Source organism: Miscanthus floridulus, chromosome 7 (genome assembly GCF_019320115.1).
Source record: "Miscanthus floridulus cultivar M001 chromosome 7, ASM1932011v1, whole genome shotgun sequence".
NCBI classification, from domain to species: Eukaryota; Viridiplantae; Streptophyta; class Magnoliopsida; order Poales; family Poaceae; genus Miscanthus; species Miscanthus floridulus.
In genome coordinates this window covers 11,965,133-12,034,462 of record NC_089586.1, presented here as the reverse complement: position 1 = coordinate 12,034,462, position 69,330 = coordinate 11,965,133, and the positions used below count along the sequence as shown (strand labels likewise).

At 44.6% G+C, this 69,330-nt stretch overlaps 6 protein-coding genes and 1 pseudogene across 11 annotated transcripts; 3 read left to right on the top strand and 4 right to left on the bottom strand.

Moving 5' to 3' along the window:
• Positions 1-6,360: 6,360 nt before the first annotated feature.
• LOC136465074 (calcium-binding protein KIC-like) lies at positions 6,361-13,547 on the bottom strand (annotated as a pseudogene).
• A 5,642-nt stretch (positions 13,548-19,189) lies between these two features.
• On the top strand, positions 19,190-20,375 carry LOC136465073 (histone-lysine N-methyltransferase ATXR6-like). Its single transcript, XM_066463959.1, has 2 exons — positions 19,190-19,256; positions 19,942-20,375. Exons 1-2 carry the CDS (start codon positions 19,190-19,192, stop codon positions 20,373-20,375), a joined length of 501 nt encoding a protein of 166 aa, XP_066320056.1.
• A 1,428-nt stretch (positions 20,376-21,803) lies between these two features.
• LOC136462569 (serine/arginine-rich splicing factor RS41-like) lies at positions 21,804-25,533 on the bottom strand. Its single transcript, XM_066461659.1, has 6 exons — positions 25,376-25,533; positions 24,401-24,507; positions 23,162-23,274; positions 22,837-23,072; positions 22,270-22,698; positions 21,804-22,182 (listed from the first exon to the last, which is right to left on the bottom strand). The coding sequence occupies exons 2-6, from the start codon at positions 24,504-24,506 to the stop codon at positions 22,152-22,154; spliced, it is 915 nt and encodes a 304-aa protein (XP_066317756.1). The 5' UTR covers position 24,507; positions 25,376-25,533; the 3' UTR covers positions 21,804-22,151.
• An 895-nt stretch (positions 25,534-26,428) lies between these two features.
• On the bottom strand, positions 26,429-30,830 carry LOC136462568 (ribosomal RNA small subunit methyltransferase, chloroplastic-like). The gene is given in 11 exon segments (XM_066461658.1): positions 26,429-26,873; positions 26,988-27,151; positions 27,239-27,349; positions 27,479-27,562; positions 27,683-27,735; positions 28,633-28,717; positions 28,981-29,076; positions 29,152-29,244; positions 29,519-29,575; positions 30,254-30,408; positions 30,411-30,830. Coding segments are annotated over 10 exon segments (1,107 nt in total). The 5' UTR covers positions 30,718-30,830; the 3' UTR covers positions 26,429-26,873; positions 26,988-27,085.
• A 359-nt stretch (positions 30,831-31,189) lies between these two features.
• LOC136466524 (uncharacterized) lies at positions 31,190-40,130 on the bottom strand. 3 transcript variants are annotated; one of them, XR_010761364.1, is made up of 15 exons: positions 39,789-40,130; positions 39,508-39,565; positions 39,194-39,276; positions 38,904-39,097; positions 38,540-38,585; positions 37,848-37,924; positions 37,730-37,759; positions 37,549-37,644; positions 37,147-37,249; positions 34,432-34,514; positions 33,949-34,071; positions 33,694-33,784; positions 33,498-33,605; positions 31,652-33,387; positions 31,190-31,551 (listed from the first exon to the last, which is right to left on the bottom strand). XR_010761364.1 is itself a non-coding variant. In XM_066464967.1 (14 exons), the coding sequence occupies exons 1-14, from the start codon at positions 40,107-40,109 to the stop codon at positions 32,137-32,139; spliced, it is 2,664 nt and encodes an 887-aa protein (XP_066321064.1). In that variant the 5' UTR covers positions 40,110-40,130; the 3' UTR covers positions 31,190-32,136. The 3 variants fall into 3 exon arrangements, 1 of the variants encoding a protein (XP_066321064.1); XR_010761365.1 differs by having other exon boundaries at positions 31,190-31,442; XM_066464967.1 differs by having other exon boundaries at positions 31,190-33,387.
• Positions 40,131-58,437: 18,307 nt separating this feature from the next.
• LOC136466523 (cyclin-dependent kinase A-2) lies at positions 58,438-62,963 on the top strand. Of its 3 annotated transcripts, XM_066464964.1 has the most exons (9): positions 58,449-58,492; positions 58,530-58,625; positions 58,810-58,994; positions 59,081-59,198; positions 59,407-59,580; positions 61,078-61,241; positions 61,339-61,426; positions 61,631-61,684; positions 62,503-62,963. In XM_066464964.1, exons 2-9 carry the CDS (start codon positions 58,617-58,619, stop codon positions 62,590-62,592), a joined length of 882 nt encoding a protein of 293 aa, XP_066321061.1. In that variant the 5' UTR covers positions 58,449-58,492; positions 58,530-58,616; the 3' UTR covers positions 62,593-62,963. The 3 variants fall into 3 exon arrangements, with proteins under 3 accessions (XP_066321063.1, XP_066321061.1, XP_066321062.1); XM_066464966.1 differs by having other exon boundaries at positions 58,438-58,625; XM_066464965.1 differs by lacking the exons at positions 58,449-58,492; positions 58,530-58,625 and having other exon boundaries at positions 58,777-58,994.
• A 1,297-nt stretch (positions 62,964-64,260) lies between these two features.
• Positions 64,261-68,852, top strand: LOC136466522 (peroxisome biogenesis protein 16-like). Of its 2 annotated transcripts, XR_010761363.1 has the most exons (9): positions 64,261-64,575; positions 65,016-65,073; positions 66,464-66,677; positions 66,771-67,096; positions 67,623-67,888; positions 67,982-68,049; positions 68,133-68,194; positions 68,282-68,567; positions 68,681-68,852. XR_010761363.1 is itself a non-coding variant. In XM_066464963.1 (8 exons), exons 1-8 carry the CDS (start codon positions 64,507-64,509, stop codon positions 68,341-68,343), a joined length of 1,125 nt encoding a protein of 374 aa, XP_066321060.1. In that variant the 5' UTR covers positions 64,261-64,506; the 3' UTR covers positions 68,344-68,599. The 2 variants fall into 2 exon arrangements, 1 of the variants encoding a protein (XP_066321060.1); XM_066464963.1 differs by lacking the exon at positions 68,681-68,852 and having other exon boundaries at positions 68,282-68,599.
• Positions 68,853-69,330: the final 478 nt, after the last annotated feature.

Below are 69,330 nucleotides of genomic sequence, written 5' to 3'. Positions count from 1 at the left end.
CTTAAATTTATGAATTTTTAAATTATATTTCTGAGGGCAACATATAGGCCTTGTAACCCTTTAGAGTTTGGATCCCACGGTCATCAGGAGCGCCTCAAAGGTCAAGCACCTTGGATGGGCCGAACCTGGGATGGGCGAATCACTTTAGGCAGTGATAAAATGTGATTTGCAATACTTGGCCACGGTCGTCCACCCCCATCCGGACGCTATCTTTATGGGTCTGCGCTGCGGACAACCCAACAGGTATGCTCTTCCTGTCGCATTCGCGTCTGGCTGTCGGGGCATCAACGCGCATCCGCCACCGCACTCTGCCCCGCCGCGCCCCCTTCCCACACGCAACGCCCTTCCCCCTGCTGTGGCAGAACCATCCGAAGTAACACACCTTCGGAGGCGCTCGTTTTTCACCAGACACTAAGCACCCCGAAAGCGAGATACTTCGAGCAGTTCCGTCGAGCACATCCCAAGGGAGAACTCGAATAATCCACGTTTTTCCTCCAGGATCCAATAATGAGAACGAGTTTACAATACTTAGTCCATTTCATACAATCACAGTTCTTAGAAATACATAATTACAGTACCAAGTTCAAAGTGCGGAATTTAAACAGCAGAATTAAAATAAACGCTTATCGACAAAATACAAGGATTCGTCTATGCCCACCAAAAGAATCATTCACACAACAGCTACTCCTCAAGTTGTACCTGCAACAGGGGTAAATAAACCCTGAGTACACAATGTGCTCGCAAGACTTACCCGACTAGTAGGAATAATTTTCTGACTCCAAAGAATATGATAAGCTTTATGATTTGCTGGGTTTTCTTTTTTCAAAAAGCAATGCTAGTAGTGAATCCTTATATATGTTTTTATTAGCAGTCATGATTAGTTCATTATCTAACCATTCTAGGTAAGCACATGTTCTACTTTCAAACAAGAGTTAAGCAAACAGATTCATTTCATCATCCTTCATCTTCTAGTTCTTACTACGGTGCTAGACTACAAACAAGTCGTACCGGATTACCCGGCGATTCACGAACCAATGTGCCTAGCTGGGTACCCCGAAACACATGCCTTGCTTATACCCCAGGCACAAGCAGGACCAACCCATCACTCTCCTATCAAGGGGTCTAGGTCACCATCTAAACTTAGACTCCAAGCCTCCATACCTGAGTCTCGGACTTAGTGTGGTGCTTAAACCTCCACCATTCCCGCCTCCAATCAGTCGGTCCGAAAAGAGATGGAACCCACGACAAGAGAACAACGAGCCTTCCCTGCTCCCATAAACAAGTATGTGCTCAGGATAATAATTCCGTGACCTGACTAGAATCCAATGCAACGACCAGTCCTTAACTGACACGGACAGGAAAAACAGTGTAACCAAGTTATGCCCTGTTGGCCGCGGGATAGAACCCCTTACACCCACCAATACCAGTACCATATCCCTGCCCGGTCTCCATTTTCTTTCACTATTTTATCATGGGAGTGATAATAATAATCACCTATTGTGAGTAACAACAGGTTACTCACGCTACCGAAAAATCTAAGCATAGCAGCTATTTGACCTAAGCTAGTAGGACTCATAGGTAGGTATATCTATGCATGTAGTTTCAATATAAATCCTATAATGTAATGCACATCATATATATATTTCCAGTGATTATTCAAAATAAGGGTTATGTACCGGGACTTGCCTTGGGTAGGCGGGATGTCAGCAAAGTCAGTCGCTGGTGGCTCCGGGGCTCCCTCCTATATGAGAATCTCCTCCTCATACTCTTTAATTACCTCCTCATACTCCTGCTCGCTAGCGGTCACGAACTCTACCAAGTCGTTATCTACATGCATGAAATAATGATGCAACACTTAATAATACGGCAACAGCAACTCTTAAAATAAAAATACATCTACTAAGCCACTAACTAGCTCTAATGACTAGATACCGGGCTAATCATCACACCCATCAAACCAGCAGGGTTTCGCCTACAAGTGCTACTTAGCAACTAAAATATAATATTACTCTTATTAACGATTTCCTATATATTACAACAAAGAGTACTTAACTACCATATTTCTCAACCTATTCTAAGGCTACAAAAATTACAGTAAGTACATAATAATACCATGAATCTACTGTAAAAATTATATGGTCAAAGCTATTACCAATTTACCACAAATATTCCTACAAATATTAATCTAAATAATGCTAAGCTTTCCTAAATGAATTAATAAACCTAACATCCTCACAGATAACTATAAACTAACTACACCAACAGATAGATCATGAATTTAGGAATCTAACAAAATTTATTACACAATTTTTGGACACCTACATGATTTTATATAATTTACTAAAGATCAGCTCAAAACTAAATTGGAAAAGCATTTACTAATTCCCTAGAAAAAAAGAAAACCAATTTCTCCGCGCGGCCCGCAACGCGCGGCCCACACAGCACAATGCACACGTGAGCACGGCCTGCAGACGCGGCCCGCGATGGGGAAGGCCCACGCGCAGGCATGTTTACAAAAGACCCCTCGGCTTCCCATCAAACTCACCCACGATCCTCTCTACTATTCCTACCTCTCACTGGCGCCCCCACTTACCCCCCTAGTCTTTTCTAATTCACCACACGAGCTCCCCGATGATCGAGCGCACGATGGCGCGGTATCCACCGGCATAACGCGGCTATGCCGGACATTCGAGACTCACGCCGATCGATCCAAGGGGCCGACCTACACCTTAGGCGTAAACTACGACGATGAGTGGCTGCTAGGGGTTGCGGGGTCTACTAGGAGGAGCTACACCGGTGAGCGGCTTTCTGTGATGGCGACGTAGCCGTTTCGGTGAACTAAGGAGGCTACGGTGCTGATGAGCTAGCATACAAGCATCAGAGGCTTACAACAAAGATGGTCGAGGCGATGGTTGAAGCGAAGGGTGACGGTGGGAAGCTGGCCACGTGCGCCGGCGGGAGGCGGTGGTGCACCACGGTGACAAGGTCACGTCAGCGACGAAGGCAAGCCAGTAGCGACTGAACTGAGGTGCGCGGGCGAAGTAAAGAGCTAGGCAAAGGTAGTGGTATGACGAATTGGACAGTGGGTGAATGCCGAGCAAGCTACCGTGCCCACGGCCAGCGCGGCCTTAACGACTCGCTGGGGCGGAAACGCCAAAATTAGCGCCCGACCAACCGTCATCAAGGCTACGGGTGGCACAGGCGGTGAGAGGACAATAGAGCGTAGGTGTAGACGTGAGGAATTAATGAGAGGCGTCTCTCGCGTCCAAACGCTGTCGTGGCATAGCAGCGGTAGCAGGGGAAGAGACAGGGGCATGCGGGTGGACGGGGAGGCAGCGGGCTCGATCAGTGGTTCGACTGGTGCGCGCCTTGGTGGGGTGCGGTTGCCGTGGCTGAGGGACCCTCGTCCAAGCGCAGGGGATGAGTGCATGTGTCGGCGATAGACCATGGCCCGCTCGCTGCAGCGCCATTGATGGCGCGGCGACGGCGTGCATGGCCACGTGCTAAAGGCATCCACCCGGCCAGGGAGAGGCAGCACAGTGTAGCGTAGGCGTGCAGGTGTGACGCGACGCGACGACAGCGGCACGACGTCATAGGGTAGCCAGACGGTAGTGGATCAGCCACGTCGTCGGGCCCACGACGGCAATGGCACCGTGCCACCAGGCCAACTGGCCCTCAGTGACCCGCCAAGCGCGGCATCGCGTGTGTGTGCATGCGTGCGTCGGGCGCGCCGACATCGTGACGCCGTGCCCACGAGGCATGGTGACCGCGCCCACACCGGGAAACCGGTCGAGACGTGTTGTGCATGGTTTTTAAAGCGTCAACCATGACCCATCTAACTCGGTTATGACCCAACCAACCTGGCCGAGCTGAAGATGGTACCTAGGGCTACTGAATGGAGCAATATACATGGACCAAGGTAGACTATAAAAGAAAATATGAGCATGCAAAGTTGGTGCTGTCAACCGGCGCCCAAACAGCATTTTCTAGCTTTTTTGTAGCAATTAATTGATGATCAAAGCACATACTAACTAAGCTAACCCCTAAACCATTGACAAGTACTTACTTGGATGCAACCCACCAAGCAAAAATATAGCACAAGCCTTTAGCTAAATTTTCCAAAATTAATTCGCTAATATAGCATTGTCACACCATTTTCAACTTTGAAAATTTACTAAGTCTTAGGCTGAATTTTAGTCCAAGTTCTATCTCTGAGCTATTAGAAATACTATCTAACAATAATATTTTTCAACAACAAGTATTTCATTGCCATCTACAAAGTTTGTACCTTCAACTTTATTTAAGTGTCACATAGGTGTTTTATATCATTTTTGTTCAATAAAAATTAGTTTACAACTCTACTTGATAATTACGTGAATCATGGTATAACCTTCCGATTTATATTTTATTAATTATTTTGCATTACGAGACTTCACCAAAGCATTCCAACACATGCATTAACACATAACATGATGCTCATGTAGTGTTTTAGTGAGTGGTTTACAGTGTAACACCGCCTACCACGCCGCACCTCATCGCCGGCCACGCCGCGCCCCTGTCCACCACCCGTTGCGGCCATGGCGAGCACCACGCCATCACCACCCCATCTTCACTAGGAGAAGGTCACCGTCGGTACGGACTTCGTCTCCCGCGGCAGGAAAGGGAGGCCTGCACATGCTAGGCCATTTGCTCTCGACCATCCTCTGGACCTAAGCTTGCTGGTTACCGCAGTCCCCTAGCTACCAGGTAGGCCATGGCTGTCGGCGACGCCCTGGTTGAAGTGTTTCGGGCGTTTTCAACTTATGTTTCAAGCATCTGAATGTTGCAAAAATCGATATGGGATGCTGCATATGTTGCAATGGCAATATATGCATGTTGCAAGCCTATGTTCCAAGTGTTTTAGGTGTTTCAGCCGTTTGTTTCAAATATTTCATCTGGATGTTTCAAAAGTTGGTCTGGTGAAGCACATGTTGCAATGGCTATACACACATGTTTCAAACGCATATTTCAAGTGTTCCATCTGCGTATGTTGCAAATGTTTCATCTAGATGTTTAAAAAACAGATCTTGTGTTGCAGGTCGCAGTCCGCCTGCTGCTACTGGTGCGCCGTCATGGTTCACGTGCCGGCGCCTGAGGCCTGTAGACGCCTCCACGGCACGCTTCCGCAAGCGGGGCAGGTGGGCGCGAGTCGCGGTTCCGCCATGTGGATGCGGGATGGGCGCGGGGGTGTGGTTCTGCCATGTCGAGGGCTGGCGCTTGTTGGGAACGGGACGGAGCGTGTGGGGATACAATGCGGGCATGGGACGCGTGAGCTACCTTGGGATGCTGGCCTAGGCCGAATGTCTGGGCGACTAGACATCATCATGGTCAAAATACAGAACAAGTGTCTGGCCCCCGCGCATAAGTGAGGCCATAGGTAGTGTGTCTACATCTGAACTAATTAATCAGTCTAAGTCCATCTAATAAGTCTTTCTTGGGTAGGAGCGAATAAACCTTCAAAGATTGGTTCTTCTAGTAGTGAAAGTGATAAGTAAAATCATCAAACCACATAGGAGACCAACGTAACTATCCACTTCAACATGATCATAATAGTTCACTTTCCCGTCAACATAAACACTATTTAAAAAAAACACTATGATGCATCTCCATTGTAAGTCATCGATTTTTTTTTTTAAACATAAGTCATCGTGTTTGTGATGTTGAGCTGATTCAAGTTGTGGACTTTGGTGCATAACTCCCACACGTATGCCGAAGATACGTGGTAATGTGCGGAAGTTCCGGACTTTGTAGAGGAAGTGTGTTTGGGTACCATATTTGTAGCCAACTTTTGCCGCTTTGCTATATTGAGACCTCGAGCAAAGTTGTAACCTTCAAAATTCAAATCCTAAATTCTAGTAAAGATATCTCAGATCGAAGTTCATCATTTCCAGTGTAGTAATTTACTTAACATGCTAACTCTTGGAATGTTTGTTATGCTGATAAAATTCCAAGTTGCTTCCAATTCTTTAATTTGAACGCATTACAAAGCATGCTCAAATTTTCCAACCTATGCCGACGCTATTTGGCTAGAGTCCTTGTTAGTACAACAAAAATCTATTTCTTTTTTTTTCATTCCGCGACAAATAGTCAACAGAAAGTGTAAATGCTCTGATGATTCCACGCTCACACTGTCACTGTTTGGACAGGAAATTAGTTACTCCAGGTCTGGAGGCCTGATCGAGCACCAACATTCGAAACCCCAATTTGCAGGAATACACATAATTCGCATAGTTATTACCTTATTATTATTACCACAGGAAGTACGTAGTAATCGAAGAAGAGTCACCACCGTAATCCATACAGCAATAACCAACCAACACGACGAGTGGTAATTTTAATTACAAAACAAGGTAATTAAGCACGAAAAGGTCACAGTAATCACGGCACAGACTAATACACGTGCGTGGACCAAGACCAATGCATCGATCAAACCGACGAGCGGCAGTAGCATCAGGAGCACCACCAGCAGTGCCTGCGGCGGCGGCAGCGGCGTGGTCTTGGCCACCGGCGCCACCATCACCGTCATCCGCAGCAGCATCCATGTCCATGCCATCGCCATCCATCATCCGCAGCTCGTCGGCGATAGCATCAGCGAGCCAGGCCTCGGCGTCGGCCATGATCCCAGGGCTGAGCCGCACCATGAGAACGCAGAACTCGGCCTCGCTGAGCGCGCCGTCCCCGTCCACGTCTCCCTCCAGCACCATGGCGTCCGCCTCGGCGGGCGCCATCCCGGCCACGCCCAGCGCAGCGGCGCAGGCTCTCGGGCGTGATTGTTGGATATAATATGGGCTTGGCCCATATAATATTTAATAATTAAATAAAACTCTATAGTGCGTAACATTAATTGTTGTATGGTTTAATACCATACGGGATTTTGACTGAACGCTGACTCAGCTTATATGGTTGGAAATTATTCATCTAAATTGAGAAGCTGAGAAAAAGATAAAGGCGTGCCACACGCGCGCGCGCCGACGCCACCGGCCGGGCCGTGGCTAAGGGCGGGCGGGCGTGGCCAGTCTTTTGTCACTTAAATCCACATTATCACGGGAGTTTCGCTAATCGATGGTGGAGGCGAACTAACTGCGTCAATTACCGTCCCTTCCGCTTTCGCTTCCCGTCTCCTGGGATTCTCCGTTGCCTTCGTCTTCTCTTCCCTGTCAGCAGCCATATATCCTGTCTTCTGTCAGTCTAGACCCCGTCTTCCGTAACCACTCCCGAGAGAACCACAGATCAGCAGCCTTCTGATTTTCCCGTCTCGTACATCTGCGCGCACGGAGGAGCGGGAGAGCAGGTGCCTCCGGAACCCTCGTCCGCTTGAGAATCCTGCACGGGGTGAGCGGCGATTAGGTTTTTGGGGAGCGATCCGCGACTGCTCGTCCATTTTCTTCCTGGAGATCGCTCTTGGATCCGTCCTCTCCCTGGAACGTCAAGACGTCTTCTTCCTGGTGATCCATTCGTGGGACTGCACTGTGAATATCTTCCTGCATCGACGGTGGTCCGCGACTTCGAGCAACGCACTATATCGACTAGTGCGAATGGAGCCTCCGATGCCCTCGGCATGGGACCCTCCGCTGGGTACAGTCTAATCTCTGTGATTACTGCATTTTGTATTTTTACTGTATCAATCAGTATGTCATCTATGCATGCTATAGCGTTCATAAAAAATATACACATACACATATATGCTGTCACAAACCTGCTGTTGTTATATTTCTGGATTAAACTGATAATGAAAATACCTAAATTCCTAACAATCCAAAAACCTAATAATAGGCAATTTTTGTCAGTGGATTTGCTACCGCTTTGAAGCTGAATAATTTTGATGGCAAGAATTTTATGATATGGCGTGCAAAGATGGTATTGTGGTTGACTGCGATGAACTACTATCACGCCGCACAGGAGAAGCCTGAACAGTTTACTTCTAAGGAGGAGCGAAAGTTCTTGGCTGTCGATAATCTGTTTCGAGGCGCCGTGATTAGTGCACTTCATCCTAAGTATGAGAAAAACTACATATCTTGCACATCAGGCAAAGAATTATGGGATGCTCTTGAGACAAAGTTTGGGGTTTCTGATGCTGGTAGTGAGCTGTACCTTATGGAGCAGCTGTATGACTATAAAATGGTTGAAAACCGTTCTGTGGTCGAACAGGCTCATGAGATACATGTGCTGGCAAAGGAACTAGAACATTTCCCATGTTTGTTGCTCGATAAATTTGTAGTCGGCGGTATAATCGCTAAGTTGCCACCTTCTTGAAGGGATTTTGCTACTTCTCTAAAACACAAGAGACAAGAGTTTAGCGTGGCTGAGCTTATTGGATCTCTTGATATTGAGGAGAGGGCGAGAGCAAAAGACAACCGTGGAAAAAGAGTTGAGTCTTCCGATGTCAATATGGTGCAGAAGAAAAACTCATTTGCATCTCGTAATAAAAAGAAGAAGAACATGCAAGAGAACAACAATGCAAAGCCTAAGCAGACCGCACAGTTTAAGAAGAAAACAACAAGAAAGGTGGAGGATGCTTTGTTTGCGGGAGTGATGAGCATTGGGCAAGTACGTGCCCAGACCGCAAATACAAGTAAGAAAAGAAATCAGCAAATGTGGTTATTAGCGAGACTAGAGGAGGAACATCTGGGTATGGTAATTCTTTACCCTTTGTTCTTTCAGTTTGTCTTTCACCTGAGTGGTGGATGGACAATGGTGCTAATATTCATGTATGTGCTGATGTTTCTTTGTTTATTTCCTATCAGGCTAATAGGAGTGGAGCCTTGCTGATAGGAAACGATTCGCATGCACGTGTTCTTGGTGCTGGTACAGTCGTTCTGAAGTTTACTTTGGGAAAGACGGTGCTATTAAGGAACGTGCAGCATGTCTCCTCCATCAAGAAGAATCTTGTTAGCGCTTCTTAGATGTGTCGCGATGGCTTTAAAATTATGCTTGAGTCCAATAAATATGTTGTGTCGAGACATGGAACATCTGTTGGAAAAGGTTATGATTGCGGAGGCTTGTTCCGCTTGTCTTTACTTGATGATGTGTGTAATAAAGTAGTGAACAATGTTATTATTTCGGATGAGTCGAATATATGGCATTCACGACTTTGTCATATTAATTTTGGCTGTCTCACGTGGCTTGCAAATCTGAATTTAATCCCGAAATTTAACTTAGTCAAAGATTCTAAGTGCCAGGTGTGTGTGCAATCAAAGCAACCGCGTAAGCCTCACAAGGCTGCTGAGGCGCGGAACTTGGCACCATTAGAACTTGTTCATTCTGATTTATGCGAAATGAATGGCGAATTGACTAAAGGTGGTAGACGATACTTCATGACATTTATAGATGATTGCACTAGATTTTGCTACGTGTATTTATTAAAAACAAAAGATGAAGCGTTGCATTATTTTAAGGTCTATAAACTGAGGTAGAAAATCAACTTGAGAAGAAAATCAAGCGTTTGTGGTCCGATCGTGGGGGAGAATATTTCTCAAATGAATTTTTTGAGTTTTGCGTGGTGCATGGAATTATTCATGAGAGGACGCCACCATACTCACCACAGTCCAATGAGATTGCAGAGAGAAAGAACCGCACTCTAACTGATTTGGTTAATGCCATGTTGGAGACTACGGAACTATCTAAGGAATGGTGGGGTGAGGCTATTTTGACATCATGTCATGTCCTGAATAGAGTGCCCACAAAGAACAAAGAAATCACATCATTCGAGGAATGGGAGAAGAAGAGATTAAATCTCTCTTACCTGCGAACTTGGGGTTGTTTGGCAAAAGTGAATGTGCCAATAAACAAAAAGCGAAAGCTTGGACCAAAGACTGTTGATGGTGTCTTTCTTGATTATGCTATTCACAGCGTGGGTTATAGATTTCTAATTATAAACTCTAGTGTTTCTGAGATGGCTGTTGATACAATCATGGAATCTAGAGACGCTATATTTTTTTAGAATGAGTTTCCCATAAAAAATGCACCTAGCACAACTGGTCATGAATTTATAATTCCCCATGAGCATAAAAATTTTACTCCGATAGAACAAATTGAGGAACCCTATGTGCAAAATCTTGAGAATAACACTATAGTCACCAGGAAAAGCAAGAGACAGAGGACTGCAAAGTCTTTTGATGATGACTATATTGTGTACCTTGTGGATAACACACCAACGACCATTGAAGAGGCATATTCCTCTCCCGATGCTGATTTATGGAAAAAAGCAGTATGGAGTGAGATGGATTCTGTTATGTCTAATGGAACTTGGGAAATAGTTGACCGTCCCTATGGGTGCAAGCCTATAGGTTGTAAATGGGTGTTCAAAAAAAAGCTTAGGCCTGATGATACTATTGAGAGGTACAAGGCAAGGCTTGTGGCCAAGGGTTATACTCAAAAGAAAGGTGAGGATTTCTTTGATACTTATTCACCAGTTGCCCGATTGACCACAATTCGAGTTTAGCTTTCCCTGGCAGCCTCTTATGGTCTTATCGTTCATCAAATGGATGTTAAGACAGCTTTCCTAAATAGAGAGTTGGAGGAGGAGATCTATATGGATCAGCCGGATGGGTTTATGGTAAATGGTCAAGAAGGCAAAGTGTGTAAATTATTAAAGTCATTATATGGCCTAAAACAAGCTCCTAAGCAATGGCATGAGAAGTTCGACAGAACTTTAACATCTGCTGGCTTTGTTGTGAATGAAGCTGACAAATATGTGTACTATCGGTATAGTGGGGGTGAAGGAGTCATTTTGTGCTTATATGTTGATGACATACTGATCTTTGGATCTAGCCTCAAAGTGATCGAGGAGGTGAAGGAATTTCTATCTAAAAATTTTGAGATGAAAAATTTGGGAGATGTTGATGTTATTCTTAATATCAAGCTTCTAAGAGAAGGTGATGGTGGGGTAACTCTGTTACAAACCCACTATGTGGAAAAGGTACTGAGTCACTTTGAGTTTAGTGACTATGCACCTGGTGCTACACCTTATGACCCTAGCATGCTATTGAAGAAAAATTAGAGAATAGCAAGGGATCAATTGAGATATTCCTAGATCATTGGTTCGCTCATGTATCTTGCTAGTGCAACAAGGCCAGACATCTCATTTGCAGTATGCAAGCTGAGCCGGTTTGTGTCAAACCCGGGAGATGATCACTGGCGTGCTCTTGAGAGAGTAATGCGCTACCTAAAAGGGATCATGAGCTATGGTATTCGTTATACCGGACATCCGAAAGTGTTGGAAGGCTATTGTGATGCCAACTAGATTTCTGATGCTGATGAGCCTTATGCCACAAGTGGATATGTGTTTTCGCTTGGAGGTGGCGCTGTTTCCTGGAAGTCTTGCAAGCATACTATCTTAACAAAGTCTACAATGGAAGCAGAACTCACAGTATTAGACACTGCTGGATCTGAGGCTGAGTGGCTTTGTGATCTCCTTATGGATTTACCGGTTGTTAAAAAACTCATACCGGCTATTTCTATGAACTGCGATAACCAGACTGTGATTACAAAGGTTAACAGTTCTAAGGACAACATAAAATCCACAAAGCATGTTAAGAGACGACTAAAATCTATCAGAAAATTGAGAAACTCCGGAGTGATAGCGTTGGACTATGTCCACACGTCTAACAATCTGGCAGATCAGTTCACTAAGGATCTATCACGCAACGTGATAAAAAGTGCATCGAGAGAGATGAGTTTGAGGCCCACTTGAAATTTACTATAGTGGTAACCTGTTCTATGTGATCGGAGATCCCGTAAAGTAGAATGGTGAAACAAGCTAGTAGTAAATTGTGAGAAAAGATCCTTAGTAAAACTTATTTTTGATGCATATCTTTCCTTTCTGTAAGGCTGGCTGGCTTTTGCCTTAATGTGTTCCAAATGGCTTGTCAAAGCAAAGATGTTGTCCTACAGAACATATTTTGAGGAACACACCTATATGAGTCAGACTGCTGATCACAGTCTATGAGATTTGGGTGATCTCTAAATACTCATAAAAGGCACTAAAGTATGACATATATGCTTCAAATAGAGGGGATGTCTTTTGCTGCCCAGTATCAACTAAGGACTTTAGTGACATTCACCTCACACAAAACTGTCAATTCAAGGCTTAGTACATTATTCAGTTGTGACTGAGTGAAACTATTGTTTTAGATGGATGTTCAACTTAACAGTCTTTATCAAAACACCGGTATATAAAAGAAATGTGGTTCTAAGACTACTTTGTTACAAACGCTAAAGTTTGGTGGGGATTGTTGGATATAATATGGGCTTGGCCCATATAATATTTAATAATTAAATAAAATTTTATGGTGCGTAACATTAAGTGTTGCATGGTTTAATACCATACGGGGTTTTGACTGAATGTTGACTCAGCTTATATGGTTGAGAAGCTGAGAAAAGGATAAAGGCGTGCCACACGCGCGCGCGCGCCGCCGCCACCGCCGGCCGGGCCGGGCCGTGGGCGTGGCGAGGCAGGCAGGCGTGCGTGGCCAGTCTTTTGCCACTTAAATCCACATTATCACGGGAGTTTCGCTCCTTGATGGTGGAGGCGAACTGACTGCGTCAGTTACCGTCCCTTCCACTTCCGCTTTCCGTCTCCTAGGATTCTCCGCTGCATTCGTTTTCTCTTTCCCGTCAGCAGCCATATATCCTGTCTTCCGTCAGTTCAGACCCCGTCTTCCGTAACCACTCCCGAGAGAACCACAGATCAGCAGCCTTCTGATTTCCCCGTCCCGTATCTCTGCGTGCACTGAGGAGCGGGAGAGCAGGTGCCTCCAGAACCCTCGTCCGCCTGAGAATCCTGCACGGGGTGAGCGACGATTAGATTTTTGGGGAGCGATCTGTGACCGCTCGTCCATCTTCTTCCTGGAGATCGCTCTTGGATCCATCCTCTCCCTGGAACGTCAAGGCGTCTTCTTTCTGGTGATCCGTTCGTAGGACTGCACTGCGAATATCTTCCTGCATCGACTGTGGTCCACGACTTCGAGCAACGCACTATGTCGACTAGTGCGAATGAAGCCTCCGATGCTCTCGGCATGAGACCCTCCGCTGGGTACAGTCTAATCTCTGTGATTACTGTATTTTGTATTCTTACTGTATCAATCAGTATGTCATCTATGCATATTGTAGCGTTCATAAGAAATATACGCATGCACATATATGCTGTCACAAACCTACTGCTGTTATATTTATGGATTAAACTGATAATAAAAATACCTAAATTTCTAACAGTGATGGCACCCCGCGCCGGGTCCGCTAGCAGCCGGAGCCCGTGCGCAGCTCCGCTAGCAGGCCCGCCGTGCCCAGCCGCTCCCCCATCACCGGCAGCAGGTCCTCGTACGCCGCCGGCTCCTCGCTGGCGCCGGCGCGGGGGCGTGGGTTGACATGGGCTGATGGTCGGGCGTGTGTTTTTAACAATGGAAATGGAAAAGGTTTGGACGCGCGCGGGTTGATCCAGTCACTCACATCGTCACCTCCGGCGGCGGCAGACCGGCGGCGTTAGAATTCTCTCTGCTGGACCTACCCATGCAACGCAAGGATTCTATATATTAATTATATATAGTTAGCATAAACAACGAAGTTTTTATCATAGATCTGACCAAGTTTATGTATATATAAATGAATAATGCCAAATAAATCCATGATATTAAATAGGTACTATGAAATTGTTCATGAAATACACTTAGGTAGTGTTTAGTTCCCAAAATTTTGCAAATTTTTTCAAGATTCTTCGTCACATCGAATCTTTGGACGCATGCATGAAGCATTAAATATAAATAAAAAATAAAACTAATTACACAGTTTAGACGAAATTCACGAGACGAATCTTTTAAGCCTAATTAGACTATGATTGGACATTAATTGCCAAATAACAACGAAAGCGCTACAGTACCATTTCCCAAAAAAAAATCGTCAACTAAACAAGGCCTTACCTACAATTATTGCCATAAATATCAACATTTTTTCTATTAGATTTGATTAAATTTGAAATAGTTTGACTTAAAACAAACCCAAAAACCTCAATAATACTCGTAGGACGAGTAGTATATTATATGAACAGTGGCTGGGTACAGGAGAACGATGCTGATGCTGGGCCTGGGCCGGGAGCAGGACAAGGATATGGTGGCGGACAGCATAAGAAGCGACGCTAACCACCGTTTGCTTATCGGTTTGAGCCAGAACTTATCAGCTATGATACAATATTTTTTTTTTATAATAAATTAGCACTCGTTAAACTTATTAGCTCAGAAACCAACCAACAAACTTAGAACCAACACCATCAGCACATTCAGACATGAAGCTCAAGGCGAGCGAGCGAGCTTCCACGAGCTATAGCTAGCAGGGCCTATGGGAAATCTTTTTGTACATACACACACTAGATATAGCATCTTCGATCAAGAGCTCTGCTGGTCCGTGTCCGCCCACGTAACAGTTTGCTGCTGCAAACGCTCGAACTAATCCAGTAGCATTTTTCAACTAATAAATAGTGTTTTTTCACACTAAATCAGTATAAGCATCAGTATAAATTAAATTTTAGCGAAACGAAGAGGGCCTAGCCGAGGTCATTGCTCTGCAGCTGCAGCCAGCACAGGCCTTGTTTAGTTGACGAATTTTTTTAGGAAATGATACTGTAGCACTTTCGTTGTTATTTGGCAATTAGTGTCCAATCATAGTCTAATTAGACTTAAAAGATTCGTCTCGTAAATTTCATCTAAACTGTGTAATTAGTTTTATTTTATATTTATATTTAATGCTTCATGCATGCGTTCAAAGATTCGATGTGACGGAAAATCTTGAAAAATTTTGTAAAAATTTTAGGAACTAAACACTAGCACAGCCGAGGCTGTCCTATCACGAGTGTACTCGTAGCATTGTTGCTGCTGCAGCGAGGCGTTGAATGCGGTCATAGAGAGCAGAATATATGGATCGATCACATGCGTTCGGCTGGGGCTGGTCGGATATTGTTTCAATAAACCAACCAGCAGTACTTTTCTCTCACATAAATGAACCAGCAACGATATAAACCAGCCAACTGAACAGACAACGAGACAAATTTAATGGATGTGCGTCGCTGTCCAAGGAAGCTTCCCAGAAGGCAGCAGCACCGGATCGAGAGCAGGACCGCCTCCCCCTGCCTTCTGCCTTATCGCCGCCGCCGCGAGCTAGAACCATGCAACATCCATTAAAATTTGGCTCTAGATGCAAAGGTGTTTCCGTAGAGAAACAACAACGACCAGTGACTGCACTAGGCGGCTCTAGATGCAAAGGTGTTTAGATGAGCCAAGAGGAACGACTTCATTTCTTTTAGACGGATCTTTGGAATTGAAATTTATTTTAATAATTATAATTTCGACGTAGACCAATTAAGCTAATACTTTTGTACGTAGAATATATTTGTATACTACGGTTGGCCACATGTGGGAGATACTTTGTGTTGTATTTCTACTTCTAGGGATCAGAGCGGGTCGAAGAGCATGCTTATATGTGAACTGTAAGATTAATTTTTTATCTCTCACCTTATAAATTTGAGATAGGCTTATATATGAACTTTAAAAAATTGCAGAATATCATATTCCAAGCCAAATAGCCTAATCCAATAAATAGATTCCAATTCCTCCAAAATAAAATGATCCAAACAGCTGAATAGTTTTTTTTTTTGACAGGGACGTGCGTCTCCATCCAAGAAATCGGACAAACGGGTTCATCTTTTTTGAGGAAAAAAAAAATCCGATTAGACGGTTCACATAAGGTAACCGTGGGCATCTGTCACGAATTGACGACATATATGTGTGCGCATGTAAAATCATCCAATATAGTCAGGTACTCACATGGCATGCCACATCGGCAATTATATTCGTGGCGCAGGCCGGTCTAGGTCCGGGCTGGGGTAGTGAAACCTACAGGTTATTTGGTTGGGAGACTAAAAAGTTGCTTGGGTCAGGCAACCATTCCCGGGCGTTGGATTTCATCATCCTGAGGGTGGAGATGTCTGGCTGGCTGTTTTTATGCTTGGGAAGCAGCAACCAAACAACCATTTATTCCTTGGTGCGCCCTAACCTTCGTTTCCTTATACCAATAAAAAAACAAGATGGAACCTGTCTATACTTTTAAACCAGATACTCTCGACGAATCTACGATAATCTTATCCAGAAAATATAGGGACGAGCCCTACCCTATACCACTCGGTCCTCGAATCAAACAAACTCGTACTTATGCTAACGGCACACCACCACCACGGGGGTGTGCCGGTGGTACAAGGTCCAAACCATTTTTAATGAGTGTTGTTTTGCGTACTTCATCTACTCTCTCTTGTTCCGTTCGGTTTGCTGAATCTTGGCTGAAACTGGCAGAAAAACACTGTTCTGACTGAATCGTTGTGAGAGAAAAAACACTCTTCCCGCTAAAAAACAAGCCGAACAAGCCGAATACGGGGTAAGCCAAACGGGACAACCTGTCTCAAAAAATACGATTCTTTCATTTCTTGACGAGTCAAAGAACTTTAATTTCACCATATCTAAAAGCAAAATATATACTAATATTTATAACATCAGATAAGTATCATTAAATTAATTATAGACTATATTTTTTATAGAAACCATATTTAAATACATAAATGTTGATACTACGGTAAGCTGCAAATTGTATTAACTAACATACTTCCTTTATTCCAATTTATAGGCTTTTTTGGCTTTCCTAGACACATAACTTTTACTATGTATCTAAATAGGGTTGGATATCGAGCAAACTATAGCTTTTTTCAAGCTTCTGAATTGTTTAAGACTCAACTTCATGCTAAGCCTAACGAGCTGAGCCGAAGTCGAAAGTCCATCCAAATCAAGTCATTGTCATTCTAAAAGAAAAATGAGTCCAATCGGAGCACTTTTGTACCGAGCCAGCTCAACGAGCTTTTTGTCTAATAATATATCTAGACATATCGTATATTTAGATATATAGCAAGACCTATGTATCTAAAAAGCCAAAACATCATATAATTTTGGACAAAGGGTGGTAATTGTTAATTAACACTTCTAATTTCGTTGCTTAAAAAAAATCCTTGCCAGAATGCTGAAAAAACGAAACGTATTCTTTTTGGGATAATAATAAAAGTCATTAAACTATGTGTGGAATTGAATGGATTGACAAAAAAATATGGACCACACTCCTGACCGCACAATATCGTACCACGCGACACTAGAATGACGAAAATCTGCAAATGTCTGTCGCCTGATCCCCTTTTTCCACAGAAACCTCATTTCCATCTACTGTACTTTTTTTTCAAAAAAATCTTTTTAATGAAAAACAGGCTAAACCCCGATCGAGAAAAACTTTTTAAAAAATTTTTGCACACACGCTTCCTTGATTGCTCACGCAGCGAAGCGCGTGCACTGTCCTAGCACTACTCTACATACATAACCCAGCGCTGAAGCTACGTGCGTTAATTAGCATCCGGCAGTATTTGTATACAACTAATTCAAAACTGCACTGCCACGAACTCACGAGTCACGAATCTATGTTACCGTATGCGTGTTGCTCTTTTTCCTCAATTAATCTTTTCTTTCATTAACTCAAGGGCATCTTAGAGCGCGGCGCAGGACGGGACGGCGGCGGCGGCGGTGGCGACGGACGACGACGCCGCGACGCGGAGGCTGCTGGAGAGGCTGGAGGAGGCGCTCGGCCGCGCGCTGCAGGTGGTGCGCCGGTGCCAACGCAGCAGCAGCAGCTTCCTTCGCAGCGTGGTAGAAGGGAGAGACAAGAATGGATCAACCGCACTTGTATTGATCTCTGATAGGGTGTACATATACACATTACAACAGGCCGGTGGCCGATCCGATCCTATATATGCGGGCGTACATGCGGTGCGCGGACGGACGCGCTGTGGGCGTGGCATGCTGAGGCGCTGAAGACCCTGTCCTAGCCACTAGACGAGCTCCTTTGACACAGCGTCATCGTCGTTGCCGGCGGCGGGCGGATGGCGGACCCGCTTGACGGGGTGGAAGCCGAGATCGACCGGTGCATTCTCGACCTCGCCGCCGTCAACTCTCTTCGCATTGCTCGCCTCGAGACACTACTCGTTCGCCAGCACACCGCCGTGGCGGCAGCCAGCACGGAAGACAGCAGCGAAAAGGATGACGAGAACATGAGGAAGAAGAAGGGCTCTGCCGAGAGCGTGTCGTCCCTGACAAGAAGACCGACCTGCAGGTGCCCATCGGCAGTGGTGCCTGTGCCTAGATGAACCATGAGAACACCACAGCGATTGGCGTTCCAGTCTGCACAGCGACTGCAGCAGCGCACGAGCACGAGATGGTGCCGCCACCGTGTTACGGGTACGGCGGGTATGGTTACAGGAGCTATCATGGCTACTGGCGAAACCATGGCTGCTGCGCCTTTGACTGCCGCTCTGCTGGGACGACGACAATGCTGGTGGGCCGTCCGATGCTGCGTTCTACCGCGCCCAGTTCTCATCGTACCCGTCCATGTTCAGCGACGACAACCCCAACTCCTGCTCCATCTCGTGAGCTCCTCCTAGAACATCATATCAGGATAGTAGCAAAGTACAGGACCAGATCCAGATAGTTTTATACTTAAAAATGTTGTATTAGGCCTGAAGCATGATTTTCATGCAAGTGTAAATTCACAGTAACATGGTAGTGGGTTTTTTTTAACAAAATTGTTTCATTAAAATTGACATGTTATAGTTAGGTCGGCCAGAGACATGTTTGCTGTTGGTAAGGCCCAAATTAAACGTCTCCCCTCCACCCCCCTCAACATTATTACTGTGTACTATGTAGACATGTGTCATATTAATTGACAGTAGAACCTTTGTATATCTCAAATATTCCGAACGAAACATTCAAACATGCCTTATACGCGGTGCTGAGCACGCCGTTGGATATATGCCGAAGAGGCAATCCATATTCGTACCACGCTAATGGGCCTTTAGGGTAAAAGCCCATTTGCGGTGATCTATATATAGAAGGGGCAAGGGGCAAGGCTTGGGTGACACTCCACACCATACAACCAAGTCGCCGTTGCCACCTCTCTCTCTCTCCCAGGGCTATAGGTGCTCAAGCCGCCGCCGTTCTTCCTCTCGTTGCACACACAGTGCTAGCACACCGGTGTCACGGTGTTCCATCCTCGCACGTGTTAATCGGCAACGAACGTGAGGTACATGGCGAACGTGTACGACTACTCCAACTACATCGACGTGCTCCTTTTCTGCTACGCTGCGCGTCTAGGTAACGATCCATGATCCTCTACTCGCATGTTATCTTGGGTGAACGTGGTAGATGTGCTAGTGCGTAGCGAACTCGTTTTTCAACACGCCGCTTCCGAGGCTTCTCGAGCTCCTTCACCAGTGGTGAGGGGTGCCTGCGGCAACGAAGGCAAACCGGCCTCCCGGCCTTTGGGTGAGCTTTGGGCTTCGGCGTAGCCTTCCCGACCACTACTGCGAACGCCGCCACGTCGTTGGTGTCCCGCGGTTGTAGCGGCCGCCGGACTACGGCGCTGGCAGCTACGGCCAGGCCACCACATTTCGCCTCTATCCCCATCAGCCTTAGGCTTCGAATCTCAATTGGGAATGATTTGGGCCATGTTCGTTTCGCTGAATTTTGGCTTATGCTGATTTGTTACGAGAGAAAAACACTGTTCCTTCGCTAAAAAGTACTGAGCGAACAGGGTGGTTGATTGACGGCTAGTTTCCATCTTCTGGGAAGGAAAGAACGTGTCACGTGCGACTACCGAAATGTCCATGAAATCTCTTATCCCGGCCCATTTGGCGCCGGAATGAATGGGCCAACACTGGAGTAGCACCACAAAGGCCCATCCACCCCTTCCACCCTCGTGACGAAGGCCGGGTCTGGGTCCGGGTCCGGGTCCGGGTCCGGGCAGGGCTACCGAAACTTATTACTTGTTCGCGCGAAGCCGAAACCTCGTGCGCGCCAAAATCCTTGCCCACGGTGGTGGCGTACGACCCCGTGGAAGGGTTCACGGTGGAGGCGGACCGCCCCATCCGCGACCTCACCATCATCACCGAGTACGTCGGAGAAGTCGACTTCCTCCGGAACCGGGAGCACGACGACGGCGACAGCATGATGACGCTGCTGTCGGCGGCGTCGCCCGCGCGGAGCCTCGTCATCTGCCCCGACCGCCGCAGCAACATCGCGCGGTTCATCAACGGCGTCAACAACCACACGCCGGAGGGGAGGAAAAAGCAGAACGTCAAGTGCGTGCGGTTCGACGTCGGTGGCGAGTGCCGGGTGCTACTGGTGGCCAACAGGGACATCTCCAAGGGGGAGAGGCTCTACTACGACTACAATGGCTCTGAGCACGAGTACCCAACGCACCATTTCGTGTGATGAATGTGACCACAACACCAAGAGCGGCGAGGCGATCGGAGTCCGTCATTGCAGCTCCAGCTCTGATCTGACTGCCAAAATTGGACCTTCGAACTGGCCACTGGGGAAAGGAATTGTAATGTCAGATGTTCCTGTTGTACAACATTAGGATGGATTTTGGATGAACCAGCATCATCAGTGTTTTGGGCCAGTTTGAATTAGCTAGCGCTAGTTAATAGTTGAAGCTATAAATTAGTCTAAATTAGTTGAGGTTAGCTAGCTAGTTGGCTAACAACTAGCCGAAGACTTGCTAAAAAAAATTAGCTCATCTATTATTCCCTTGTTTGGATGGATCGGAGCTAAATTAGCTCTATGCATCCAATCAGGCCTTATGAAAGCAATGGCAAAGGCCAACAAGTTCACCATCTCATACCTTGTTTCATCTGTATCCAGTGTTCTTTTATACTTCCAAATCTGAAACGACAGTGAAGGTAAAGAGAAGCGAAAAACTGGCTTTACACATTGGCCCTGCAGTCACATATAGGTGATGTGTTTTGGATATCGATGTCTCTGAAACATGTTAAAAAGGCAAACTTACTCATCACTTTCAAACATAAAAAGGGGCTACTAAACTGAAGTTGTTGACTGCACTTTATGCATCAATAGTCTTGTTGCGTCAGCTTCGAAGTTGAAACTGTAAGGTCAAATTTATTAGTTGAGCGAAAAATTAGCGCAAACTTATTAGTTGAGCTAAAAATTAGCCTAAATTAGCTGTAGTTAGCTAGCTAGTTGACTAATGGCTAGTTGAAGACTTAGCTAAAAAACTAGCACATCAATTAATCCCTTGTTTGGCTGGGTTAGAGCTAAAATTAGCTAACTAACAATTAGCTATATGCATATAATCAAGCCTTATGAAAGCCAAAGGCCAGCAAGTTTGCCCAGCTCATTCCTTGTTTCATCTGTTTCCAGTATTCTTATAATGGACAGTGAAGGTAAAGAGGAACGAAATACTGCCCCTGCAGTCACATAAAGGAGATGCGTTTCGGACACCAATCAATGTCTCCGAAACATGTTTTTGGTGTATATATGTTATGTTTACAGACATGGTAAAAATGCACTTTTGTAAAACTACTTTTCGCAAACTTGCACATGTCATTTTCAAACATAAAAAATGACAGTGTAATTTGTAATAAGTCTGAAGCTATTGACTGCACTTTATGCGACAATAATCTTGTTGCTTCAGCTGAAGCTCCACCGCCACAAGTTGATACGTACTGTACATGTACAGTACCAACATTGCCTTTGCTGTAGGAAACAGACTATATATAGGCCCCGTTCGCTTTGCTGAAAAAACAAACCGAAAGCTGATTTGTTGCGAGAAAAATATTGTTCCGGTCGAAAAAAACAAACTGAAAAAGACGGATTATAAGAGAAACGAACAGGGCCACATCAGCAAAAGAACATAACTTCGACTCTTGCATAACAGCTCAACACTTACAGATGAAAACAATCTAGAGATTCATCAGCATAATGGCACAATCAAGGTAGCCTGAAAATAACGCCAACAAAGGTTCAAACGAGTACTGAAAGCTACCATTCAATACTACACGAGTTACAATCTGGAGTCGCTTCATACTGAAATGGGAAATGATAAGCTAACATGGAAAGTCAACACGAGCTAACGCACATAGTACATGGGTTTTCCTGCTGGCTAACATTACCAACTTTAACATAACATCACTTGCACATTCATCTGATGCGGGAGGCTTGATGCTTGAACACAGGCATGGAATGCTTCTAGTCTCTCTCGTCCCTCCCAGGTGAGCGGCTACACAATTCAAACAAGTCATTACTCACTGTGATGCATTATCGCAATGTGCGAAGACGCGAGATGACACCGAAGGGTATTGCTAACCTGGGGGACCTGTCATAGCCGGGGCTGGCTTCCCGGCGCTCACGACGAGGGCTAGCTTCCCGGCGCTCACGATCATAGTCAGGGCTGCGTCCTCCCCTGCCATGATCACCTCTGCCACCATTGATTGGGCTTACTCCACGGCCATTATCGGGGCTGCGTCCTCCCCTGCCATTATCGGGGCTGCGTCCTCCCCTGCCATTATCAGGGCTGCGTCCTCCCCTGCCATAGTCTGGGCTCCCCCTCTCCTTGCTTCTTCCGTAGTCTGGGCTACCTCTCTCCCTTCCTCTGCCGTAAGGACTAGGAGAATGCCTTCTACCTGGGGATCTTTCACGACCTCTCCTGTCTGGGCTGTATCCATTCCCTCTTTCACCTTTTTCATCGTCATCACGAAGTGCATACTCAACTGAGATGACCCTGTCCATGAAATGGCTGCCACAAGAATGCCAGATTCAATCAAGGTGCAACATGCAGACACAGAAATTAAACTAAAGATGGTGCAGCAAACTATGAATAAAATACCATGGCTAAAATATTCTGAATAAGTAAAAGACAAGCGTGAGCTAGTACCTTCCATTAGTACCCTCCAATGCTCTAGTAGCATCCTCCTGCACCTCAAACTGGACAAAGGCAAAGTTCTTTTTGATTCTTACATTTGCAACCCTGCCATATTTATCAAAGTGCCTCTCCAGATCTCGAATTCTTGTGTTGATCGGGTCAAAGTTGATCACAAACAAGGTTTTGGTCTGTCTTGCATTGGTTGGAGATCTCCTTGAGCTGCCTCTTCGACCAGCAGTGCGATCCTCCTGAAAAATAATGGACATGATAATTCAGTAAAACAAGACTTAAGTTATCGAGTGCTAATGGGTCAATACTCTTTTCCACATCTGCACACCTTTGTCCACTCAACTCTGATTCTCCTTCCTTTTCTGCCAAAATCAATTCCATCAAGTCTTTGGATAGCATCTTCAGCATCACGTTCATCTTCCATGTAGACAAATGCAAACCCTTCATGTTGAACACAAGGTAAAAGGAGAAGTGACTGGTTGTTCAAAGAAATTACAGTATGCTCCAAGCCGTAAACAGAAAAGGCAACAAGATTAATCATGATGCAGTCTCTGCTGGAAACTTTTCTAAGATCACCTCGCAAATCTACAGTCTGATACACTAGAATAAACAGGAACAGACCTTGTATATGTTGAACTAAATGATGTCAGGGTAGTAGAGTACAACAATCCAAACATTTGTGGTACATCAAAGAATTGGTGGTGCAACCTCCACTTCTCTCCACTCTCCAGCCGGCCATGAGATTGGCATGGTTGGATTGGCGAGGAAATGGTGATCAGGCGGGGGAGGAGGATGCAATGTTGATCGTAAAAGTAAGACATCGGCCACGAGGTGGTCGTTTCCATGTGAACAGATGCCATGGTGGACTGTGAACTCCTGGCGATGGACAAGGCATGAGGTGGGGGCTCAGGCAGAGGCAGTAAAGGTAGAGCCAGTCCATCAACCAGGAAGAGCACATATGCTCCATGAAATTCCTGCGGCAAAGAAATAATTGAGTACCGGACCTAAATTTTAAGAAAGAAACTTCTTCTTTTTTCTTTCTAAATTTATCCTGATACACACTTGTCCAATGACTTATAACAACAAAACATAAACATAATCTGATTTTGCTGAAACTCCTCTGGCTTTCGCATCGGATGGAGTAACAACTTGGTCTGTTTGCAGCTTCGTACACCAGGCATGGCTGAAGGAAGATCGACAATCTCTGCCACGTCATGGTGATAGCAGTTTCCACGTGAAGATCACATTCTTAGAGGAGTTATGTCTTATGTGAAGATCACGTATTTGTGATGATTAAACCAATATTGCAATCAAATGGTAAAAATCAAATTTTAAACAAAGGCATTGTTATGTTTTTGGATGGCATTGTCTTATGAATATATTCAGTAATGCTTCAGTATCTGAATTGAAGAAATAAAATGGTTCAAAGGTGCAGCTGCTGACACTGGATGTAATTCACTTGCTGAAATAAAGCACTGCCTTTGACCAAAAACAACATATAGTTGCAGCAGCAATTGTTGTTCTGCTAACATAGATCATAAATTTGAGAACAGAGTTACAGACTAACCTGTCTTCAGATCCACTCGTTCCACCCTTCCATACTTCCCGAAAAGGCGCTCGATCTCGGAGATGCGAACATCATAATCAAGGTTCCCACAAAAAACTGGCCTCATTCTACAAATCAAAATTATATTCCCTGAATCAGTACAACAGTATTAAAAAAGCATTAGTATAGGAATACAATACAATATCCAACATTCAGCAAGCCGAACAGCATTAACAGCAGATGCTTGCAGTCAATCAACCGACTTCATCCTTTAGGATGAGGAATCATACCATCTTATTACAAAAATCACACCACAACGACCCAAACGAGTTTACTACACAAATCCGACTCATAACTCAGAAGAAAACTGAGAAATAAACACGTTGCTTTCAACTTTACCAAAAGATAAGCACATTGTGCCTCCTTCATTGGATACAAGATATGCTGCCTGTCTAAACACTAATAAGGTGTCCAACTGGACAGGTCATTCGACCTGCAGACTGGTCAACGCTAGTACACAGTATATACCTGTCTAAACAAACAAACATTTACACATATTCTGCATTGGGTTACAGATTATTTCAAATGGGAGCAAGCGAAACTTCAAATATACACAGTAGCAACACAAGTGAGCAGAATTGCAGAAACCAATGAATACTGAAAGATAGGGGGCGGACCCATGGTGTACACACGTTCACGCAATAATTTTGACCAAAAATAAGCGAAGATAGTAGGCATAATACACGTATACGCTCGTAACTACATCAGATCCGAACACAAACATCCAGGTTCGGACAGGAGCAGACCCAGCAAAGGACATGGGCATGAACGTGCAAACCCAATATTTTTTTGCAGAAACAATGGAAGATAGTAGCCATAATACATACCTACGCTTGTAACTAGATCAGATCCGAATACAAATACCCAGATAGCTCAGGTTAGGGTTCGGGCGCTCGGTTTCGCGCAGCAGGAAGGGGCTAGAAGGGGTGCGCATACCTGGCGGTTGCTCGTTGCCGGCGAAGACCTGGCGAAGGGGCCGGCGAAGACCTGGGCACCTGGAGAAGGGCGGCGGCGGAGGGTCGCCCAGTTGTCGCCGAGAGCGAGAGAAAGAGGGGGAGAGCAGGCGGGGTGAACGGATGAAGAAAAGGCAAGGTTGAACGGACCCTAGAAATTTGGCTGGGCCTGGAGCGGGCCGGATTTTGTTTTGTTTTGATCCCGACACTCGGACATCGTGTCTAGGCCCAGTTGTTTTCAAACAGTTTGTCTTTTTTAAAAAAAACGAAAAAACAGATTGTCTTGTTATAAACCTTATATATTTGCTAAAAAAGTTAAATTTGTAAAAAAAAACTTATATTGGTTAATAGTAATAACTTGCATAACAATAAGAATACATGTGCCCCACAATCAAATCTTAGAATTATCAAACAACGTATCTGTCTAGCTAACAAGAAGGTCGAAAGAGGATCCCGTATCTTCTTCATCTGAATGAACATAAGTATATGTTGTATTCACTAAGTCCTTGATTGCTTCCAAATTTCATGGAATTTGTTCTGCATGACTATGAGAGTTGCATGGCTCAGGAGGAGTCCTCTATTGTTCGAACATTATACTGTACTCTTTTTTTTCCATCTATGGTTTTTTTTTTCTCAGAGATTTCTCGCGAATGTTTAATAATATGGCAATATCAAATTATCAATGCAAGAATTGTTGACAATCAAATTTGGTGTTGCATCTTACAAGGACACGGGATAGCCAAATTTGATGTGTGTATCATAGTTTAGTCCTTCGGCCATTAGTTTGAATAATTCGGATGTTATATACTATTGTTTTTGTTATTGTTTGGCCAAATAATTGTGTAAGTGTTGAAACATTCAGGCCGCATACGCAGGAGAATAGAATGAGATTGCCTGGAGGAATATAAACGGTTAGTTTTTGACAGGAGGCTAAGAGTAAGACTGACCGGTTCGCCGGTGCGTCTTGCATTTGGTTAGATTATTAGATGCTCGCATGGTGAAAAGGGAAGCAAAGCAGCAGCAGAAATGCTACCAATCCTCTAAGTTTCCCCTATTTTTTATACATTCCAATGGGGCCTAAACATTTCAAGATGTCACGTACTCAGAGAGAACAAAGGTGTCCATTCAGTAGAGTTTCCGATTGACGTCTACGCGCAAAATACAACAAAGCCTCTCTATCTATCAATACGTGCTATGCACCGGCAAACCATCATTGCTATGCCTTCGCATTGCTCCAGCATCTTTGGCCTTCTTTGCTTTGCGAAGGGATAGTAGATCCCGTTATTATGTACATCATAGATCGTGAACTGTAAATACGTGGCGCACGTAGATGTAGCACCCTTCTTTTCAGGACGATTCTGCATTTTCCATGGCATGGAAATCTATTGATTTGAAGTTGGAACATGACCAACTATGCAGGAGAACTGCAGCCTGCATGCCAGAATACCAAACCTGTGCTGCGGCAGCTGAGCTGAAGGCACCTATAGTCCATGAAGAAAAAATAGCTGGTTACTGGCGGTTAGCAGAAGCTCAAATTTCAGGATAAAAAAACCAAAATCTGAACTCAAGCAGGTTGCGAGATCCTGTCTTTTTACCTGCAGAGCAACTCTCAGGCGGTCAGGCCTAAGTTACTTAAACTGCTAAAAACCATGCCAACAAGCAATTCCTTGGGCATTTTGGAGGCACTTTATAGTCATACTTTCGCCAGATGATTGTGCAATCTCACGAAATCATCCAAAATCAGATCAGAAGGTCTAGCCTGCCAGCAGTTGACAAGTGAGCAAAACAGCACATGCGCACAGAGAGAGTGGGAGGAGGGGATACAGAAGAAGGAGCGAGAGCTTACTGTAACTGGAAGGCCAATGTTGTCAAGAGCAGCCTCGATCTCAGAAGAAGAGCATAGGTGCTGAAGAGATTTCCTAAGCATCTTGCGCTTCCCCATGAAAGCAGAATTCACCTGGAAATCAAGGACAGGAGCCAATCTTAATAGTAGTTACAAACATGTGGGAATTAATTTCAACCACAGAAAGCAATTCAGATTTGGGACAAGTTTCTGCACATCATGGCCCCATGACCCACTACTCACCATTGAAAAGAAGCTTTTCGGGGAACTAACTGGCGGATACTCCTCCGCATTCTTTAGTTTGAAGCTGATAACAGCACCATCAACCTGCAAATGGAATTGGCCAAGAACAGTATAGACTTGAAATAAGGTTCATGAAACTCAAACCACTGGGAAACAACAAAATGTTATTCCCCAAACTAAGTCACACATATAAAAATAAATTACCTTTGGCCGAGGGAAAAAATTCTCTCTGCCAACTCTGAACTTGTATTCAGGTTCTGAAAAGAAGAAACAAAATACATTCCTGTCAACAAATGCAAGCTAATGACTGTGAATAGCTACACAAACATTGTTAGGGCTATGTTGCTCACATTTCAAAATAATTTGATTGATCTCTTTAAGCAGAATCCTAAGATAATGCGCTCTCCCAAATTTTTGTTTCTCGAATACGCAGGAGAGTTGCGTATCATTGTATTAAGAGAGGAAAAAAACGGTCCCGTACAATTATACCCCCCTACTCCGGACCGAGCTGTAGGAGGGTCCTGAAACAAAGTTTTTCTAACCGATAAAAATACACACTCTAGGTGAGACCTGACCAACGCTCTAAACGCCTACCTACAACATTAATGTGTACTTTATCTACACGAGGAACCCCTAACAAATAAAACTAGATGTTTAACTATCTGTAACGGTCCTGATCAAATGTATACAATATAACTAAAAGACTGATAAAAGTGCACTATAACTATTCAAGGCAGACAGAGTGATACAACATAAGATTGTTGTCATCAGCTGCAGGGCAGGATCTAGAATCAGAGTAGCTAGCAGATATTTATGATGAATCTATTAAATGTAGGGCGTGAACTAGCAGTTATGGAATATGTATCTCGACTGTTTTCTTTAAGTGACCTCCATTATTCTATGGGCAACATAGAAGCGAACTTTACAGCACAATTTAATTAAACACTTTAAAATCTGAGTTTGTTTTTTTTTTCCATTTTTTCTATTTTTGCTCCCCTCGGTCCCTCATACTTTTCACTGAGAGCTTCCTTTATCCTCCTCGGTAAAAAGGGATACTCAGAAGCCTGGCTATTTATATGAAACAAATAGATAAGATGTAAATATACTCTCAACACTAATCGAAGTCCCTCAACATGTTCCATACAAAAACTTACTTGAGTAGAAATTCACAAACACGTTGATAGGTCGGTACTCCGGAATTTGTATTGAAGCATCTGCAAGGCGTACTGCTGTTTCATCCTGGAAATGAGGATACGAGAATGAAGTATAATGAGTCAATAACAATATTAAAAGATAATTCATTCAAACAGAGAGTGGAGGTAAAATAATATAGATTGAAATGGCCCCTTGAAAAAAATGGGTAGTGTTTCTAAAATCGAAATCACACAGAAATACATGATAGTCAAAAGTTTTATATCTTCTGAAATCTGGACCACCACTGGCTCGTTATTAACTGTGCAACATTAGCCATTGCAAAAGTGAATGTAAGAGCTGTCTCAAACCTGAAGCATAAGCACCACGACAGAGAAAACATCCCCCATTGGGAGAAGTAGTTTGACAACTTCGGTGCTGACATTGAATGGTAAGTTTGATACAACCTGCAAAGTAGAAACTGGAACATGATCACAAAAACAAGCTCCATATAGATTTCTGCGGATGAGCATCAAGCTCACCTTTGCAAGTTTTTTGGTGGCATAGTATTTCTCCTTCATCAAAGGAAGAAAATGGGAACGGATGTGAAATTTTGTGATGTCATCTTCAATGACCTGCGCCAGATTTGTACTATCAACACAGATCGAGTGTAAGGTAACTGTAAGCTTTACTAAAAGCAATATTGTTGATACATTTTGAGCTTCTGATTTCCTAATTATTTGACAGAATTATTCTTCTGTAATGACTAATGAATGACAACAGATAGAAATTTTAGGTTGTTTAGAGGACATCAGTGTACATCTTGATGTCCTGGAGAGCAGCAAGAGAATATTGCACACCAGATGTGTTAAGGAAGCATGACATGTCAAACGAAGAGCTAGATGCTACCTTCAACTGTTCTGTAGATCCAAACCTATCTTTAACGAGGGTAGCCATATGCTTGTCCTGTTACCAAAAAAAGAAAATAACATGATGATGCAGGTTATCGATCCTCAATAGAAAGCTTCTAGACTTCAACTGTTAAAGCTCCCAAAATGAGAAGAAAATTACAACGACTTTCTCCAGCCCAAAAGGCAAACACAGCTGGAATATCAGGGGAGGCACTTCTATTTGGACGGATACACCTCAAGTTCAGCTTCAACTTATAATGTCATGCTCACGTTTGAATCTATAATGTGTTTAAAGGAACCAAAAAAACTTATATCAGACAGATAACTTCTTCCAATCTTTCGCAGGTAACTGAAAGGCCACACTATCGGCACATCATTCACAACTCAGTCTCAGGTCAGTCTATATAAAAGTCTCAAAGACGAGCATGATCTCAGTTTGAACTTAGAGCCTACAGGTCCCAGATCCCAATTAATAAAAGGAAAAACTACTCATACTCGAAGTCTGTAGCCACATATCCATCCAAACAGAGCTACATTTTGAGGCATCAACAATAGAGACACCAATGATAGTATCATCATCCACTAGAAATGAACCAACACCTTCCTTCACCCAAACGCGCTGAACCATTTCACACAATTCCAATTTCGTTTCAGGAGCTCGCTCTCACTTTCAGCACTCAGCAGTCAGCACAGAGCCCAGCTACGGAACACCAAGCAAAGCAACGATACGGACCTTCTCGACGGCGAAGACGGTAGCGCCGGCCTGGAGCAGCGCGGCGGTGAGCGAGCCGGTTCCCGGGCCGATCTCGAGAACGACGTCACCCTCCTCCACCCTGGCCGCCGCCACCAGCTCCTCGTTCACCTTGGAGTTGAGCATGTAGTTCTGCGGGGAGACGAGAGCCGCGTCGGTACGTGGTGATTGGTGAGCCCGTCAGTGGGTAGCGCGGATTCCGAGGTGAGCGGGAGGACCTGCCCGAGGGATTTTCGGGGGACGTGGCGGCCGCGGGAGTTGAGGGAGCGGATGGTGGAGTGGTAGTCGTCGGCGCCGGGCGTGGCGGCCGCGGCGCGGAGGATCCTCCCGCGACGACGTGACGAGGTATGGACATGAGGTGTCGGCGGCGGGGGCCGGCGGCGAGGAGTCGCCGGAGACGGAGAAGGGCGCGGTGGCCCTGGGGATAAGGAGCTGAGCGCCACCATTTTCGAAGGTTTTCAGTTTTCCTCGCCCTTTTTTATTTTCCTTGCCTTTCGTTTTTTTCTCGTATACGTTGTTTCTTTTTTTTTAAAAAGGGCGCTATTATGGTGTGCCGGGCCGGGCCGGCTTCGTAGTATCAATTGATGGGCTTTTGCAAATTTTTGTAGCTTTTTTTCTTCAAAAAATAAATGTTTAGAGCTTGATGAAGTTTTCATTCAAAGTTTGGGTGGTATTGGTAAATCAGGCTCTAACAGGCTGTTTGATTTGCCGGATTAGCCCTCGAGGTTAGATGATGTGGGTTATATAATTCTCTAAAAAAAAGATGATGTGAGTTATATAGTACGTAGGGCTTATTTTTAAGTTTGACACAAACTTTGGTTTATGCAGGGTGTCTAGAAACTCCAGTTTCTTCTTTGCAATGAAAAAAAAGAAAGAAGAAACAAAGAAACTTCAGTTTCAGAGACAGCCATACAAGAATGCTCACGGGAACCGTCATCTAACATCCAATCCAATCACTCCCATATCACAATTAGGCCTTGTTTAGATGTATTTGAATTAGTATCAATACACATGGGTTAGGGTAGATTGAAGTAGCACTTAAACTAAATTTCACCTCAATCCACCCAATACATCCGGAGTAAGATGAATCCGATAACATTCCAACAAGGCATTTTGTTAATCGCCCCCATAGTCTGCGATATGAAATGATCTTGCACTGTTCCCACATACGCTGCAGTGGAGCCGTGGAGGTGGAGCATCCATCCAGTCAGCGCGATGAGAATGAGGATTATCATCGGAAAGCAAAACAAAACAAAAAGGATGACGATGTACGCAAGCAGCTGCGCAGAATTAAGCTGATTAGAGAGGTTATATTTAGTTATATACGTATATTCCTATTCCTGCTACGTGACATCACACGAAACGATCATGCGAACTCACATGAATGAATGCTGCTGCCGCCGCCTGCCAATGCTATCCAAATCCATATCACCTCCACGGGCAACTAGAGCCATGTATCATGCCATTGCACATTTGCACTGTAATAGCTTCATTCACACCATAAATCTACTCCCAAGTCAAGAGAAATGCCATCATATCAAAGCTGGAGAAGAATAAAGGTGCATGTTTTGGCAACTCGAGCATATGTTGGCTTGCTCAAAAGAAAGGAATATATATGCACCACTGGCAGGTGTCCACCCTGGTAACTCTCTACATTGTTAGCCATTTAACCTGTACACTTTACAAGTCTCGCGCCCATGCCCATGGACTGCCTACCCAAAAACTGCTTTCCAGGAGCCAAGTTCCCGAGATCAGGGAAGCAGGTCAAGCATCGACCCGCTAACTATTCGGTTTACTGAGATCACCATTTGGCCATCTGCATGCTTGGCATACTCAGGAACCTCAAAATATCATACCAAAATCTGTCACCATTTCCCATCTTCCCGAGAATCCAACAGAGGCACGGTGCATGGCCCCTTGTGTCGATTACTGCAACCATACGATCGGAAAAAATTTCGTTTGCGAACTCCTACAATCCTCACCGTGGCATCTGCGTCACTGTCGCAGCTGTCACAAACTACATCTGGAATTCGCGAGCTACCAATGATCTCATCATTCCCCTCCGATCTTTCCGGCGATGCTATTACAATCAAATCGCCTTCTTTCTCAGCTTTTGAGCTGCCAGAATCTGCTTTCACCGTACCTTCTTCGTCTTTGACGCTATCCGAAAATGAAGCTGCTTCTGATAGAACACAGGCTGTGGCCTTCTTTTCACGTTTGTAGCTGATAGTTGGAGCTTTGTCTAATACTGAAACCTCAGAGTCAGAGATGTCTTCCACAATCTTATCAGCGTGCCCAGACTCCGCACTTGCTCCTTCTGACACTGAAACCTTGGTGCCTTTGTTAATCTTACCAGCTTCTCCAAACTCCACACTTGCTTCATCTGATTCTGCAACATTGATGCCTCCTATACTCTTACCAGCATCTCTATACTCTTCACTTGCTTCTTCTGGTTCTGCATCATTGATGCCTTCAATACTCTTACCAGCATCCACAGACTCTCCACTTGTGGTCTTCCTTTTGTGTTTGTAGCTGCTAGTTGGAGCTTTGTCTAATACTGCAACCTCAGAGTCAGAGATGTCGTCCATACTATTATCAGTGTATCCAGACACACTTGCTCCTTCTGACACTGCAACCTTGGTGCCTTTGTTGGTCTTACCGGTCTCTCCAAACTCCCTACTTGCTTCATCTGATTCTACAACGTTGATGCCTCCTATACTCTTAGAAGCATCTCTAGACTCTTCACTTGCTTCTTCTGGTTCTGCAACATTGACGCCTTCAATACTTTTTTCTTCTGATGCTGCAACAATGCCTTCAGTACTCTTACCAGCATCTCCTGACTCTCCACTTGCCTCTTCTGATGCTACAACCTTGATGCCTTCATTGCTCTTGACAGTGCTTCCCAACCCTCCTACCACCTCTACGACCATTTCTGAACTGTCAGAAGGTGCATCTGCTTTCAGTTCTCCATCCTTTGTGCTGTCATCGGGATCAGATGCATCTGCTCCTGATAAAGCATCATCCAGCTTGGCACTTTCAAATTCTTCCAGCAGTAGCTCTCTTATTCTCTGCCTTAGATCAGATGCTTCTTCAGGTTTGAACCAACTCCGACCAAACTGTGTACAAACACAAGTTCATTATTGAAACCTCTCAAACAATCTTAAAAGTTGAACATAAACAGCAAACAAGAACTGAACAAGTACAGAAAAGAGCTGGCAGCACTAACCATATCAAGTTTATCAATTGTGAATCTTTCTGGTGCCTCTTCTATAAACCGTTCAATATAATAAAGCATGAAGATGCCACAGTCGTACTCATTATTCTGCCGCGGAACCTAACAGTTTTTGAAAACATATTATATTAATTTCTGAGAAAACTCAAGTAGGACAGTGTTACTTTGCACATTGTTAAACTGTATGTACCTCGACGCTTTCCTTGTGTATATTACTTTTAAGATCCTTCCATGTTGTCCCTAAAATTGATGATAGTTGGCACCATTCTTTTTCAAGGTATCTGCAGCATGTTGTTGGCATTGTCAGTGTTGCACAGAGGGTAGTCACTTGCACCAAAACTCAGCAGCAGGCAAGTCTGCCACATTCTAGAAGTTCTTGTCTTTTTAATAGCAAAAATGAAAATAGCTAGACAACTATAGCTGAAGTAGTGAAGTCGTTACTTGCCTCTCAACTGTGTTCAAGATCTTAGTACTGGGATGCATCGCTAGGGAGTCCAGATGAAGTATGATTGGTCCTGAAATACTCTCTTTTGCAGGAATGCAAATGATTACCAAGCTCCAGTGCGCCCTGGTTTACAAATGTAAAGAGACATTTTTTTTCATAAATACACTATACACAAAGGTACAGCGTGAAAGACATGATTGTAGGTTTCAAAAGCATTCAGCATGTGCTAAAGGGCAACAGTTCAGGCGTTAGCAAAGGTTTAACAACAGTACAGATATAAGCACAATATTAGGAATCTCAGGAGCCACGTTCAAGATCTAAGATAATTCGAAGGGGGTCCAGATGAACCATGAAACTTGCTAACAAGCTGATAATGTCTTAAACATATAAAAGTGTGGCTTTGAGAACAAATTATATTGCATGGATCTGAATAATAGTATTTCGGCTTCATATTGTAAATGTCTTATTCAGTATCTGACTTACGTCCCATGGATCGGCAAGATGATGTATGCTTTATTTAATATATTGACACCTTTCCACCATCTTCTCAACTTTGAGAACTCATCCTGGAACAAAATCCAACAAAAACATAATTTTGCCATCAAAGATATCATGTTAAGATAATAAAAATGAACAAACAAGTAGAACAAAAGATAATGTCAACACATGAACACGAGAAATGAGAAAAAAAAAAAAACAGGAGAGAATACTTTAATTCAATTTGAATTTGAAAAAGAAGAGGATCAAATTTTGTGAAGGAAGGCGAGGGTAAGGCTTGCCACTAACACCCTTCCCCAGACCCCGCACAGAGCGGGAGCTCTCTGCACTGGGTACTAGTGGGAAAATAGTGGAAAATGACTGGATTGAAATGTAGTTGAATAAAACTCAAATGTGCGTCCAACCCTTGAGCATTGTAGGTCATAAGGGGTCAAGAAAAAAATGGTAATTCCTCACTCAAGAAGAAAATAATTGGTTAGTTGTAATTCCTCCCTCAAGAAGGCGGGCCTGGAGCACTGGTACAATCTCTACTTGTGCCTTGGACATCCTGGGTTGAAACCAGACTCCTTTTGCACAAAAAGAAAGGGTAAGGCTCTCTAAAAATTCCCTTCCCCAGACCCCATCTTGTATGGGAGCTTTCAGGACTGGGTATGCCATTTTTTAATGGAAAAAGTCCAAATTACTCCCCTCAAGTTTGGCATATGTCCAGATTACCCCCTAAACTTACATTTGGTTCAATTTACTCCCTCTAACTATTTCAGTTGGTCTAGTTTACGCCTTAACATGATTTGTTATTTTTGTTTTTCCATGTATTAGTTGAGTCTTAATATCAACTTTTGTGATATGATAGAGAACATCATAAGTTATGTTAGAAAAAATATATCTTAACTTTTTGCCACTATTTTGATAGCTTAGGAAATTTAATAATAAATTAACAATAGAGATACAATATCATATAAAACATAATGATGAAAAATTCATAGTGCATTTTTCTAACATAAAATACAATGTCCTATCACCTCACAAAATTTGAAACTAAAATATAATTTGTACATAGAGAAACAAAAAAGAAAAATCTCTTTAAGGTGTTAGTTGGACCAACTTAAATAGTTGGAGGGAGTAAACTGAACCAAATGTTAGTTTGGGGGGTTATTTGGACATAGACCAAACTTGGAGGGAGTAATATGGACTTTTTCCTTTTTTAATTGTCATTCCACCCAAGAAAAGAAGGACCTATCTCATAGCAACTGGCAAGGAAGAACAAAAACTGTCTATTGGCATGGCCTTTATCCTATCTCCTTCCAAGAATAGTGGTGTGCTCCGGCACAATCAACGGATGAACCCCCAACCCCAGCTGAAAGGTTTTAACTTGCTGGCCATTTTGGTTGTCCAGCTTCTTTAAAAACACCACAAGTGTGTGTTCAGGAGTCAACTGAGTACAACTGAGTACCTCAGCTGAGGTCAAAGGGTGAAAACTAGAGAAAAAATAGAGGGTGCAGACTGCCAGTGAGTGCATGAGTTAATTGGGGGTGCAATTGTGCAAATAAGGTGAAAATTCTATAGCAATAACTAATTTCTTGTTTATAGGCCTGGGTATGGACACACCCAAATCGGCCTATATGGATGCTGGCTGTGGTCCATGGGATCCTTGAAGGTTCACTCTCAGCAGGAGCTTCCGGTTTGAGCTCCATGATGCCACAAATCTGTTGATTGGGTAGCGTTTCTCTCAAACATGTTACATGTCACATATGCATGTTTAACAGTTTGAGTTTGTGCGCATTCGGTTTTTCCTTCTTTGCATTAGTACTGTACTAGTGTGTGTTTGGATCCATACTTAGCCGCTAATAATTAACTCCTTTGGATCCAAACGGGTCCAGCTAATATTCTATCTATTTGTTAGATGAATACCCAACAGACAACTATCTCAGTAGTTGAGCCAAACCAGCTAATAGTTAGCTACTAATATTAGCTAGCTAAATATTACTCCATTCCAAATTATAAGACATTTTGGCTTTTCTAGATGCATTGCTTTTACTATATATCTAGACAGTGTATATCTAATTGCATAGCAAAATCTTCTCAGGCCTGCACTTATCCCACCAACGCACTTCAGCACCCTCATCGCGCTCTGTTGTTGGCAACTCTGGAAGCGAAGGAATGCAGTCATTTTCAGATCGGAGAGGGCAACAATAAGGCAGACATTCATGGCATGTGCATCTGATGCAAGTCTATGGCGGCAGCGTCTGCCCGTCAAAGACAGTGCTGTTGCAGATATATGGATTGGTGTTTTCACTTTTCACAGCATCTATGTAATACCTTTCCAAATGATAAGATAGCAAAGCTGTATTTTCCAATCTCTGTAACTATCTGCTGCCCAAGGGCAGCATATGAGCAATAAAATTCAGGTGGGGATTCCTCCCCCCACCCCCGGTGACCTTCAAAAAAAAATCAATGTATGTAGAAAACCTAAAACTTATAATTTGGAATGGAGAGAGTAGTAGCTAATGGATCCAAACAAAGCCTCAATAGGGGGACTGACATCTCTCCTGCCGGTTTGAGGAAAAAATGAACAAAAACTTCTATTACAAGGCACTCATGTATTATGCACCAAGAAGAGTATATTATCCCAATTTTGAACAAAGGCATAGTGCAAAGCCATTTAGGAAGAGAAGTATGACTTCATGGCACAAAAGATCGTACCGGACAATGCAATGCTTCTTCAAGCTTTCCATAAAAATACGTGTTAAATATGTAGAATTTGTCTCTGAAATCTTCAGTACACAATCTGTTCCTTTTGATGTACCTGCAGAGCAACATCAAGGAAAGAATACAGAGTATCTTTTAATACCTCCCTGGAAATAGCATAGCTTGGAGTTCACATAATATTTTACAAATTCTTCAGCTAAATAGCCCACAGTAAATAGTTTGATGGCATTCAAGACTTTACAATTTACAATGTGAGTGGCAGTAGAAGAGCAAACATTAACACCTAAATATTCCCATACCGAACCTTTCACTGGTTGCTTCCTATTTGTTTGAAAAATAAAGTGATACACTGGAGCAGTTTAAGTAAAAAAATCATAATACAAAGTCGCGACTTACTGGATGTAGAAGTTTATCACCGGTGATGACAAATATACTCCCGGATCAAGACATTTAATATCAGATCTGGTGAGCTCCACAGATTCTCTATTATCTCTGTTCATAATAAAGTCAAAAGAAGGTAGAATGAACACCGCCCATGAATTCATGATCTTCAGAAAAAAAAATGCACAATATACACCTCGATGGGTAGTAGATCTTCGGTTCATTCCTGAAAATACAATTGGTTCAGTTGAAACACAAACCAAAAGCTCAGCTAACAGTTTACATGATGAATACAACACCAGAGAGAAGCTTACCGTCTGTCAGACATCTCACAGTTTACTTCTTCCTCAGGTTTCATATCTTCATCATCCAATAGAACCACATCTTGAACCTTATAGGCAAATCAGGTTAATAAATGTGTAAGGTCAAAATTACATGTAAAAGTGGTACCATGATCAAACTACAATGAGAGAGTATGGCATAGTGCCCGATAAACGGCCTGTCGCTTGCCGATGCCACATATGACAGCCAAACTTATTATGAAGAAATAATACCATGGCAAAATTAGCAGTGTCTATTAAAGAAGGTAATAACTACCTGAACTTTCTGAAAACAAGATTTAGTGCGAAAACACAAAGCTTTGTGAACTCATGTTAACAAAGAGAGTTTATTTTTCTCAACCTTGCCCAGCCTTGCTAGTGAGCAATCGTTAATGCAATGAACCCATCAATAATCCGAAGAAATGTCCTTGATAGTAAACACCCACACTCACTATGTTCTCTACAGTTCTTGTGACCACTGAAGTCAAACATGATATGCTCCTTACGCATTGCATGCAGTAGGATTACATTGAAATGCAACATAATATAGTTTGAACATTTAGCAGCTAATCCGAAATGAGGATCGTGTAATTTTAACATCCAAGCAACAGGAAAGTATGGATGATTAGTTATGGAATAGGAAACTAAAGGAGAATTCGCAGAGTACTCAGTATCAGCATACCAACCTTTCGAGAATAAACGGAAGATGAATTCTGAAGCTGTTCCTTCCTCCTGCATAGAAGAATTGAAAATGAGCTGCTGATTCGTACTTCTAGATGGATCAAAGTAATATTAAGCTATATATATACAATAATGGTACATCATAGATGCCAATGTATATGACCATATGTGTGTGATATGTAAATGCTTTGTGCAACATAAGCAAGGCAGAGAATATCTTTAATAATCTACAAATTTCCATAAATCGTCACATTTTCATTAACAAAATAACAAATATTGGATGGCTGTACAAAATGGAAAGATAAAATTACTAGTTAGAAACGTGACATAAATAGCTTGTCTGTAAACACAAGGAAAATGGAAGCCTGCCTCTTAGAGAATCTTCTGTGGAGGGAGCTCTCAACCTTCTGACATTTTTCATGATCAGATACCTCTGGATCAATGGCATGAGTCCTCTTTGCAGATAAAGATGTGGAACTTGGTTGGCTCGAGTACATCTTGTCCACCGATATAGGATTCCTTTTCCCCGCACACCCTTGGCTTTTGAGTGTATTCAAAGGTAACTGCATCCACAATTCCCTCATAATAGTTTCCAACAGAGAGATGCCTACAGATCAACGAGACATAAAAAAAGGGAGAATGAAAAAAATGTGCCGTACCTTGCCATATTTATTTTTCTGAATAGGAGGCAACCTCGAACAGAATCTGTTGCCCTCACGTACCGACTGCTCATCTTCCTGACCTACAAACAAATGACACATAACAAATCAAAGACAGTTTGTATCAGTGAACAGCTGTAACAGATTCAACGGACACTTTATTCGGTTGATTGATATTCCACACGGATAGCATGCATTTCCCGTGATAAATCCACTAGCCCATGACATGTGCCTAAAGTCTCGCAATACACCTTTTGCGGCTGGCAGATGTGCACGGTTAGAAATGATAACGACAGCAAGAGTGGAAATCTTACTGAAATCAAACACAGCCTTAGAAGCGGCATGAGCATCCTGTCCCCGACCATCAGCAGCCTGCAAACCAAGCCAGGAATGGTACTCGGAATCACAACCAAGCGAGCAATGGTACTCGGAATCGCTGATGCAATGTAGTAGCTCAGAAAGGGGGACAAAGACCTAAGCGCACACCACACCTGAGGAACAGTATGCGAAACTACCGCGAGGTTCGACTTCAACCATCCGTAATCAAACACCCCCAGTTTGACACAACCACAGGAGAGCGGGCGTAGGCGCGTACCTTGGCGGCCGCGCGGGTCACTGGTCGGCGGCGCGCACCGTCACCCCCGTACGCGGCGGTGCGGCGCTCGGCCACGCACCAGTCGACATCGTCGCGCAGCGTCCCGAACTTCCTCCGATGGTGGCTGTCTGGGGACCCCCGCCGCCGCTCGTCGCCCGATAACGCCTTGGCGACGCCCAACGCCCGCGCCCGCGTCGCCGCCGCCTTCGCCGCGGAGGCGCGCGGCGCCGACGAGGGGGAGGCGAAGCAGACGTCGACCTCGCGGTCGCGGGACGGTGAGCTGACAAACACGTCCTTCCAATCGATCTCGATCCGCCCCATCGCCGCCGCCGCCGATCGGGGGGGGGGGGGGGGGGGGGGGGGGGGGGGGGGAAGAAGGGGAGGTTGCCGCTTAATTGCTCGGCTAAATCATCATTCGTTCACCAGCTTACGCCGGAAGGAAGACGGGTTTACGGCGTGGGAGGGGACGGGTCCTGTATAGTAGTGCGCCTGATGGGCTAGCGTCATTCATCAGATACTTGTTAGTTAGGCCCAGGTCAGCTAAGTATGTATGGGCTGTAGGTTGTATAGTGATGGGCTGATCTGGGCTTGGCCAGGCGTGTGAATGAAATGGTGGACCAGACCCCTATGCCTTAGTTTTGGTTTAATTTGAACTCAAATTACAAACATTCATTCATGCAAACAATTTGGGCATGCTGTGATGAAGTCTTAAAGAGCAGTAATGGAGGATTAAAATATATAAAATCGAAGTATGACCAGTTGGCAACATGTCCCACAAGCAACAAAAAAAAAAAAAAAAAAAAAAAAACTGTGCATATTCTCTCTCTCTCTTTTGAAACTGCATGTTCTCTATTTGTAAAAAATATATAACAGTGCTGTATGTGACTTCACCTCCATCGAAGAGGATTCAGATCAACTCACTAGTTCATTGTCTTTTCTTGATGCGTAGATTTTAGGGCTATACTAGCACCCGGACGCCTGTACAGTGTGCCATGTGCACTGAATTTTATTCTCGCCCCGCACGTGCACCCGCCCCGTCATAGCGTCCACGCGTCCAGACGACTCGCCTCGTCCACGCAGCACGCCCTGTCTACCTGGATTCGAGGCTACTCGTCCCGTCCCGCACGCGCACCCCGCCCCGTCACGCCCGACCATCGGCCCCTAATGCTCCTCATTTGCCGAACACCAGCACATTGCTCGCCCTGTTCGCTAGCCTCTAGCTCGCTGCGACCCATTCCTCGACGCCCATGTCGTGCCACCATCTCTCCCCGCACCCCTTAACTCTCCAAACAGCATCAAACATGTGCAATATGAAACACTTGAATGCAATATCCGTATGAAAACGGATGAGGCATTTAGAACATACACATGCAACATATGTGTGAAAATATATACAACACCAGATAAAAACACTTGCAACTTGCGAACATGAAAACATGTAGTGCAACATAAGACTGAAACGGTTGAAACATTTTAAAGGTATTTTGTTGCAACATACGTATGAAATATGTGCAACATCCAGATCGGAACGCTTGCAACATACGTCTGGAACAAATAAAACATTTTGAACAACACCTCTAAAACACTTGCAACATGCCTCTGAAACACTTGCAATATGTGCAACATCTTTGGTCTATTTTTGCAACATTCATACGAAACAATTGCAACATAACTCTGAAACATCTAAAACACTTGAAAGATCACTTGCAGCATGCGCTTCCATCGCAACATCTCCTCGTTGATGTCGTGCTTTATGGTGCCTACGGCGTCGACAGCAGCCACGACCTTTTGGTGGGGAGCGACAGCGGCGACGACACCTTGGCAGCACCCCGACGCGTAGCAGTGGAGTCGCGCGGCACGCAACGAGCTAGAGCGGGGGCGCAGCGCACGGTGAAGTGGAGCGTGACGGGGGATGGAGCACTGCGCGGCGATAGAGGAGGCGCGGCGTGGGGTGAGAGCGCGAGCTAGATTGGGGAGCCGCGCGGTATGGAGTGCACTTAGATGCATAGTAAGAATAATGTATACAGAAAAGTTAATATTCTATAACTTGAAACGGATGGAGTACCATTTTTAACATTCGGTAAACTAAACTCGTAGTTTAAAACAAATTCAACTCAAGTTCTAATGCGTCACGGACATGGGACACACACCGCTGAGAGGCAGAGCGCGCGGCGGGGTAAGGGAGTGGGCCCTGCTGGCCTCACGCTCGGTTTTCGGGGTTAGGCGGTTGACGTGGGCCACGCTTCCCGCGCTTTTAGCGCAAAACTGAAAGCGGGCGCCGGGGTTAGGATAGGAGTGGGTGGGGTGGGGCCGTGGGGGGAGGAGGGGGCGGCGTGCGTTTTGGTTCCTGTTGCGTGGTGAGACTCCACATGGGATGGACATGGACATGCACTTGCGGTTGCGGACTTGGCAATAGCATGGCAGCTCAGAGTTTACTCGTGGATGACGCGTGGGCTATATACGGGTGTTTTCCTTTTCGTGGTGGCCTCGGCTGCTCAGTTGGTGCTGTTGTCAATCGCGTGATAGGCTGCTACGGACACAACAGTATTGGAGACTCCAAAGTTAACTTTAGGTAATGTTTCACCGTAACGACAGTTTAGTCGTTAGAGACACCCATAGATGCCTCATCGTGGCCGAAACAAACCATGGAGGGTGTTCGGCTGGCTGGCCCACTCATGAAATCACTGTTCACATGAACAGTGGTTCCAGATGTGACAGTATTTTTTCTCTCACAACAATCAGCCGGAACAATATTTTATCTTATTTTTCAGTCCCGCTGAATAGGCTCTTCGATGCGCGCGGCGGCGGCACCAGTAATTATATAGAGAGAGGGCTGATCAAAAAGATTCTTATTCTAACCAAGTGTAGCTCATCTTTTTATATTTTTATTATGGTACAACTTGACCACTAGAGTTAGTCCTCGATACAATTGCTCCCATTTTTCTATATCTATTCTGGTATCTGACTTGTGGATCTTAAAATCTACCGATTTATTATTTTAGAGGTGCTCATAGTGATGTATGACGTATATTTGTTCATAGAGATGAGTTTATGTGCATGACTGCATGTACGTGAACGTCTACGCGATTTATAGTGAAAGAAGAGTCAATATATAATAATAAATGCCATCCAATAAGCTTGATTCCGAATTATTATTTTCTAGCTATTAGTTAAGTACGCATAAAGTAAAATATATAATATAATAAAACATAAGTACGCATTTAGCAAAACCAATCATTTCCATTTAATAATGTGTCTATAAGGCAGGGAAACAAGTTTAGATAAATCAAACTATTTTATTCTAATTGTATTTTTTATGATTTTACTATCTAGAAAAACATTAATTATATGGGTTTAAACTAATAAATTCCACGAGTTTTGGTGCATCTGTGTTTTCAGCAGGGTTTATCTAGAAAAACCGTAAATGGGACTTATTCGTCAAAGGAAATTACGGAATTCCGTCGCGTAAACAGTGTGGGAAGATTTTAGAAGGCTCCAGGAGGCTCTCCACCGAAGCAGACCCTGAGGGGCTGCCATGTGGGGCCGGCCGACCTGTGGGTCCCACCAGTCAGCCTCCGCTTCGAAAGTCGGTTTCCCACCGCCATTGAGATCCAATCTTCGCCGTTTATTCAAGTCGGTTTGATCCGAGGGCTTAGGATTGATGCTCCGGCCTATACATATCAGCCCCTACCCCCTCCCTCAGCAGATCCCTGAAACCCTAATTCATTTCTTCAGGATCAGAGCCAGCTATCAGGAGAAGATTAGTCCTTCATAAGATATAGTGAAAGTGCATTTACCCCCTATGTGGGTTTTGGTGTATTGATGACATCCAAATTAGGGACTAATGTGATCTTAATGAGATATGTTGCAGCTATTAGTCCCATGAAAGATTCAAAGAGTTGATAAAGATGAAATGGTATCCCTAAATTTTTGAAGCTGTAAAGGCGGACGAATTCAAAACGATCTCCAAAGGTTTTAATTTTGGTTTTGAGTTTAGGATCCGCCGCACTATACAGAGGGATGCAAGCTTGGTTGGTCTGAGGAAGATAGAGTGCTCAAGCATTTAAATAAAATCAAAATTGTGTCACTCTAGCACTTCACGAGCACATAGAATAATTTTCTGTGACTTTCGGTGTCGGAAGTCCCGACGTAAGTCGGAACTCCCGACAGTCGGAAGTCCCGACCTAAGCCAGGGGTCCCGGCACCTGTGTTTCTGACTGCTCGCTGTCTGTGCACGTCGGAAGTCCCGACGTTCACCGGGAGTTCCGACCGTCGGAAGTCCCGACGTTCGCCGGGAGTTCCGACACTGACCTGACCCAAGCCGGGAGTCCCGGCCTCAGCAGTGCTGGCTGTTTGATTAACTGTGCACGTCGGAAGTCCCGACAATCGTCGGGAGTTCCGACCGTCGGAAGTCCCGACGTTTGCCGGGAGTTCCGACACTGACTTTCACCCGTGGACTTCTGACCCTTTGGGAACAGTATTTTATGCTAATGTCGGAAGTCCCGGGATCTGCGTCGGGACTCCCGACGTAGATCTGAACGGTTGGATTTTTACTTGGAGTATAAATACTCCTCTCTTCACTTCTAACCGTTACGGACTCATTTTCACAGTTGACTCACTTCGTGCTGAACCGCTCCCAAGCAACCAAAGCACCCCTCTCATTCCCCCTTTGCTCCAATCTTCGATTCCCTTAGTTTTTGAGTAAAAGGAGAGTGGATTAAGTGAGAGCATCACTTTGGAAAGCTTGAGCACTTGATTTCTTCGTCGAGCCGGTTGTTTTTGCGTCTATTACTCTTGGGGCTTTGCCCCTAGCCGGCTAGGCGTTGCCCTAGAGCTTCCATCTTGTGGAAGAGCCTTGGGAAGTTTGTATCACCCTTCGATTTCTTAGTGGAAAGCTCAAGTGACCTTTGTGGTCACTTTGAGAGAGGCAAGGAGGTGGAAAAGACTCTGACCTTAGTGGTCACCTCAATAATGAGGACGTAGGAGCTCCTTTGTGGGGTTGCCGAACCTCGGGATAAATCCTTGTGTCCCGCGTGCTTGTTGTTGTTGTTGTGATTGCTTGAGATTACTTGTATGTGTTTGTCTTCTTGTCTCCAAAATCTCGATTTTAGGGTTTGGACTCGATCTACGGTTTGGAGGCATTACGGCGTCAAGGGAGTGACCCAACATCTTCACCAAACCACTAAGAAGTGAGGTTGTAAGTTTATTTATCCGCAAAGTTAAATTTGGCACTGCTTTTGTAGTTCACGTAGGCGTCGGAACTGCTGACGTTTGCGTCGGAACTTCTGACAACGTCGGAAGTTCCGACCCAAACGTCGGGACTTCCGACAGTGGCTGACAGATTTGAACTTAGCATTTGCAGTAAATTTTTAGATACGCCTATTCACCCCCCCTCTAGGCATTGTTAGATCCTTTCAATTGGTATCAGAGCGAGGTTTTCTCTTTGCGTTTCACCACGTGAGAAGAAACAATGTCGGAGACCGACAAGATGCAAGCCGTTGCCATCGAAATGGCCAAGAAAATAGCTGAAGAGTTGATGAGTACTCAAGTCAAGCTCTTTCAAGATGAAATGAAAAAGATGCAAGATGAGATGAGCAAGTTGAAGGAAGAATTGAGCAAGAAGGTTGATGATGCAATAAGTGGCAAGAATGATATTAGTGACAAGAATGAAGCAAACAAAGATGCCGCTAGTGATATTGGAGCCGGTGAGCATGCTCCTGGAAAAGGAATATATTCACACATGAGTTTTGACTATGGACAAATCATGAAAAGTTCAACACTCCATACTCCGTCTGTCAATATTGGCAAGCCACCTCACTTTGATGGAACAAGATACACCGATTGGTCTTACAAGATGAAGATGCATCTAATAGCCGCAAGACTTTGGGAAGTTGTGGATGTTGGTGTGATGATTCCTACCGATGAAGATAGAGAGATAACTCCGGAAGAAGTGCACAACCTTCATCAAAATGCACAAGCCGTAGCATTGCTTGTGTCAAGCTTAGCTCCGGATGAGTTTAGAAAAGTAAATGGAATGGAAAGTGCAAAGCAAATTTGGGATACTTTGAAAGTATCATTTGAAGGAGATATAAGTGTGAGGAAAGGCAACATAGAGTTACTTCATGGTGAATTGGAAAGATTTGTATTCTTGCAAAATGAAACAACACAATCCATGTTTGATAGGCTCATGGCATTGGTCAACCGCATAAGAGCTCTTGGTAGCAACGAATGGGATGACAACAAAGTTGCTAGAAAGATGTTGAGAACCTATAGAGCCAAGAACAACATGCTAGCGTCCGTGATCATGGAAAGGCCCGGTTATGATGAGATGACACCTCAAGAAGTTCTTTCAAAGCTCAAGCATCATGAGTGTCTAGATGAAGATGCAATCAATGCTCACAATCAAAATCCTAATGCAATGGGATTCAACAAGAGTGTCGCCCTTAAAGCAACTCAACAACATGAAGGTCAAGTTTCAAGTCAAGAAAAGAAGAAGAAAGTGAAGGATGATTCCTCAAGTGGAGAAGAAGATTCCGATGCGGAGGTTGCATTTGTGATTAGAAATCTTAGAAAGTTTATGAAGAAGAAAAGCAATCGCAAGACCTATGGTGATGGTAAGAGAAGGTTCAAAAAGAGATTTTGCTATGGATGTGGTCAAGTTGGTCACTTCATAGCCGATTGTCCTAATGAGAAAAGGAAGCACAAGCATGACAAGGATGAAGATAAGAAGAACAAAAGCAAGAAGAGAGGTGAAGCTCATATTGGGGAAGAATGGGAGTCAAGTGATAGTAACTCAAGTGATGATGAGAAGAAGAAGAAGGGAGCCGCAAACATCGCCATCCACCACTCTTCTTCACCAACCATGATCTTCCCCTACTCAACTTCACCACCAAAGCTCTTCGCCAACCTATCTTCATCACCGAGGCTCTTCTCCAACCTCATCGACAACGACTACTACACTCCAACTTGTCTCATGGCAAAAGGGGAGAAGGTACATACTACACCCGTTTCCTCTAGTGATGAGTATGATAGTTGTGATGATAACATAGAAGAAATTGAAGCAACCATGATAAAGAAATTTGGTAAAAAGGCATTCACTAAAATAAAAATGCTAATGAAGAAATTAGAGAAGAGGGATAGATGCTTAGAGTTGCAAGGAGATATAATTACTCAAAAGAGAGAGAAAAACCTTGTACTTGAAGCATCTATCGCCGAGGAAAAGATGAAGGTTGAGAAGTTAACCGTTGAATTGTCTTTAGCCAATGACTCAATTAGGAAATTGACTAAGGAACATTCCACGGTTAATGATCAAATAGCTAGCCTTAAGAATGAAAAGAGTATAACTCAAGAAAGCCTCACAAGCTTGAAAGAAAAATATCAAAATCTTGAGCTAAACTATAGTACTCTTTGGGCTAGCACTTCAACTTCTCCTAAGGCAACCGAAGTCTCTAATGTCTCCACTAGTGATGGTTGTAAAAGATGCTATAAAATTGATGTAAATGCATATACAACTAACCTTGTTGAGTTAGAGAAGAAAAACAAGGAGATTCATAGGTTGGAGATGATATTGAAGAATGGGTGTAAGTGTCAAGAGCAATCTAACAAAACTATATACAAGTCATCAAGGCACCCATCGATCAAGGAAGACATTGACTATAATAGGTATGATGGAAAGGCAAATGGAAGGAATATAATAAATGGTGTACCTTGTGTGAAGTTCAACAAGGGCGTTGCTCTTGATGAGCTTATATGCAAGGCCAACAACAAGGTATACATTCCAAAGATTCAACCTACAAATACCAAGACAATCAAGACAAAGCAATCCGATGTCCTCAAGCCACAAGCACCACTTCCACGGTGCTATGCTAGTGACTATATGTGTTGTTGGGGCAAGGATGGCAAGATTGTGGTTAAGTATGTTGGTGCCCAAAAGAGAAAGGAAATTATGAGGAGTGTTTGGGTGCCCAAGTTTTATGTGACTAACCCCTTAGGACCCAAATCTTTTTGGGTACCTAAAACAAAAGCATAATTTGTTTTTGTAGGAATATTCCTCCGGTGGAACAAGTTGGGTGTTGGATAGTGGATGCACCAATCATATGACCGGAGAGAAGGACATGTTCACATCATTTCAACCAAGTCATGATCAAAGTGGAAATATTGTGTTTGGTGACAATGGAAAAGGTGAAGTACTCGGTTTGGGTAAAATTGCAATATCAAATGATAATTCCATTTCCAATGTCTTACTTGTGAATTCATTAAGATACAATTTGTTGTCCGTTTCACAACTTTGTGAGATGGGTTACAATTGTCTCTTTACAGATAAGGGTGTGGAAGTCTATAGAAGGGAGGATTCCTCTATTGCATTTACGGGTCATTTGAAGGGGAAACTCTATCTAGTTGATTTCACATCAAATAGAGTAAATCCCGAGACTTGTTTAATGGCAAAATCTAGCATGGGTTGGTTATGGCATCGCCGACTTGCCCATGTTGGGATGAGGAACTTGGCCAAACTTCAAAAAGGCGAACACATCCTTGGACTAACAAATGTTTCTTTTGAGAAAGATAGGATTTGTAGCGCATGCCAAGCGGGAAAACAAGTTGGAGCTAAACATCCCATCAAGAATGTTGTGACAACCGAAAGGCCATTGGAGTTGCTTCACATAGATATATTTGGACCCATCGCTTATATAAGCATTGGTGGTAACAAATATGGCTTTGTAATTGTTGATGATTATTCTCGTTTCACTTGGGTATTCTTTTTGCGTGAAAAGAGTGAAGTCCAAGGAATTTTCAAGAAGTTTGCAAAAAGAGCCCAAAATGAGTTTGATGTCAAAATCAAAAGAGTAAGAAGTGACAACGGGACGGAGTTCAAGAACACCAACATTGAAGAGTTTCTTGATGAAGAAGGAGTCAAGCATGAGTTTTCGGTTCCATACACTCCACAACAAAATGGTGTTGTGGAGAGGAAAAACCGAACGCTCATAGAAGCCGCAAGAGCAATGTTGGATGAGTACAAGACCCCAACTAATTATTGGGCGGAAGCAGTCAACACGGCATGTCATGCCATCAACCGCTCATATCTTCACAAGATAAGAGAGAAGACCGCCTACGAACTTCTAACCGGTAAAAAGCCTAAGGTGCACTACTTTAGAGTTTTTGGATCCAAGTGTTTCATACTTAACAAGAAATCCAAAAGTTCTAAGTTTGCACCAAAGGTTGATGAAGGTTTCATGCTTGGTTATGGTACTAACGAACATGGATATCGTGTTTTCAATAAAACCACCGGTTTGATTGAGATAGCGGTAGACGTGACTTTTGATGAAATCGACGGCTCTCAAAAAGAGCAAGTCAATGTTGAGAATGTAGGTAATGAGGAAGCCCCACATGAAGCAATCAAGAAGCTTGCTATTGGTGAAGTGAAGCCCGTTGAAGATGAAGATGAAGACCATGTTGTGCGTAATGATCTTGATCCAACCATTCATCATGTTTCATCAAATGAACATGGTGAAGCCTCCGCAACAAGAAATAATCAAGATGGGAGATCAAATGAAGCACAAGGTCAATCTCATGAAGATGGTGTCAACAATGAGCGAGCTCAACCACAACTCAACAATGAAGAAAGAAGTGAAGTCAACCCTCCGCAAGCTCATGATTGTGATCTTCCAATCAATCATGACTGTGATGATGATGATGATGATGGCCCTATCCAAAGATCAACTCAAGTGCCACATCCTAGAGTGCATCAATCCATTCAACGGGATCATCCCGTTGATAACATATTGGGGAGCATTCGACGAGGGGTAACTACACGTTCCCGTTTAGCAAGTTTTTGTGAATATTACTCGTTTGTTTCTCCTTTGGAACCTCGTAGGGTGGAAGAGGCACTTGATGATCCGGATTGGATGATAGCCATGCAAGAGGAGTTAAATAACTTCACTCGGAATGAAGTCTGGTCCTTGGTGGAAAGACCCAAGCAAAATGTGATTGGAACCAAGTGGGTTTTCTGCAACAAGCAAGATGAGCATGGCGTGGTAACAAGGAACAAGGCAAGGTTGGTGGCTCAAGGATTCACTCAAATTGAAGGCTTGGATTTTGGGGAGACCTATGCACCGGTGGCTAGGCTAGAATCAATTCGTATTCTACTTGCCTATGCCGCCCATCATGATTTCAAGTTATATCAAATGGACGTGAAGAGTGCATTTCTCAATGGCCCCCTATCCGAGTTGGTGTATGTGGAGCAACCACCGGGCTTTGAAGACCCCAAGTATCCAAACCACGTCTACAAGCTCGACAAGGCGCTCTATGGGCTCAAACAAGCCCCTAGAGCTTGGTATGATTATTTAAAGGATTTCCTACTCAAACAAGGTTTTGAGATAGGAAAGGCCGATGCTACTTTGTTTACTCGCAAAGTCAATAATGATATCTTTGTTTGCCAAATATATGTCGATGACATAATATTTGGTAGTACTAATGTGGCTTTTTGTGAGGAATTTAGTAGGATTATGACAAATAGGTTCGAGATGTCCATGATGGGAGAGTTGAAGTTCTTTCTTGGATTTCAAATCAAGCAACTCAAGGATGGCACGTTCATAAGTCAAACCAAGTACACCAATGACATGTTGAACAAGTTTAACTTGGACAAGGCCAAGCCCATCAAGACACCCATGCCAACAAATGGACATCTTGATCTTGATCAAAGAGGAAAGGACGTCGATCAAAAGGTATATCGCTCCATGATTGGATCACTCCTTTACCTTTGTGCATCTAGGCCCGATATTATGCTTAGCGTGTGCATGTGTGCAAGATTTCAAGCTAATCCGAAAGAATGTCATTTGATGGCCGTTAAGAGAATTTTTCGGTATTTAGTGCACACTCCTAATCTTGGCTTGTGGTATCCTAAGGGCTCCACTTTTGAGTTACTTGGCTATTCCGATTCGGATTATGCCGGTTGCAAAGTAACCCGAAAGAGTACTACCGGAACTTGCCAATTTATTGGTCATTCCTTGGTGTCTTGGAGCTCTAAGAAGCAAAATTCCATTGCTTTGTCCATCGCCGAAGCCGAGTATGTGGCGGCCGGCGCTTGCTGTGCCCAATTACTTTGGATGAAGCAAACACTAAAGGACTTTGGATGTGAGTTAACCAAGATTCCACTTTTGTGTGACAACGAGAGTGCCATTAAATTGGCAAACAACCCCGTAAACCACTCTCGAACAAAGCACATAGACATTTGGCATCATTTTTTGAGAGACCACGAAGCCAAAGGAGATATCGCCATTCATCATGTGAGCACCGAAAAACAATTAGCCGATATCTTCACAAAGCCCCTAGATGAGTCAAGATTTTGTGCTTTGAGGAGTGAACTAAATATCATTGATTCTCGTAACGTGGCTTGATCCCTTGCACACACATTTTGTTTGATCTAGTTAAGAGAAAAGAATTGTGAAAACATTGTATGTCACTTTCAAAATCTACTTTGTAATTTTCATGAGTGACTATTGTTTTGTATTGGATGAATGAAATCTAGTCACCTGTGAAAATCTTAGTGTCCATCATATTTTTGCCCCACATGATAGAGCGAGTACAGGTTAAGGTGTTTTTCTGTTTCCCTGCGTCGGAAGTCCCGACTTTCGTCGGAAGTCCCGACGGCCGGGAGTCCCGGCTCGCGCCGGAAGTCCCGACCGCCGGAAGTCCCGGCGTGCGCCGGGAGTTCCGACGCAGATCTGACTGTGCCGGATTCGTTACCCGCCTCCTTTATAACCGGCCCCCGTTTTTTTTACTGCGGTTTCTTTTCCTCTACCGACGTCGACGCCGCCCTGGCTCCTCCTCGCGCCGCCCCATCGCGCCCTCCCCTCCCACCGCCACCCCACCTCGTCCTCGGCCTCCTTCTTTCTTCCACCGCCGCCGGAGGTTTTGCCGGTAGTGCTGACCGCCCTCCCTCCCTCCCTTCCTCCTTCCACCGCACGTGCCCTCGGTTTCTTCGGATTGGGGTGTTCTTGTCATTGGTGTGGAGGTGATTCCATTGGTGGAGGAGATTGTGCCCGTGGATTTGTTCGTCGACGACTGCGATTTGGTTCTCTTCATCTCTTCCGTTCTCGTTTCAAGGTACTACCATGGTGTTCTAACCCTAAATCCAATGTACCTTTTGCTTTGCCTCTATTCTTTCTTCCTCTCTACTCCTCTATCTCCCTTGTTTGGATGTGTGTCGTGATTTGAAGCCCCATGAATGGGATGGTCACCGTGTGCGCCAGAAGTCCCGGTGACCGTCGGGAGTTCCGACCGTCGGAAGTCCCGACGTACGCCGGAACTCCCGGCTGTCGGAAGTCCCGACTTTGGCCGGGACTACCGACCCTATGGTGACCACTCCATTCCTGTTTCTTCACTTCTCGATGTTCGTTCACCTCTCCTTGTTTTGTTTCTTAGTTCCATTTTGTGTTCTACGCAGTCATGGAAGGTGGTAGTAGTCCCTCGCGCCATCGGGAAAAGCGTTCCAAGAAGACTCAAGATCGTGCCACTGTTCCCAAGCCGCCTGGCCGCACCAAGGAGTCTTACTCGCGTGGTGGTGCTGGTGGTTCCCATGGCCGTGGCCGTGGCGACCAGGGGTCTTCTGCTGCTGCCCCTCCTCCTGCTCCTGCTCCTGCTCCTGTTGGGGCTGAGCCGATGGTTGATGAAGAAGAAGAAGCGTTGGACCGTGCCGGACGCACCCTTGCTGTTCCACCGCCTCGCACCCCGTCTCGTGGTCCGTCGGGGACAAGTCAGCTCGTTCCTTTCACCGAGGTGTCGCCGATCATGAGGGAGCCCTCCATGGCTCCGAATCCGGCTGGTGGATGGACTCCTCCCCTTCCAGTGGATTATCAGCACCGTGTCAGGGACATCCGGTACAACAGAGGAAGGAACCTATATGTAGAGGATGAGAAAGATCTCCGCCTTGAGTATCGTTTCTGGCACCCCTTCCATTATGATTTCTATGATTCCATTCTTTATCGGAAGTTTTTGAAGAAGAAGGAGCCACCGGTCCTTCAGATGAAGTGCATTGATGCATATTCTCTTGGCAAGTACAAGGAACCCGAGCTGGAGCAGATGGTTCGAGATATAAAATCAATGGGGCTGTACTACCTGCTACAGTTTAGGAAGAATTGGAACAACGAGCTGATTTGTCAGTTTTATGCTTCTTATCATCATGAGAGAGACCAGACCGGTGCCGTGGACATTATTCACTGGACCACTAAAGGCAAGCACTATAAGGTGGACTTCGTCAATTTCTCTCGCCTTCTAGGTTTGGGTCACAGCGACCGGAGTGCCAATGAGTTGACTGAGTATGAGGATCTTGCTTTGGAGGAATATCAACACATGTATCTTGAGGGCCACAGAGCTGATGGACAGGCCACATTTCTGAAGCCATATTATTATGTTCTGAACAACATCCTGAGACAGATATTGTATCCGAAGGTAGGTGACTCCACCTTCCTTCGTGATGATTCCCAGAAGGTGCTTCAGAGATTTGGAGATGAGTTTGAGAAGTTCTCCATCAGTCGATACATTTGGAACAAGATCCATGATGCTACTGAGGATCCGGTAAAGCATCTTCCCTATGCTCCGTACATCATGCATATCATAGAGCAAGTATCCGGCATCCGTTTTCCCTATGACTCTCAGCATAAGCTCCTCAAGATATCCAACAAGACCTCTATCGTTGCCGCTAGAGAACTCAAAGAACAAGCTGGGGCAGCCCAAGCTAAAGGGAAAGGTCCATCGGCTTCTCGCTCTCACCGTGGTGCTGCCACCACTACTGCTGCTGCTGCTGCTCGCTCATCCAGCGATGAGCCCCTGTCTTCGTCCTCCTCCGGAAAGAAGCCCAACAAGTTCAAGTTTCTCATGACCTACATGTTTGGACAGTGTTGTGCTAGTGCTCAGCGTGAGAACGACATGCAAGAGCGGCTATATCGGTTGGAATAGCAAGCAGGCATTGTATCTTCCCCTCCGCCGCCATTTGTGCCTCCTCGTGATCCGTTGGCTTTATATGATGAGGCTTGTGCGGCGTACGAAGATGATGCTTCTTCTCGCCCACATGGCAAAGGGAAAGCAACTGAAGACGATGAGGAATATCAAGAGGAAGAAGATGATGAAGAAGACGACGATGATGAGGAAAGTGACCAAGGCGATGATGATGACTCCGATGATGAGTAGTTGGTTTCTCATGCGGCCTACCCCTTTTGGCACTTGTTGACAAAGGGGGAGTATTAGGCTTTGATTTATTGTAATAAGTTAGTTGGTCTTTATGTTTTGGAACTTTAAAACCTTTAGCGTGTATGAACTTTGTCGTGTGGTGGCAACCGTGTGATGGACAACTATCTATTTATATGTGTGTGATGGATGATTGTAGGATAAGTAATGTTTTAATCTATCTTATTTGCTTGTGCTTATCTCTACCTGTCATGATGAATGTTTTTGTATGGCCATGTATTGCTTCAAGTTTCTACTTTGAAATCTTGGCCATCATATTTACTTGTTGTGTGAAATAACATGTCATATTGCATCTCTTTTCACGTCTATATACTTGTTCACACACACTTGTTGCACCCCACGGATTACAAAATTTAGGGGGAGCTTTTGTCTTGGTGCATGCAAAGCATGTATACATGAGTCCAATTGAAATCCAAATTCATGCATACATCAAGGGGGAGCTCTCCATAAATTTTGGGGTTCAAAAAGCTTTAAATTCTTTCATTCCTATAAAAGCCTAAGTTGGTTGTCATCAATTACCAAAAAGGGGAGATTAAAAGTGCATTTGCCCCCTATGTGGGTTTTGGTGTATTGATGACATCCAAATTAGGGACTAATGTGATCTTAATGAGATATGTTGCAGCTATTAGTCCCATGAAAGATTCAAAGAGTTGATAAAGATGAAATGGTATCCCTAAATTTTTGAAGCTGTAAAGGCGGACGAATTCAAAACGATCTCCAAAGGTTTTAATTTTGGTTTTGAGTTTAGGATCCGCCGCACTATAAAGAGGGATGCAAGCTTGGTTGGTCTGAGGAAGATAGAGTGCTCAAGCATTTAAATAAAATCAAAATTGTGTCACTCTAGTACTTCACGAGCACATAGAATAATTTTCTGTGACTTTCGGTGTCGGAAGTCCCGACGTAAGTCGGAACTCCCGACAGTCGGAAGTCCCGACCTAAGCCAGGGGTCCCGGCACCTGTGTTTCTGACTGCTCGCTGTCTGTGCACGTCGGAAGTCCCGACGTTCACCGGGAGTTCCGACCGTCGGAAGTCCCGACGTTCACCGGGAGTTCCGACACTGACCTGACCCAAGCCGGGAGTCCCGGCCTCAGCAGTGCTGGCTGTTTGATTAACTGTGCACGTCGGAAGTCCCGACGATCGTCGGGAGTTCCGACCGTCGGAAGTCCCGACGTTTGCCGGGAGTTCCGACACTGACTTTCACCCGTGGACTTCTGACCCTTTGGGAACAGTATTTTATGCTAATGTCGGAAGTCCCGGGATCTGCGTCGGGACTCCCGACGTAGATCTGAACGGTTGGATTTTTACTTGGAGTATAAATACTCCTCTCTTCACTTCTAACCGTTACGGACTCATTTTCACAGTTGACTCACTTCGTGCTGAACCGCTCCCAAGCAACCAAAGCACCCCTCTCATTCCCCCTTTGCTCCAATCTTCGATTCCCTTAGTTTTTGAGTAAAAGGAGAGTGGATTAAGTGAGAGCATCACTTTGGAAAGCTTGAGCACTTGATTTCTTCATCAAGCCGGTTGTTTTTGCGTCTATTACTCTTGGGGCCTTGCCCCTAGCCGGCTAGACGTTGCCCTAGAGCTTTCATCTTGTGGAAGAGCCTTGGGAAGTTTATATCACCCTTCGATTTCTTAGTGGAAAGCTCAAGTGACCTTTGTGGTCACTTTGAGAGAGGCAAGGAGGTGGAAAAGACTCCGACCTTAGTGGTCACCTCAACAACGAGGACGTAGGAGCTCATTTGTGGGGTTGCCGAACCTCGGGATAAATCCTTGTGTCCCGTGTGCTTGTTGTTGTTGTTGTGATTGCTTGAGATTACTTGTATGTGTTTGTCTTCTTGTCTCCAAAATCTCGATTTTAGGGTTTGGACTCGATCTACGGTTTGGAGGCATTACGGCGTCAAGGGAGTGACCCAACATCTTCACCAAACCACTAAGAAGTGAGGTTGTAAGTTTATTTATCCGCAAAGTTAAATTTGGCACTGCTTTTGTAGTTCACGTAGGCGTCGGAACTGCTGACGTTTGCGTCGGAACTTCTGACAACGTCGGGAGTTCCGACCCAAACGTCGGGACTTCCGACAGTGGCTGACAGATTTGAACTTAGCATTTGCAGTAAATTTTTAGATACGCCTATTCACCCCCCCCTCTAGGCATTGTTAGATCCTTTCATATAGTCTCATAAAAAAATAGTGAGGTGGAGAGTGAGGAAAGAGTTTGGAGGAGATGTCAGCTTGTCGATGCTTTCTCTATGGCTTGTACCTTGATGGATCCAAGTTCTATCTGAGCTTGCCTCTGAGATTTCTCTGTTAATCAACTTTTGATTCAAGTAAGCTTCTTGTTTATTTTATTCATCGGGTTCACAACTCATTTGAGTGGTTTATTCTTTACTCGGAAAGAGTAAAGTAGTAATTATAGCGTAAGCGTGGTGCTTAGACTCTGGTTACCTGTGGATGCATCATACATTTCAAATCGATGGTAGCTCACGAGGGTGACTCTTATAGCCTCATTGAATCTTTTGTAGTCCACCTCCTGTTTGTAGGGCAAGTAGGACGCGGTTACTATGAAAAGCGTCTTTTGCTGGTGTCTTTCCTTAAGAAATGTCCCCAGTTGAATAGTAGAAGACAACATACCCAAGTCAGACCTAGAGAACTTTAGTTTTTCTCTCTACGCTCCTATTTATCTTAACCTTGTTGCTACATCCAGTTGAGTTAGACTATGGTTAGTCTCACATGTTTTCCTGTGGATACGATACTTGGAATACTTTCGGGTGAAGGTTCCAGCGGTATCCATGCTTTGTGGATTTATCCGTGTACGTTAAATATACCAACAGTGGGCGCGTAGCTGCGCAACAGATGGCCGACGATGTTGCGACGCAGGTAGAGGCTGCAAGCACTCCATGTCGCGCGTGTGAGTCGGCGATCGTGGCCACGTCGCCATAGTGCCGGCAGTCCAGCACCGCCCCTCCTAGCGCCGCACACGAGACGGTGGCCCCGCACCCCCGCTATGGTCCCCAGATGAGCCGACGAGCATGGCCATGGCCGACCACGTCATCCTGTACAGACCAGATCCCGCATTAGGTCTACAAAGACCGAGGACATGAGGAGCATGCGAAGCGCCATGCCGCCTTGGTGCCCTCATGCCCCCGGCGTGGGGGATGAGGTCCTAGGCGCGGAGGCCAGAGGAGAAGGCGGGCGCATCCGGCGACGAGCCCACGCTGCGCCCAAGTGGAGCGGCAACGCCAACAGCCGATCGCCAGCGGCGGCGGATGGCCCGTACGAGGGGGGCACTGTGGAAGATGCGGGAGAGACGGTAGGGATTCATTCTTGAGAGAGGAGAGGAGAGAAGAGAAGAGGTTAAATGCAAAAATGCTTGTCACGTTACTATTAAAAATAAGTCGCCGAGAAAGCAACGTTTTCTTCTCGGCTCAGCACCCCGACCACCACGACGCACTGTTGATTTCTTTCGTGGCCTCTCCTAATAGCAACACTTAGTACCACAACCCCGTTAGAAGACCATCAGCATTTTGTTCTAACTCAAATTCATTTAAATTTAAATAGCAATATACATAAATAAAACATTAAAGATATATACTCTACGTAATACCTCAAACCAAAATCTACTCTATTAATACATGCACAGCATGTTTCTTGCTGGTGCCTTTGAAAAAATTCCTTGAACGAAAATAACAATATATTAAGCAAAGCTTATGAAAAAAGTTGAATTATGACATTTATATAAACAAACAAACAAACACATATCTCCGATCAAATAGAATACTCCCCTGTCTCTAAATATCTATCGTTTTCGCTTTTTAGAAACAACTTTGATTAAATATATATTTAAAAAATATTAATATTTATAGTAAATAATTAGTATGATTAGAAAGATCTTAAATTTAGTTTTTTAATAAATTTATTTGAAGATATAACCGTTGCATATATTTTTTTTAGATCGAGTCAAATTTACGACTTGCAGGGACGGAGAGTAGTACTCTACAGTAACAAGATCCGGTTTGGCACGGTTCCAAACTGATGTAGTGCACGGAGTGATCGGAATCGCAGGCTCGGCGGAGCTAGGCAGCTAGCAGAAGGCCCGGCAAACAAAGCCTGTAATCCAATGAAGTGACGGCGTGATGGCAGGCGAGAGCAATAATGGCCGGGGCAACGGCAACCGCGCAAGGTCACGTGCACAGGACACCCAGCCCCGAGCTGAGCTGAGACGTGACCTGGCAGACGCCGTCCCGTCCCCGTGTCGAAAATAACTTGGCGGCACGGCATTTGGGTGACGCGGTGACGCCCGGCCCCCGCGCCCGCGCCCGCGCCCGGGCGGGCCACATGACGTACGTGATCGATTTCATTTCGATCTCGTCTTTTCGTTTTTAAATGACAGCGGCGACGCCCACGAAAGCCACAAGAGAAGAGGGACGCAGCAGAAGGCAAGGCAGCCACCCACCAGTCGCTGAGGCCGGGCTCAACTCGAGTCCACACGCACCACCCGCAGGTCCCAGACTCCCAGTCCCCATCCACCACCACTCCTCCCCTCGCCGCCGCCGCCAGTTCCCGTCCGATCCGGCCGGATCGCCCCGCCATGGACCAGGTGAGCGCGCCCGCCGTCTCCGATCGCTCCGCTACTGCCACCCTCCCCCCTCCCCTCCCTCCCTCCCTTCTCGACCTGCCGCAGTCGCGCGCGGCGGCGAGCGAGCTCTGTATCTGTATGTATGTGATGTGATGTGATGTGATGTAATGTAACGCGGGCGGCGGGAATGAATGGTGTGCCGCAGTACGAGAAGACGGAGAAGATCGGGGAGGGAACGTACGGGGTGGTGTACAAGGGCAAGGACCGCCACACCAACGAGACGATCGCGCTCAAGAAGATCCGCCTCGAGCAGGAGGACGAGGGCGTCCCTTCCACCGCCATCCGCGAGATCTCCCTCCTCAAGGAGATGCAGCATCGCAACATCGTCAGGTACTTACTACTGCTAAAAATTGCCCCGGCCCGGGCGTTGCCGTTGATAAGCTACCTGCTGCTGATGCGCTCGCGCTGCCGTGCAGGCTGCAGGACGTTGTGCACAACGACAAGTGCATCTACCTCGTCTTCGAGTACCTCGACCTCGACCTGAAGAAGCACATGGACTCCTCCGCCGACTTCAAGAACCACCGCATAGTCAAAGTCAGTCTCTCCTCCTCCCTCCTCCCTCCTCCCTCTCCCTTTGCTTTGAATTGAGCCGCCGTACGCCACTGCTGGTGCCGTACCAACTACTATCACTCGACACAGTGATTCCGTTGACGAGGCTGTGACTGTGAATGATAGTAATTGCGAAATATGAAGAAATGCAAATTTTAATGCCGGAATATGCTCCCTGTGCTGTGCCGTGCAGTCCTACCTCTACCAGATTCTGCGGGGCATCGCCTACTGCCACTCCCACCGCGTGCTCCACCGCGATCTCAAGCCGCAGAACCTGCTGCTTGATCGCCGCAACAACATCTTGAAGCTCGCCGACTTTGGATTGGCGAGGGCGTTCGGCATCCCTGTCCGGACTTTCACTCATGAGGTACGATTTCACTCACACCCTGATGACATGCTGTCGGTCTGGTAGTAGGCTGACTTAAGGTGCCTGTATTAGTCAATCCGTGGTAGCTGTGAAATTGCCATGACATGTTGTTTAGCGTATTGGAGAAGGAATGCAGTTACTCGCTCATGAACGCCATGAAAAATGCTATCGTCGTCGCCTTTGTTTGTTGCACAGAAGTTTGTAATTGTTCAATTCGTTAGGCCAGATGCATATGCGTTTCTTCATTTTTAGATAATGGAACAAGGTTCCAGCCTCTACCAACATATGCGTTTCTTCATGGCGTACTGGTACCACTGTCTTAATCGCTTGCACGCTTTTCGTATTGTGCAGACTGTTTTGTAACTGCCAGTAACGCCTTTCCCGTGTGCTTTTGTGTAGTGCGCCTTAAGCTTGTTTACCTTTGCCGTTTGCATATGACAGAGAAACTGAGCAAGCATTGAAGCTAATAATGGACACATCTACATAGGCTTTTATTTATTTATATAAAATTGGAAAGGCCGTTACGAAGGAGAGCTCTAGGACAATAACCGAATTTGTCATCTGCTTGGTGATAGTGCAGTACGAGACGACAGCATTCTTGGGTAATTTAAAATTATTGTTGCCTTTGGATTGGTGATAGTGCTGACTTTGGATTGGCAAGGGCATTCGGCATTCCTGTCCTGACTTTTACTCAAGAGGTACATTTTACAGCTGGACAACATGTTATTTGTCTGGTACGCTGACTTAAGGTATCTGCCTGAGTTAAGCCATGGCAGATTAAAATTTGTCTTACCATGTTAGCATCCTGGCAAAGGAACACTGTTACAAAATGCTTTAGTTGTTGCCTTAGTTGCACAACTGTTTGTAATTGTTCAGTTTGTTAGGCCACATGCATATGTATTTCGTCATATGGCGTACTGATACCACTGTCTGACTGGCTTGAATGCTTTTCATATTTGTGCAATGACTACTTGTAACTGCCAGTAACACTATTTGCGTGTGCTTTTCTGTAGTACGCCTTCAGATTGTTTACTTTTGTCATGTGCACACAACAGAGCAAGTATTGTTGTATTGAAGCTAAAAATGGAAAGAGAAACGGAACACACGTTTATGCATATACATATCTAAACTGGCCTTTGTATAAACTGGAAATGCTGTTAAGGAAGTTCTAAAAAAATCACTCATCTGCTTGGCGATAGTGCAGTTGTGGTGATCATTGTTGCCTTTGTTGCATAACAAATCGTAATTGCCAGTTCGTTAGGCTACATGCATATGATTTTCTTCACATGGCGTACCAGTACCACTGCCTGACTCATTCGCGCACCTTTCATATTTGTGCGAAGGCTATTTAGTAACTGCCGGTAACACCATTCCCGTGGGCTTTTCTGTAGTACGCCTTAGGATTGGTTACTTTGTCCTGTGCATACGACTATTACCATGATGTTCTACATCTTCTCCTTTTGTCATCATTTGATTGGAACTGAACTTTTTTATTAGGTGGTGACACTTTGGTATAGAGCACCTGAAATTCTTCTTGGTGCAAGGCATTATTCCACCCCTGTTGACGTGTGGTCAGTTGGTTGCATTTTCGCTGAAATGGTGAACCAGAAGCCACTTTTTCCTGGTGATTCTGAGATTGATGAGCTGTTTAAGATTTTCAGGTCTTATTTACAAGAGTTGTTCAAGCTTTCTTTAGTCTGTTGCATGCTGCAGAAAAAATATCTTATCTGGGTTGTGCATCCTCTTCTGTTCATGCAGAATTTTGGGTACTCCAACTGAAGAAACATGGCCAGGTGTTGCTTCATTACCTGATTACAAGTCAACTTTCCCAAAGTGGCCATCTGTGGTAAATAATAATCAAGTCCTTTTTATTGTTGCAAACAGTGGGGGTAGGGTTTTGAGTTGTGAGTGTGGATGAAAACTTGTACTGTGTTCTGCTCGGTTAATCTGTTACAGATAAGTTTGGGATCTCCTTTTTGCTTGTGTATGCGGGTAATTCAACATTACAGTGATAACCATTTTTGGCTCTAACACGAGGTTCATGCTGTAGGATCTTGCAACAGTGGTCCCAACACTTGAACCGGCAGGAATCGATCTTCTATCTGTAAGTCAGATTCATGAATTCTTTGCATTTTCTACTTATGTTCTCCACTTTTCCTTACTCTGCAAGATCACCTTCTACTTTTTCCCCATGCCATTAGTTTTTCTAAGTGAATAGATGACATGGCCTTCTTTGTGGGGTTATATGAAGGCTGAAAATCTGTTTGCGTTTGAGTAGCCCAAGGTTTCATCCACTGGGAGAAGAGGGAAATGGAAACCTAGCGATAGGTTTCTACCCTTTTTTTTGGGTCATGTCTCTATGCACTTACAATATTGCATCATTGAGGCTGCAACCTGCAAATGTTTTAACTTGAGGTTCAGCCTAATCCGTGCACAAATTCCCTCTTTTCCCTAGCACATATTTGCTATCTTTGGATACACCTGCGCTTGTGGGGCTGCAAGTGCACCCGGATTGTAGCATTTAGGCATCTCTTCCAATATTGGTTTAGACTCATATTGTCTTCAAACATGTGAATCTAAATGCACAGGGGTCATTTTTTTGACCAGGTATTGCAATTTTCCTAGTCTAAGGACAGTTGTAGCACTATTTACACTGGGTAGGGGTCATTTTTTGTAACTGGAATCTTGCAGCTGCATTGCTTTTTGTACAACTGCCAGTAGTACATGATTCCCTTTCATGTACGTCCTGTGTTACGCTTACACTTACACCACATGATGATTTGCTACATGTCAACCCCACAGAACATAATCAGACTGGGCGATTGCATTATTCGCTCACGCTAGCCATTCATTTCACTGCCCCGAATTCTGTACGATTGTATCAGTGCGCACCTTGACATCTCCCCACCGTTGTTCTTGCAGAAGATGCTGCGGCTAGATCCCAGCAAGAGAATCAACGCCCGTGCCGCCCTCGAGCACGAGTACTTCAGGGACCTCGAGCACGCCTACTAGATGGATGAACCGTTCATTCCCGTCCCTTGCCCTGCCCCTCTTCTGTAAATTAAGGTCGCAATGCTTGGGCCCGGCGAGTACCCATTTTGTCCGCTGCGTTAATCTATAGTAAGACTAAGATGGTGTACTGTGCTATCCCGACAATGCACCTTTCTTTGATTTTTGGCTGTGTAGAGAAATGAGAACGGTGATCCGGAGATCGATCCCTGTTCCACGGGATCCCTAGCTATGTCGTGGTTTCGCCCAGTTTTGTCTATCTATATGTCAATGTCGACACCGGCATCCTCTTTCTTGAACCTGGATGGCCGGATGCCGGATTCCGGTGGAAAGAGAGCTTCTCTGGTTCAAGTTGGTACGGGTATGCTTGGCTGTGTCTGCTGTCACCGTCTGTTAGCTGATGTATGTAATGGTGTGTTTCTGATGCTCGGTAGCGGTAAGCAACGTGGTCGGTCGCCATCAATGGGATCTGATCTGACGCTGTGCCCGTTGACCTGTCGCCTTGAGATCACTGGTCAGCGATCGATCTGGTGCCCGGCATTTTTTTAACCGAATTGGCACGATCTCGCCTGATCCTGACATGAATTTGGCAGTTGAGAAATGCCATTGTTGGGTACACCGTACACCCATGCTCTGCTCACGTTGCAGACCTCACATGCGATGCGGTGTGGTGTGGACTTGGGGTGGACGCGTAGTGGAGTTCAGCTCATGTGCAGTTGTTGGCTATGCAAAGCTGCAGCTGCACCTGCACCATAGACATGGAGTGGTCACTGCGATTGCGAATTGGACCGACCGGACCATGTGAACATCTTTACTAGTAGTACATCATGTTTCTCAAAAAAAAAAAAAGTAGTACGGCATCACATCGCTTTGGTTGTTGGTTGGGCCTGGTCAATTTCGCATGAATTGCATGTTATGTTAGCAGTACAACAAATCGCATGGCCTGGCCTGGTTGTGTTGGGTACTTGCAGCCTGTTCGGCAAGCCGTAAACGATCATAGATTATTTATTGTTGACTGATTTAGTGTGAGAAAAAAATACTATTCTAGCTGAAAATTTACAATTATTTACGACTAAGCGAACAGGTTGTTGGGTGTTGCAGCGGGGCGGATGGATGGCGGGAGACGATACAAGACAACCAAGTAAAAGCAGGGAGAGCGACGTAGCATGGCTTCCTCTGCAATTCGTTAGTACATGTACGGTAATGGATGCGGTGCTAAACTGCTACTCCGTTCTTTTTAAATTATAAGATGCTTTGGCTTTTACAGATATGTTGTATTTACTATACACGTAGATGTATACTATATCTAGATACATAGTAAAGTCAATGTATATAGAAAAATCAAAACGTCTTATAATTTGGGACGGGTCTAGTAACTGCTAAAGCATCAGCTAATTACATTCCCTAGTCCACACCAAACTTGACCAGAGTTACCCATTTCTTTTCCACCAGCGCAATTGTACAGAAAATCTCACATGACTTAATTTATTTTTACGGGAGAAACACAGTCAACACGAAAAATCGAAATCTACTCCCGTAATAAAAAGCAAAAAGAAGAAAAAGGAGCTTAAAATCAAATCGAATCAGCTGCGCAGGCGGCCCCACCAGTCAGAAGCTAACCATACCAGGCTGACGCCGTCACAGGTCACACGTCTTTACTAGAGAGAGAGAGAGAGAGAGAGAGACGGAGAGAGCCAATCCTCCCTTCCCATCCCGACCGCCGCCCCACCTCCTCCGCGGCCGCCTCGGAGTCGCCGCGATTCCACCCGCCCCCGACGACTCCGATCGCAGGGGCATCGTCCTCACTCCTCGGCCATCTCGCTCTTCCGTCCTCTTCAGCAGCTTCTGCGTGGGGGAGAGGCGGTGGCGCCCGAACCGGCGTCGTCGTCGCCATCGCTGACGCCGCTGCCAGCCGCCATGGAGGCGTACAAGCTCTGGGTGCGCAGGAACAGGGACCTCGTCCGCTCCCTCGAGTCCCTCGCCAACGTAAACCCCCGATCCCGCTTCCCGCTCTGCTTCCCTCACGATCATTTTCTGCTCTCCGTTGGTCCCGTGAGCTTAGTCCGTCGTCGATTCGGGGATGATGTGCTTGCTATGCTAATAGATAGGGGTGTGTCCGTGTGTGTCTCGCTTGGGGTTCGCTGAGCTTGAATCGCGCGGTCTCGTGGGTGGTCGGGGTCTACTCGGTTGGGGTCTACGCGAATTCATGTGATTGTGATTCCGCTCGTCCTCGCGACTTCAGGCCTTGTTCCTCATCACGGATGAATACTGGCTTTGCGTTTCCTTTGCAAATTTCTCTAGGTTCTGCTCTACGTTGCTGGATGCCTGTTTTGGAGGTTACAGATTTTGTATCGCAGCTGCTTTAGCTAATCGATATGAGGCCTAGGAGTTGCCACTTTGCTTATGCTTGCTTCAACTCTTTTCAGGGGCTGACATGGATTCTCCCAGAGCGCTTCGCCAACTCTGATATCGCGCCGGAAGCAGGTGCTCTCAATGGTCCTTCCTTCAGTTTGGAGTAACATTTAGTTCCACTCTGTGGTTTTTGCTATCTGAATATATTGCTGGTCATGTATATGTTTACTGTCTCATAGATTTGGATTTTGAGCTGTATCAGTGCGTTATCTTTGTTAATTCAAGCCTTTAAAGTGTCATCAAACTGTGTGAACTGGTAATGATATGGAAAATAGGAGCTGCAATTGCCATGCTGCAAATATATTGTGTGCTGCTAGAAGTAAAACATATTGAACAACAACAACATCTCCATTAGAATGGCTAGGTTTAACGTTGGCTCGCCACGCCTATCACAACCTATTGACTGTTAAGATATATGGATACCCAGATTTCAAATTATGGGCGGGTAAAGTTGACGAGTGCATGTCGCATGTGGTTTCACGTGTCAAAGCCCCCCTTTCCTTCCATAATGATTAATAAGTGACGTTATATAGACAACACATGGCGACAAAAAAATTGACAACTGTCTTTCATATTGGGTCATGTTTCCTATTTGGGTGTTACCGTTACCGTTACTATAACTGCTTTCCTAGGTTTCTGCGATCTCATGTCTGCATTCACGGAGTGATACATGATCTTTTCTGCTTGAGGCCAAAATGTGATCAATATCGTTGTGCCAAAATAATCTGTTTGTTACAGTACCACCCAAGTGCAAACTGCAAACCATCTTTTCCTGTTTGATATTGCTCTAAAATCACCTAGGTTCCAGAAGTCCAGTGTGCTACCATGGTCGCTATGTGAGTTATTTCATAAAGGAAATGAATGTTATTTGCTACTATCATGCCATTTATTTCTATGGAACTCATTTAGTCATATACAGCTGCCTAGGGTGGCCTTAGCACTAGACTGATTAAGCTTATTTCAGAATTTGTGTTCACGTTTTTATCCTGGCATCTTCCATTGTTACCTAAAAAGAATCACAGGTGTTGTATGCTCATTTTTTGCTATTCGATGTAAGAGACCATTGGAATATGTTTTACTGACTATTCTGAATAAGCCTTAGTGTTTAATATTTCTGTATTGAGCATGTATGTTTTGCTTCAAGGTATTATGCCTCAGGGAATCAAATTCTTTGCTATTACTAAAAATATATAATTGCATACTGTTTGCCCAACTATTTTGGTACTAATCTGAGATAAGATATTGTAGAGCTTAGCTCTTGAATTTACTATAATCTTGTCTAGGTGACTCAATTCCCTATGCAATAAATCAATATTTTGTTCAGTGTGTAACATATGCATACTGATATGATAATGTTTTCAAGAATCAAAGACATTGTTTACAGTTTTGATTGAGGGAAGTCTGTTCTGAGTGCTATATGTTTGATTTCTTCACATTAACTCACACTTCATTGTCTGAACAGTATATGCACTACTGGGTGTTGTGAGTTCTGTCAATCAGCACATAATTGATGCACCCACTGAGAATCACTCCTTTGCCTCCAAGGAGCAATCTATCCCATGGGGTCTTGTTGTCTCTGTACTAAAGGATGTAGAGGCGGTTGTTGAGGTTGCTGCCCAGCACTTTGTTGGCGATGATCGCAAGTGGAGCTTTCTTGCTGTTACGGAAGCAGTGAAGTAAGACAGTTTTTTTTTTTTCCCTGGTTAGTTGCATATCTACCTGTGTTGTTCAGAGTCAGACAAAATGATAACAATTATGCAATATTTCAGAGCAGGTGTCAGGTTAGCTGCTTTTCGGGAAAGTGGATACAAGATGCTCTTACAAGGAGGGGAGGTGGCAAATGAAGAAGAGGTGACCGTTCTTGAAAATAACTATGGAGTAAATGGTAATGGAGTTCCAGCCATCTATCCGATGGATGGACATGCCGGAAATGGACACAAAGCTATGACCAAGGGTCTGGATGGAAAAAATGGATTTGTATCTAAGAGTCTTGAGAAAAGGGCAGTAGCTGCTTTGAACAAATTTGGCGAGAATGCAAAAATGATGTCTGATCCTATGTGGATGCGGAGGCTCCAGCCTACTCCTGAGCCAACTGGTAATAAATTTTAAACTACGAAGAAGTTCCATTTTTGGCCTCTAACTATCATGACAGTCCGATTGTGGTCCCCAAACTCAAAATACCACACAACTTGGCCCTTCAGCTGTTTTGAAGCTGATTTTTGCTGATATGGCGATGGTTTTGCCATCTAGGATGGGTTTATAATTTTATATTATGCACAACGTCCAGCCCTAGATTGAGAAAAAAAAAGAGAACCAAATTTAATGGTGAAACCATCCTACGTGGTATTCAGACCTACTGCTGGCATGGTGAAACCGTCACCACGTCAGCAAAAACCACCTTCAAAACAGCTGAAGGGCCAAAAACAAATGGTTTGAATAGTTGAAGGGCCAAAACTTTCTGATATTTGAGTTTGGGCCAAAATAGGATCATCGTGATAGTTCAAGTTCAAGGGCCAATAATTGACTGCCATCTATTTAATTATCTTGATATTTCTGCTTGATACTTCTGGGTCTATGGTTTTTCTTTTCTTATAGTGAGTTAAACCTTCTGTGCTGTGCAGTGATGGTGGCTGAGAAGCCAACTTTGGCAAGCATTTGGTCTGCTAAAGGGGGTACTGGGCGCTTATTTGTTTTAGGGGAGGTTGTTCACATATTCAGGCCACTTTTGTATGTACTTCTGATCAGAAAGTTTGGAATCAAATCATGGACCCCATGGTTAGTGTCGCTAGCTGTGGAACTCACAAGTCTAGGCATCCATTCCCATGTGACCGATCTGAGTCACAGATTAGGGAAAGTGCATCAGCTCAGTTCTGCTGAGAGGGATGAGGCAAGTTGATTTCAGTTCTCTAACTAGTTAGATTTTGTTTCATTTTATCCTCACTGTTGTTGAACTAGCTATTCTTTGGTTTGATTCCATCAGTTGAAAAGGCGAAAGATGATGTGGGCCCTTTATTTGATGAGAGATCCTTTCTTTGCCAGTTACACCAAGTAATGAACACCCTGCTCTAAGAAGATCGTTGCTTGATTGAAATTGAACCTTCTATGCTCATGCCTGCATTGTGTCCTGACAGGCGTCATCTCCAGAAGGCTGAACAGGTGCTGAATCCGGTGCCATTGATTGGCTTCCTTACAGGTATGTATGCCTTGTTCATGCCTTTGATGTATTTGTGTTCCGTGAAAGCACATTGCAATAAGCCTTTTGTTGCTTGATTCATCGCAGGGAAACTTATAGAGCTACTGGAGGGTGTTCAGACAAGATATACATACACATCAGGTTCATAGAGATGGCCAGTCCGAGCTTGCTGCTTGCCTCTCGATTTGCCCTGGAGGACCTGTGCTTTGTGCGAGTTGGCTGATGGGTTTTGTTGAATGGCTGAGAACTTGTGCCCAAACCTGAAACATGTACTGCCGTTTCTTTGCCAAATGTGGCATCCTTGTCTTGTGGATGCGAAGCTGCAGCGCAGCCACTTCGTCTATGACGGCAGATGAGAGAATTCAGAATCTAAGTATATAGTAAATACTGGTTTAACGCTAAGAATTGGCGTATTTACCATTTATCATGAATGACTTATTGCCTTGTTGGAAAATATATGTCTAAAATAAATTTGTTCTTTAACAGCGAAATTTGGATGCCAGTAAGCTTAGAGGTAAGTGATGGTAACACTGATTTATGCCTGAATCAGATCAGGATCTTGAAAGTTTATCTGTATTGCTCATTGTTAAAATGGGATTAAGTAGATCAAGGCACATCCAAATGGGCATTATAAATACCAGAGAACACAAGGTTTGTTTTAATTATCACTGAAAAACTTCGCGTTTTACCCCAAAGGCAACCGCAATTTGGCAGTGGGCAAAGCGAAGGATCAACAATCCTTGTAAGATTTTTTTTTTATACGTGAGGTCAGCTCCATTTCCATTCCAGAATAATGGAAATACAATTGTTCAGAAGTAATAGACAGAGCAAGAAAGGAGAATGAACACACGATTCAGCCACATCTGGACCAGGCTTCTGATTCAGGGACCGAGCCAGATGTAAGGCGACCGTGTACAGGAGACATCCAACTCAAACAACAGCTCGAAAATGATCCACTACTTTATTACACATATGTAGTTTCCATCAGAAAGCGCACAAAACTTTAGACGCCCTTCAAGCTTTAGTGGTGCGCCCCCTTCTTTGTCTTCCTTTGGTGCTTCCTTCAGCTGCACCTGTCTTTCCGGGCCGAGCATTATGTCTAGACCTTCAATTAACATCTCTCTATCCACCTCCAG

Excerpts from the sequence above, each read along its gene's own strand:
- LOC136465073 (XM_066463959.1), top strand. The coding sequence starts at position 19,190 with ATGGCGAACGTGTACGACTACTCCAACTACATCGACGTGCTCCTTTTC. Across the intron at positions 19,257-19,941 it reads CTGCTACGCTGCGCGTCTAG|CCGAAACCTCGTGCGCGCCA; the intron begins GTAACGATCCAT and ends GTTCGCGCGAAG.
- LOC136462569 (XM_066461659.1), bottom strand. The coding sequence starts at position 24,506 with ATGAGGCCAGTTTTTTGTGGGAACCTTGATTATGATGTTCGCATCTCC. Across the intron at positions 23,275-24,400 it reads ACGAGTGGATCTGAAGACAG|GGTTTGCATTTGTCTACATG; the intron begins GTTAGTCTGTAA and ends TTCAACATGAAG. Across the intron at positions 22,699-22,836 it reads TTGGAGGGTACTAATGGAAG|CCATTTCATGGACAGGGTCA; the intron begins GTACTAGCTCAC and ends TTCTTGTGGCAG.
- LOC136466524 (XM_066464967.1), bottom strand. The coding sequence starts at position 40,109 with ATGGGGCGGATCGAGATCGATTGGAAGGACGTGTTTGTCAGCTCACCG. Across the intron at positions 37,925-38,539 it reads CTTCCGTTTATTCTCGAAAG|GTTCAAGATGTGGTTCTATT; the intron begins GTTGGTATGCTG and ends TTTGCCTATAAG. Across the intron at positions 34,072-34,431 it reads ATCTTGCCGATCCATGGGAC|GGCGCACTGGAGCTTGGTAA; the intron begins GTAAGTCAGATA and ends TTTGTAAACCAG.
- LOC136466523 (XM_066464965.1), top strand. The coding sequence starts at position 58,792 with ATGAATGGTGTGCCGCAGTACGAGAAGACGGAGAAGATCGGGGAGGGA. Across the intron at positions 58,995-59,080 it reads CAGCATCGCAACATCGTCAG|GCTGCAGGACGTTGTGCACA; the intron begins GTACTTACTACT and ends GCTGCCGTGCAG. Across the intron at positions 61,685-62,502 it reads CAGGAATCGATCTTCTATCT|AAGATGCTGCGGCTAGATCC; the intron begins GTAAGTCAGATT and ends TTGTTCTTGCAG.
- LOC136466522 (XM_066464963.1), top strand. The coding sequence starts at position 64,507 with ATGGAGGCGTACAAGCTCTGGGTGCGCAGGAACAGGGACCTCGTCCGC. Across the intron at positions 67,889-67,981 it reads GTTCTGCTGAGAGGGATGAG|TTGAAAAGGCGAAAGATGAT; the intron begins GCAAGTTGATTT and ends TGATTCCATCAG. Across the intron at positions 68,050-68,132 it reads TTCTTTGCCAGTTACACCAA|GCGTCATCTCCAGAAGGCTG; the intron begins GTAATGAACACC and ends GTGTCCTGACAG.